Genomic DNA, 72,089 nt, shown 5'->3' with positions numbered 1-72,089 from the left:
ATCGCTAATGATTAATATTCACATTAAATGATGTACAAATCAATGTGCTTAACAGTTCAGCTTTCTCCACGTGCCACTCATGTCGCATGTTGTAGTTGACGTAATTTCTACATTTTTAGCACTCTGGATCTGGATTTTGTGTGACAGACATTAATGGGGTTTAAAAAATCCGCCTCCATCACGTTCTGCGTGGCTGAATATTGTACCGTCCGCCAATGGGCAGCGTCGAGGGGTGGAGTCTACAGGCCTCCCAGCAGGCCCTGCGGTGAGTTCCCCGTGTGTGTTAGTGTTCCCCCTCCCTTTCCCCCTTAGAATCAGTGTATTTGGCACTTGTTTATGCTTTTAGCGTGTTGCTTATAAAATAACAGTTCGTTAACATTGGTGTCATGACTCATTCTGGTCCTTCTGACTCGACACCGTTACAATATGTAATGAATATGAATAGACTTAAAACTGCAGCATTTTTTTGTCGAAACCTTTCCAGATTAATGGAGAAAATCCTATGCAATTAAAATTCATGTTGCTGCTGGACCACTTCTCAGTTAAGCTAATGCAGATCTGCACTGAAGAAAGAAAGGATGAAGGAGACCAGGTATGGTTTGTGTAAAAAATTAAAACACCATTATTGGGATCATTGTGAAGATTTTGACCATTGCATTTTAACCCTTAGGGAATAAATATGCTTTCTCATATGTTAAATATGTAAAGCAAAAAAATAATATGCTCCAAGTTTGGCCTACATTTTGTTTACTGTACAGAGCAGGAGCGCAACACAGCCCAGAGCAGGAGCGCAACACAGCCCAGAGCAGGAGCGCCACACAGCCCAGAGCAGGAGCGCCACAGCCTAGCTCACAGTACAAATCAATCTGGCCATTATGTTGAGGTGAGTGACTCTCCCTGCTGCACCACTACACTGGATCTTCAGGATCTGCCACCTCCTGAATCCCTCTTCACTGTTTGTGTTTTCCAAGATTAAGTGCTAATTCACAGATATCATTGTCATGATTCAACATAACAGAGAAGTCTGATCCCTTTTTGAAATGGCTTTGCAGTTTTCATTCTTGGATGAAAACTGATGTCCAGATGTATAAGCTTAACAAAGCTCTGTAGGTTTTCAAAGGGACTCCGATAAGGTGAACGTATCACATTTTTGTCTCTCTGAAAAAGAGCTTTGTTAACCTGCACACTTGTACCCCTAGACATCAATTGTTTTCCAAGGATGAACTTTGAGTAGTAATTTCAATATCAATAAATTTTCTACCTGCAAAGATTCAGAATCTAACCAAGTAAATGATGATTCAAAGACTTATCATTTATACCAAATCATAAATATTTCAGCTCATAAGAACTATAATATTTGTAATGTTATTGGCACAAAATTAACAGCAGCTAACTTTGGATTTTGTCTGCAACTTTTTAACAGGCAGACTTCAGCTTTTCACTTCTGAGAGGGCAATGACCAGATCCTGCAGATTTCTTCTCTGGAACATACAGAGAATACAACCCTTTCTTTCACAGGAAGCTACCCAGGTGCTTGTACAGTCTCTCATCATCTCAAAGCTGGACTACTGCAACTGCGTACTTATGGATCTTTCTCTATGGGTCATCAGACCTCTACAACTGATCCAGAATGCAGCAGCACAACTGGTCTTCAATCTCCCCAAGTTCACATGTCACTCCAGTGCTGCATTCTCTTTACTGCCTTCCAGTAGCTGCATACATCAGATCTAAAACCTCGATGCTTGCTTGCAAAGCCAAAAATGGACCAACCCCTTAAAACGCCATGCTTAAAGTCTCACGGAAAACAAACTTCAAGACCTGTCCTGGCGCCAAGATAGTGGAATGAGCTTCCATTGACTGTCCAGACTGCAGAGTCCTTAGCAGTCTTCAAATGACTGAAGACTCATCTGTAGAACAGACTAAATCTCTAGCACTTGTCATAGTTGTTTCCGTTGTATGATATAGTACCTATGTGAGTTTGCATTTCTTGTGGGTATCCACTTTAATTTCTGTAGTTTAGCAATATTCAGCCTATGTTTTTGTGTACTTCTAGGTATTTGCATTGATTTCTGTAGTTTAGTAGTATTCTGGTTCGAGGGTATCTTGAATTCTGACCTATCTATGTACTATTTAGAATTAATTCTGTGAACAGATGGCAAAGCACTTCGTTAGGCGCTCTGGATAAGAGCGTCTGCTAAATGCCCTACATGTAAATGAGAAGGAGTGTATCTTTCATGTCACATCAGTGTTATGTGTTTGTAGTTGTGTTCAGGCTACTGATATTGGTGATAGAGAAAGACACAGAGTACAGTCCTGGGGATTTAAATGATTAAAAGTGATGATAGAGGACATTGAGGTGCTCAACATTGGTATAATATACTTTTTCATTTGTATAAAATAACTTTGCAGTTTGCATTCCACATTTGAGTTTGTCCTGGAAGTCACGATGAATATGGACAGGAAAAATCTGTAAAATTACGATACTTCTCTGCAGAACTTTTTGTGCTGTCACTTTATTGAAAGTGCTTAATTGTAATAATTCAGGGAAAAGTTGTAAAATAAAGGTATTTCTCTGCAGAACTTTTAGTACTGTCACTTTATTGAAAGTGCTTAATTGTAATAATTCAGGGAAAAGGTTGTAAAATAACGATATTTCTCTGCAAAAATATTAGTGCTGTCACTTTATTGAAAGTGCTAAATCATAATAATCCAGGAAAAATCTGTAAAATAACGGTATTTCTCTGCAGAATGTTTAATGAATTTTTCTGTAAATGTATTGTTTTTCCACTTAATTTAAATCAGGGTTTTTTACATTAAAATTAAAGTTTTTGTTTGGCAGCCGCTGCTGCCAGTCGTTTACCGTTTTTTTACGATTTTTTTTTTACAGTGTAGGTCTTGGTTCAATAGACTATGTGCAATCATTTCAATATGTTTTAATTAGGGATGCAAATTATCGATTAATTCATTAATCGTTAGTTGATTGATCTTATCGATCGACTTTCGATTAATCGATAAGCGGCGTTTTCCACCTGAATTTCAGTGTTTCAATAGGGCTTTTAAAAATATTAGCTAAATATACTGCTCAAAAAAATTAAGGGAACACTAAAATAACACATCCTAGATCTCAATTAATAAAAATTTTTGAAATCAGTTGAAAATCTCTCATTTCTACCCGTTGTCTGTTCCATTTGCACAAGAGCAGTTGAAATTGATTCACAATCAGTGTTGTTTCCTATCTGAACACGAAGTGTGGATGACTTGGAGTTACATTGTGTTGTTTAAGTGTTCCCTTTATTTTTTTGAGCAGTGTAGTTAAAACACTTTGGTCAAAAAGTATATATTATATTATGATAATTATATTGTATTATATGATATATTGCTCATGTAATTATGCATTAGGAATTTTTTATGGTATAACAAAATACATTCTTTCATTTAAAAAAGGAATAAATTAAGGACTGGCTCCGTTCTTGCATTTGAAACATTAGACATTTTAAAAAATGTAAAAAAAAAAAATTTAAAGAAGAAATTAAATAGAGAGCCAAACAGAATATTATTGAGCCTATGCTTGGACAATGTTTCTAGCGTTGTCGTGAACATACGCTGTAACGCGACCGGAGAGTGCCCAAGTCTCCACAACATCATTGAGCTTGTCAGCTAAATTGTCAGCGGTGTGTCTGTCCGACATGTTCATCGTAATCAGCACTGCAGATTTTAGCTGCCAGTTCTCGTCAGTGTAGTGGCACGTCACGGTAATGTAACTTTATGTTGTTAGAGTCGTCCAACAATCTGTTGTAAGGGCTACAGTAGTAGCAGTAGATAGCTTTGTTTTAGCTCACTCTTCATTTTTCATAGCGAGCTTCGAAAACGCTCGCCTTCCCAGTGTAGCTGTGATTTTAGGTTGACCAGGTGCACTGGTGATATGCAGGACAGCTGCATGCACGGTGTTCAAATGATAATTGAGTGAGCTAGTGGAACTGTTGTACTTCAATACCGCATTACACAGAGAACATTTGACTTCTTAGCCTAAATTAACAATGTTGAAATTGTAGCGACTACTACTCGCAGCGAGTTCCCTAACAGACAGGCACTTGGCCCTTTAAGTGACACTGGGAGAGCGGCGCCTGTGCGCGCCAGGGGAGGGGAAGAGAACAGTGCTATTGTTTGAGTTGCGTGGAAAATAAAGTTTCCCTCCTCAGGATTTTCTGGATTACGCAGTTTCTGCCTCGTTTCCCGAACCCGCTTCAAAATGGTCCCACACCGCACGTCTTTTCGCCCGCTTCATTTTGTTTTCCACTCTGGTCTTTCGCGACACGTGTTCACCTCTCGTTCTTACACTCTGTTCAAGTTACTACAGGAGCGCTCTCTAACGATTAATCGTGATTAATACATTTTGATCGAGTAACGTCTTAATCGACAATTAATCGAAAGTCGATTAATCATTTGCATCCCTAGTTTTAATAAACATTGAACCAGTCCGGCCCTCGGCTTGTAGCAAATTTGTTTTTTTGGCCCTCTGTGTTTTTGACTTTGACATCCCTGGTTTAAACGATTCCTCGCCATCACAGCCAGTATTGTTATACTGTGCATAAATACCGCATTGTACCAGTACGTTTCATAACATCAATAAAAACTTCAATACTTTACCAGATTTTTTACCATTAAAGTGCAGTAGATAGATTTCTTATTTTATGTACTTTCATATTTTTTTCTTTTTCAAAATAGAAATGTGACGAATACTCCCTTTTATAACAGAATTTGTATTCTTTTGTTTTCTTTATATTTTAATTTCCCAGTAATATAAATATTCTCACTCATTCCTATTTCCATGTTTGAATATTCTCAGTCTGTGTATAGGTACATTTGTCAGCCTTTCAAGAAATAGAGTTGTTCTATTAGTAATGGCAGTATTGAAATGAAATACAATTAGATAATCTTTGTTCTCCATTTACATAATCAACATGTATTTTTTAATCATTAAGTTTTAAGTTCGAAAATGTGCATTTTTATTTCTTTACCTAATACATCACTTTAAGCCAGTATCAATAGTCATCATTCATGCACAAATCAAGCCTTGAATATATTTCTGGCTTCATAAACATGACTATCAACATGCCCCCTCATTATGTTTTACTGCCCCCCCAAGCAAAGCAGTCCAGAACCGGGGCTGTGCTTGCTATAGTATCCCAGGTGATTACTAGGATGCTACCAAGAGCTTGCTACGGTATCCAAAGTAACTGCTATGTACTTGCTAAGTATTTACTATGATGTTCCAGGTGGTTGCTATGATTGTGGTTACTTTGTTGTTGCAAGGTGGTGAAATGGGTCCAGATTGATTGATAACAGTAGTGTGTAACCTATTAGTGTGTGTGTGATGATGCCAGTAGCTCTGGCCCATCACCAAGACTCTACAGACATTCATGTAATGGACTAAATGTTGTACTTACCTCTTCATGTGTGATTCTCAGGGGGACTGGCAGCCCAGCCAGCTCCTTCCTTATAGTGGTCGAAGGGCCCTCGGCCTACTAAAGGAGGGGAGGGGGGTTACAGGTCCTGGGAATACCTGAGGACGGAGATGTACACAATGGATGGACATATTAATTATTATTCTGGTCTTAGTGCACTAAATGTAAAATGTTATGTATATGTTATGTGTTACTGCAGTAATGTAATGTATGTAGGTTATGTTTGTGTTTATAGGTAACCCCTGCTAGTGGTAATGGTGTGCCCCAGCTTAATTAAGGGGAGGGGCTACTAGTATAAGAGGGGCTTCCTCTCAGAGGCTAGGGGAGGTAGATGTTGGTGGTTAATGTTGGTTATTGATTGTTGGATATTTGATATAATTGCGTTGAGCCCACAAAAGTCGGGCTAGACTGGCTGCTGTTTGCCAGTGCTGGTTTAAAGTACTGCTTATGAGCCTTTGCGGGCTTGAGTACTTTTTAGATGTTTATTTTCCTCTTATACAGTTTTTCGTTACATTTACCAGTATCAATAATTAACTCCTTTGCTGGAATCTACCATTAAAACATCTTGAACTGGAACTCCTGAACCTGTATTCATCTCACTCTCTGTAGTGAACCCACCTCCATATTCACCCACTCGTACCACGTTCACAGTGTGTGTGTAAGTTTTGAATATTCCACCTTTCATTTCCTATGGGCAAAAATTTGGGGAAAACGTTTTTTTGTTCTTTATGTGGAAAGACAAGGGTCAAGTGTATTTCTATAGCATCTTTCTTACACACTGGCAATTCAAAGTGCTTTACACAAAGAAAGAAGCTCATTGTGACCCAAAATATATTACATTGGGAAGGTGTAACGTAATAGCAATAACAACCAGCAGGCAGATCCAAATGTGGAAAAATGCCTGGTACATTAATAACAGGGCTGTTTCTGCTGGAATTAAATAGTCAGGTTTCTTGTGTCTAATTCATTTGTTTTGCTGTATTTTTAAAATAAGAGTCCATACCTTTATTTACTGAATAATTAGTTTTATTTTCTCCATAGTATATATCTTTTATCTCTCAGTCACTGTTCAACAAGGCCGATACGTTTGTCCATTTCTTATTCCCTCCTCACTTGTATTTGGAGCCAACTTTAAATTACCCATTGGCCCCTAGTGGCCCAACAAAATATACATAGACAATTAAATGGCTCTTACAAACGCTAACGCCCAAGGTGATAATCATTGTACACAAACAACAACGAAAGGCACAGATATATTCCGTGAGACATGGGGCCAGTCCAAGGTCACACCAGAGCAGCAGACTCCAGGAGGTAGAGTAGGGCTATGTAGGCAATGAGGTCTATGAGGAAAGCAGAGATCAGTGCACAAAAATACAACACTGAGAATGGAACGCTCTGTAGGCGGCACGAGTCTGCAATACTTCACATGGAGGAAGCATGACTTCCATGTCTAAATAGTCAGAGGTATGGGTGTGGCTGACAAGTAATCTGTCTAGTAATCAGGGGAGGGGGAATGTGCGTGGTAGGTCTTTGCCAAAAACGTTTTTAAAGGAATAAAATGTCATGGTCCGACCCTGATTCCTCCCTCTGGGCTGTCTGTATGTAATGTTGTAAAATAAACGTTTAAAATTATAATTACATAAAATTATTTTTAATTCAGCCCATATTTGATTAATCAAATTTTAACAATAATTTATACAGTTTTGATAATAATTTAGGAGTACCTAGATTTAAAAATTCAGTTACCCATGCTGATATTTCTAAATTCAGTTGATTGCGATTGAATCTCTGTTGAATGATTTTAATTGTTGATATTCAAGAAATCTACTGTTGTTTATACCATACTCTGATATACGTTCCTGAAATATGACAAAGTTTCCATTTTTAATAATATGTTCTAAATTTTTTATTCCCTTATCATGCCATGATGTGAAATGTAATACTTTCTTGTTCTGACAGATGTCTGGATTGTTCCAAATGGATGTGTCAGGCATAGCCACTAACCTAATCGGGATCACCTGTTTATGCCACCACGCCCACATTCCTCACATACTTATACACCAGAACTACACTTCCTGGTTGTGAAGTATTGCCTCCATGTCGTTGCGTACTGAGTGTTTATTCCTGTCTGTCTTCCTGTGCACCGAACTCTACTATACTCCCCGCTAATATCCCGGTGGCTGTCCCTGAACGGTATGATGGCTCTCCGGAGCATTGCCGGAACTTTTTAATGCAATGCTCAATGTACTTCACATACCACCCAGCCCAGTTCCAGACAGATCTTCAAAAGATGGATTGCATGCTGACCTTCCTGACCGGAGAGGAGGGAGCCTGGGCTACCGCTCTTTGGAGCAGTGGAGATCCCTCCTTAGAGTCCGAACGCCGCTTCTCAGAACTGCTCCGATCCGTCTTCGACCATCCTGCTGCAGGTCGCGATGTAGGTACGCAGTTGTGCGAGATGAAGCAGGGAAGGCGCAGCGCTGCGGATTATGCACGGGAATCCCGTACGCTGGCTGCAGGTAGTGGTTGGAGCGAGACTGCCCTAAGGACTGTATTCTGCCGCAGTCTGAGAACGGACCTGCAGGTGGAGCTGGCCTGTCAAGACAATGAGCTGTCTCGTTCCAAGTTCATACAAGCAGCGGTGAATGTGGATAAGTTGCTTACTACTCACCGTCCCATTCCAGTAGGAGCACACGCGTCCACTCCTTCCAGCCAGTCGTCTCGTTTCTCAGGAGAAGGCAGTCGTGATTACTCCGAGGCCATGCAGCTGGGTCGGTCTCCACTCCCTCCCCGGGAGAGAGCTCATCGTATCCGTGAGGGACTCTGCCTCTACTGCGGCGAGGAGGGTCATTTCCGTGATCGATGCTCCACACGACCATCTCGTCCCCGCGGGAGCTCCCCCTCACGGACCAAAGTAAGACCACCTTTACTTTCTCTAGGTGACAGTTCCCAACTGAACCTACCTGTGCAGCTCACCTGAGGGGGGGATTACCCACAGCTACTCAGCATTAGTTGACTCAGGCGCAGGAGGGGACTTTCTCGATAGCGAATTGGCTAAAGCATTAAACGTCCCCATAGAAGAAGTAGATCCCCCTCTGAGAGTAAATTCCCTTCAGAAGGGGTTCATCCGCCCGTCAACGTCACCCGTTGCGGTGGGTTTCTTCTTCGTAGAAAAGAAGGGAGGGTGACTGCGTCCTTGCATAGATTACCGGACACTGAACGCTGTCACTTCCAAGTTCGATTACCCCCTGCCTTTCATATCTGCTTCACAAGAACGTCTGATGGGGGCAACGGTCTTCACAAAGCTTGATCTCAGGAGTGCTTACAACCTGATCAGGATTCGCGCTGGTGATGATTGGAAGACAGCTCCTATAGCGTGGACTCCTATAACGGACCAAGCGTTCAACGCACTTAAAACCGCATTCACCAGCACCCCCGTACTACATCTCCCGGACCCCACGCTACCTTTCATAGTTGAAGTCGATGCTTCCGAGGTAGGAGTGGAGGCTGTTCTGTCACAAAGACAAGGAAACCCACCCAAGCTGTTTCCGTGTGCCTATCTCTCCAAGAAGCTGCAACCAGCCGAGGTGAATTACAACGTAGGTGACCGCGAACTCTTGGCCATGAAACTGGCTCTCGAACACTGGCAACACTGGCTAGAGGGAGCGGAACACCCCTTCCAGGTGTACACTGATCACAAGAACCTCAAATACATCAAATCCGCTAGGCGGCTGAATCCCCGGCAGGCTAGGTGGGCACTGTTCTTTTCCCGCTTCAGGTTCACGGTGCACTATCGACCTGGTTCCAAGAACACCAAAGCGGACGCATTATCTCGGATTCATGAGAAGACGCTGAGTAACAGAACACCTGAACGCATTCTCAGGGAATCCTGCTTCATCGACCTCATCAGGTGGGACATCCAGGGCGATCTGGAAGAAGCGTTCCGCGACGACCCAGGCCCTACGGACAGCCCCGAAAATAAACAGTACGTTCCGGTCCCACTCCTGGGACGTCTCCTCCAACTCGCACATGACACACCTAGCACTGGTCATCCCGGCATAACCCGAACCAAGCACCTGATCGCAGAGAAATTCTCGCAGATCTGTTTTGATTTTCTTTGTTGTTTGGTTGGCATCTGGACAGGGTGTTGCAATTTGTATTTGGCCCCCTATTTCCAGTAAATGTACACTGTCCATGATATTTTGTGTAACCTCCTCTCTTAGGGTAACAAAACTGTTTTTAAATCTTGGATCCAAGTGGCTTTGTTCAGGGTCAACTGCAGACGGCTGTCCTCGTATCTCTCTCGAAGATCTTTCCCAATGTTTTCTTTAAGTTGACATTTCAAGATGCTATCATGCTCCTCAATTGTCAAATGGGAAAACAATTTCCATGTTAAAGGTAGGACAGAGGAAAGAGTGGTGTGTTTTTCACCACTAAGAGCATCAGGTGGTTACATGAAGGTGCTTACAGGGCTTAAAACCTCTTTTACTGTCTCCAGGATTGTAATATCTGAATCTTTTGGCATGAGATGCCACTTCTTTCTGTCATCTGCTAAAACAGAAGACACAGCTTGCTGCTGTTTCAGAAATCTTGCTACCATTTCATAGGCAGAGTCCCAGCATGTAGGTTCATCATGGATTAGATTGTGTTCTGGCAGATGTAGATCTTTTTGTTTCTTCTTTGGTGACCTGCTAAAAGCAGATACTGTCTTCCTCAATCTTAACAGTGCTGCAGCTACACGTTCTATATCCAGGCCCTTTTTAATGGTAAGGTACAGATTGTGCCCAAAACGGGGCACCCATGTGAAGTCCTGAATAAATGCCTTCTTGTTTGCTGAGGCATTATGAGTAGTGATCCCAGACATTTTTGATATATCCAGTATATCCAACAAACTACGGACATGAAGAGCTTTCCCAGGGCAGACTGCCCTGGTCCTCACCGTGCCACACACACACACAAACACAAAAGCACGGCAGAGCTCTTCACACAAAACACCACACAGACAAACACTTACCACGAGACATGACCACGAACGAAGGAGAAAGCAAAAGAGACTGGCGGCTTCCGAAAGTGGCTGGTCATTCTGTGACAGGCAGGGTGAGCGAATAAAAAGGAAGCGATCACGCCAAGTCTCAGGGAAAAAGGATGGTTTAATTGAAAGTGTGCAAACCAAAAACCCGTGACATAGTTCCAAATGAAGGATATAATGACCAGCGGTCAACTGGTACAAAGACAAGACATATATAGGCAAACAAACGACCCTCAGGTGAGACAGATCATGGGCTCCGCCCACCTGAGGGACGCACAAAACGCAACCAAACAACAACAACAACAGCCGCTGTGGACGGAGGCGACCGGTAGGGGGCCCCCTCACCGTGACAAAAAAAAGCAAAAGTAAGCAGTTACACTATATAAAGTGCATTTACATCTATCAAATTAAATTAAATTCTCTCAACCTGAGACAACTGGTTTGTTCACAACAGAAGTAAACTTAACAATAAAACCTCTATTCTTAATTAAATAAATCAAATAACCAGTCTGGTAGACATTCAGGAACTTCAAGTATTTTCTTAAATAATGTTTATATTGCCACCTTGAAAATGCAAATTTTTTTTCGGCTTGCTCCTGACTCGCCATTTCTGCCTCTTCTCCGTTTGTGTTGTGTCACTGATGTGCTTCGGCACCGTGTAAAAACACTGGTTCTGATTGGCATAACGCTGCCTTAGCCAATCGCTTACTGACTTGTTAAGTTAAACAGGTGTTACACCGAGAACTGTGACCTATCGAGATCTGTTACTCCTCACTAGCCTGGGCAGCGGTCCGCTCGCATTACTGCTATATATATCAATATATAGTAACGCACCGCATTTAATGACCAGTAATGTCAACGGCATTGTAACGACAGGAAAAGTAATTAATTATATTATCCCGTTACTGACAAAATGACGCCGTTATTTTTTAACGGCGTTATTTGCAACACTGGTGGTGAGTGAATGTAAAACTCGCACCCCAATGAATGCAAGTTCATAGAAGACTAGATTATAACATTTAACGAACAACAAAAACACATTAATGTACGAAATAAATGATTTATGTGAATTTTGGCAAAAACGGGGCACCACTCACACCACCCACATCACCCAAACTAACACAGTAGTACGAGTAGTAGTATGTAGCTTTGTAGTTTCAGAAGAATTATTGGGTGGGGACATGTACTCTTATGCCTTTATTACAGGGCTCAAGAAGCTGAGAGTGTGTATGAGGATCATTGTGCTGTCCACTGTACTGACTGCTTCCAATTATATGAAAACCTATTTTTATTTCATGCAATGCATCTTTAGTATGTGGGAATGTTCTATATGGTACATGACACAGCAGTGCTTTAATCACAGCATACATACATTGGGATACAGCAGCTTGCTCTTGGGCAACACAGGAGTCTTCAGAAATCCATCACTGGTGTCACTTTAGTCTGGTCTTACGCAGTTACTTATACAGTATATGTAAATGTTTATCAGTTCATTTGTTTGGTTAAGTGATGTCAAGTTTATCAGATTAACTGTAGACATTTCTTTGCAGAGAATACATTTATTCATTAGCCTTTTTAAATATTTGTACTACTACATTGAAAAATGTATGCACTTCTATCAATTTATCATCATTGTTTGATGTGAATGAAATGAAATAAACCCTGGAATAAAATGAAACAATATATATTTTTATGCTTAGATTTGAAGACCTTCATAGGGGGTTGTTGTAACACCACTAAACTTTGATTCATACAACCAAAGTTAATTTAATTCTATTAAAAAATTGACTTCTTTACCTCTGTTAAAGAAGTTAAGGTACTTAGTGGGCCAGAACACTCTTATGTTATGAACAAGTTCAGACACGATGTTCCGGCACTCATAAAGCACTCGGAAATTTAAGAATGTTCTTAAGTACAAGGTTCCAAAGTGTTGTGAATGTTTTGGGAAGTTATCTAACCAGTGGAGTGGAACAATGCATCTTCAGCAGGAAAAGATGGAATGAGAAGACAAAGAAGAGCAAAGACTTGCCTTTTGAGAGTTTAATTGTTCTGTCAACATTAGTATGTATGTAGTTTGTCCTAGTGGACATGGTATACTCCTACCTTGCCAGGCATCCCAAGTTGCAAAAGTTGATTTCAGGGAGGTTACCCCCCCGGAGGTTAAGTTGTTGAGGGGGGGTGAAAAGTGAAAGTTGTTGGCGGGGGGAGGGGGGGGGGTGGATGGGGGGTTTGGCGAGTGAAAGTTGTTGGCGGGGGGGGGTGGGTGCCGGCGAATATAAGTAAGTTGATGAGCGGAGAACAGGCCAATCAGAACCCCCTCTCTCTCCTTCCCACTCGCGATTGGAGAAAAAAAGTCTCAAAGTCTCTTTGTGTGGGTCACTCGTTCTGAATTCCGGGAGATTATATGTGACTCGCGGGTATCAGGGAGACACTACCGAAATGCGGGAGCCTCCCGCAGCTTCCGGGAGACTTGGGATGTCTGCCTTGCAAAATGAGAAGGAGAGGGGATTGTTTAGCTTCATGTTTCATTAGTTTGCATATTTTTGGTCAACATTTCTGTGTCTGTCTTGCCAATATTCCCTAGGCCACTATAAGATTGGATAATTTGGATAATCTTAATTTCAAGTATTCTGTAAACTATAAGAAAATAGTTGATCACAAAACCTTGTGATAACTTCCAAATGGTCATAATGAACAAGATTTCATATATAAAATACACCTTAATCTCCTGTGCTGAATTAATTTAAACCTCACTTTGAAAACTTTGTTAGCAAGACCTGAAACTTCAGTTTGTCGTAGTCTGGCTCTGTGGGTTTCGACAGGCAGTTATCAGCAATTTTCTCTTCATTGCCTGGAGTGTTACTGGCACTGGGGACCTGATGCTCATTACAGCCAACCAGAGATCAGTGTTCCTAACTCATGTTACACATATTATTGCTATACAGGGCAAAAATCGCTGACTGGACTGTGAGGGAAGGAGCAGACAGTTTGCAATCAGAAAACCTACAAGATGAGGGATGTCCCTTGATGTTGTTTCTGCTTGCTTGAAGGATGGATAATTATAGGCAATTCTGCTTGTAACTCCTATAGACAAGACAAGCAATGGTGCTAATGGAATCATTTATTAGGTAATTAGAAGAATGCTAATTAATGTATTATAAGTTATTAACAAATTGCCAGTATATCGCCAACATACATTGTCTGTTAAATGATACCACACTGCATTCTGGTGGGCAGAGTTAGTATTACATCAGATTATATTAGACCACATCACAGTGTAACTGTTTTCGGACCAAATGACCCTGGTTAGGTTTCAAAATTAAGATTCAAGAAACTGTACAAAATTGCAAAGTCTCTCATTTCCATTTAATTCATGTGTGTATGCATTTCAATACTTTTGCCCAGACATTGTGACAACTGTCTTACAATGCCAAAATTGCTAGAGCACATTATTTCCCCACCTTCATCAATTCATTTGCCATTGCAGAAATTCATCAGTTCATCATCATGTGCATCAAAAACTGAATCAGATGTGTTCACTTAGATGAGGAAAAAAACATCGGTCCCTCAGACCTATAGTTATGAACCTATGAGTCAACTAATTAACAGCAGATTCTGCAAACCTAATATAATTATTACTCAACATTTTACATTGATGTTGCATCCAAAAATGTGTTTGCCAAGTAATTAAAACTTCATTAACTTAATATGCACAGAAATATGTTAACCCTCTGTTCATACTAGGGCAGGGCTATTCAACTATATTTCTCTGCGGGCCAGATTTGGCAGAGAGCTCTGACCTGTGGGCCAGACAATTTTCGGACCTATACCAATACTGTCATAGTGGATGTAAAATTGAAGCGAATGTAATACGTAAATTGCATAAATTACGTAAATTGTTGAATCATAACAATTTAACGTAAATTGTTAAATCATTAAAGGGCCGGATCTGTTGAATAGCCAGTTGAATAGCCCTGTACTAGGGTGATGAAAGGCTGACTTGTAATATAATGGGGATCTAGGGTTGGCACACAGCCAGTGGCGTGCACAGACATTTTGGGGGGCAAGTGCTCGGGGGGAGGGGGGGCACTTTTTAGCGCACTTCATTATAAAAAAATATTACAAGCACATGTTGAATGAAATTTGACTTTTATTTGTAACATTCTCTAAACGTGAGTTTTCAATGGAAAAAAGTCACACCGCCAACTGATAAAATCCATATCCAATATTAACTATATACAGTCATTGTTAAGTCCTTCAGTTAACTTCTGTTTACCCTACACTGTCTGCAGGCCTTGTTGCACATATTTTGCAATTAGTAAATCAATATAGGCCTACAATTAAGACAGTAAAAAGACCAAAAAGTACGAGAAGGAGTTATAGGCTACTGAGTGTTTTCATTACATGAATGCAGATGGGCATTTTTCACAGGTAATGGGGAGCTTCCTGTTTCTTCTTTCACAAACGAATGTGTTAATTTATGTTGCCTAACAAAACCTATACAACAGAAAACATTCAGATTAACACACAGATTTGTAAACTCTACCTTAATTATCTGTATGTGGTCGTCCTCACGTTATCCATCATTGATTTGGGCTAGAGCGATTAGTTTATCAGGTGACCAGTCGGCTAAAAATGCTTAGTAGTTTGGTGCTGTATGAGACATTTTACTGCACAACAAAATGATTTCACGTTGGGCTTAGAGGGCAAACGGTACGATTTGACTTGATGTGTATGTGACCTGGCTGGTGGGGCACGGGAGAAGAAGTCTATCTGTGACAGTGTGTGCTGTGCTGAAGACGCTTCCTTCCACTCGCTGAACTGAACTGCTGCTGCAGCGCATCTGGTGTTAAAGGAAGAGAGAGGTCGGGTGTGTGCAAGGTGGTGGCTCATTTCAGGGCATTGTTTTTAATCGCTCAGGTTTTCTAAAGATCATTTTAAACCGACCTCAGTAAAATGTTAATAATAATATATATATTTTTTTTAAACCGAAGTTTCAAAAGGGCACTTTCGTTGACAAAGGGCAGAGTTGGTGGTGCTTTAGCACCACCTGATGTCTATGTGTGCATGCCACTGCACACAGCCAAACATTCTAGTCATATGTTGTGATTTCTGGATTTCTTTTAGATTATGTCTCTTACAGTGCACATGCACCTAAAATAAAAATTTCAGACCCCTCCATGATTTCTAAGTGGGAGAATGTGCAAAGTCACAGGGTGTTCAAATATTTATTTTCCTCACTGTATGATCACCTCAGTAAAGTGGAAATCAAAATTGTTTAAACTGGATAAACAGGGAAAATTAATTAATTGTAACTATTTCATGAATGACTATGAAAATTCAGTTTTAAGTTAGAAAAACAAGTTTATTTCTTGTCTACCTGAAATAAGAAATATCACCCATGAATCACAAGCTTTGCAACTACAGAGATCAGTAGTAATCCGAAATAATAAAGACACAGAAGAAAATTCAACAGCATGAATGATGAAAACAGGTCTGAATACAAACCAATTACCTAATACAGTTCTAATGCACAGAAATTACAGTATCATTAACAGTATCATTAACCAGAGCCAAAATAATGAATGTATGATGAAATTCTGGCCTTAGGCTTCATTAGTTTCAACCAGGTCAGAACAGCTATTTTGGGATCCCTTTGGATCAATCTGCTGTGTTGTATAAGCCTGTGTGTGTGACATGGAGCCTGCTGGTGATGTTAGTGTTTTTAATCCAAGCGGTGTATTTCATTGGATGTACTAATGATTGATGTTCATAACATGTGTTATGTTATGCTTTTCTGTTGAAGGTCACAAATTATCCAGAACCTAGGAATAGGAGTGAGATCATAGGAATAGTAGCGTGTTAGGTTTAGTGTAAGGCTTGGGATAAGGGATGAAATACCACCATGTAAGTGCTGGATTTCTATAATGTTTGACAGGAAGGTGCTAACGGGCTGCCCAATGGAGGATGGGTTCCCTTTTGAGTCTTGGTCCTACCAAGGTTTCTTCCTATTCTCCACCATCATAGGGAGTTTTACCTTGCCACTGTCGCCTTTGGCTTGCTCATTAGGGATTTGGAACCATACGATTGTTAACCTTGTAAATCCTGTAAAGCTGCTTTGTGACAACATGTGTTGTGAAAAGCGCTATACAAATAAATTTGATTTGATTTGATCATAGATGGCTTACCTATTTTGACCCAGTTCCCAACCCAACTTTAAGAATAGATAATGGCGATACATTATTTAACGCCGATAACAGCCCACCACTAATATATATATATATATATATATATATATATATATATATATATATATATATATATATATATATATATATATATATATACAGTTGTGATCAAATTTATTCAACCCCCAATGCTGCGAAGGGTTTTATGGAATTCAGTGCACATTTGTAATTGTGTTCATAATGAAGTCTTACAAGGACTTGTTAAAGAACTAAATGCAACTAAGATAGCATCAATTTTTTTTGTCATAAAGTATTAAATGGCCTTTTTGTGATTTCTTCATTGACACAATTATTCAACCCCTTTACGACTACCACTCCTAAGAACAGAGGTTCATTCCAGTGTTTTCCATCAGGTATTGAAAACATCTGTGGATGTCAACGAGCAGCAATCAAGCATGATAAGCACCAATTAGGCAGATTTAAAAGGACTGTGATACTCAGCTCCTTCTAGACATCTACTGGTGTGTTTCCAAGCATGGTGAAGGCAAGAGAATGGTCCCAGAAGACAAGAGAAGAGGTTATTGCTCTTCACAAGAATGGCAATGGATATAAAAAGATTGCGAAGTTGTTAAATATTCCAAGAGACACTATCGGAAGTATCATTCGCAAGTTCAAGTTAAAGGGCACAGTGGAAACGTTACCTGGTCGTGGCAGAAAGAAGATCCTGACCGCGACTGCTGTGCGCTACCTGAAGCGTAATGTGGAGAAAAATCCCCGCGTGACTGCTAAGGAACTGAAAAAAGACCTGTCAGATGTGGGCACTGAAGTTTCAGCTCAGACAATAAGGCGCGCACTGCATAACGAAGACCTCCATGCCAGAACGCCCAGATGCACCCCCTTGCTGACTCCAAAGAACAAGAAAAGTCGACTGCAGTATGCCAAAAGTCATGTGGACAAGCCACAAAGGTTTTGGAACAGTGTACTGTGGTCAGATGAAACTAAATTAGAACTGTTTGGGACAATGGACCAGCACTATGTTTGGAGAAGGAAGAACCAGGCTTATGAACAAAAGAACACCTTGCCTACTGTGAAGCATGGCGGGGGGTCAATTATGCTTTGGGGCTGTTTTGCTTCTAATGGTACAGGAAAGCTTCAACGTGTGCAGGGTACCATGAATTCCCTTCAGTACCAGGAGATCTTGGAGGAAAATGTGATGGAGTCAGTCACAAACCTGCGGCTTGGGAGACGTTGGACCTTCCAACAGGACAATGATCCGAAGCACACATCCAAATCCACTAGAGCATGGTTGAACATGAAAGGCTGGAACATTCTAGAGTGGCCATCGCAATCACCAGACTTAAATCCAATTGAGAACCTCTGGTGGGACCTAAAGAAGGCAGTTGCAGTGCGCAAGCCTAAGAATGTGACTGAACTGGAGGCTTTTGCCCATGAAGAATGGGCTAAGATACCCATAGGTCGCTGCAAGACACTTGTGTCAAGCTATGCTTCACGCTTGAAAGCTGTCATAACTGGAAAAGGATGTTGTACTAAGTACTAAAAAATAATGTCACTAGGGGGTTGAATAAAACTGATAATGATGTGAGCACAGTAAAGACATTTGTGGTTATTCCATCATAAATATTATGTTATGTTTGTCTAATTTATAAGTGCCTCTTTGATATAATTGTAAATAAGATGACTGAAATGATCAAAATCAATGTCAAACTGGCCAAAACACTTTATTTCAGTGGGGGTTGAATAAATTTGATCACAACTGTATAACGGCGTTAACGGCGTTCGTTAATTTGATACTCTTATCGGGCGATATAATCGGGCCGTTAATCTATTCTTAAAGTTGGGTTGGGAACTGGGTCAAAATGGGTAAGCAAACTATGATGACTTTCAACTTGATCGTTTAGCTCGGCTGTATTCCTAACCAAATTGCACAGTAGGGGGAACGAGTTTTCAAACCTGTGAATTACAAATCGTACGTGTGTTTACATGGATGCAGCCACGAAGTCGCCAGGTTTGCTTCATGGAAAATTCATTTTTAGGAACGTAAAGTGTTACCGGAGCGGAGCTCGGAGCGGTCGTTTTCTGCATGGTCCTAGCGCTAGATTCGTCGCTATTATTATTATTATTTTTTTGCCCACCTCTACCCCCCCATCTTTGGAGGACAACTTTGTTTTTATGTACAGATTAAATGGCAATTATAACAATTCTGTATAATATATAGTATAGTGATAACAATATATAATATAGTGATAACAATATGCAAAGTGATATTGGGGTTAGGTGGACCAAGAAAAGGGGGAGAGAAAGAATAAAAAGGGAAAAGACAAAGAGGCAGGAAAAGAAAGAAGAAGAGAAAAAAAAATTAATAACAATAATAAAAAATAAAAATAATAATGATAATAATAAAATAAAACACGCAACCAGCTCAAATGACCACTTCAAAGAAGAACAGAAAGTAAACCAAATACATATAGTACAAATGAGTGCGATGTATGGGTGTGTGTGAGTGTGTGTGTTTATGTGCAACCTAAAAGTGCAACATAGGATAGATGTATGGAATGTACTTACCAGCCAGGGTGGATAGCTGCGACAACATTCCCCCAGAGGCCAGAGGCGGGCAGAGAAAGACCCGGGAATCCCACCCGCCCACGGCCCCCCAAGGAGCGGTGGAGTACCAGAGCCGCACTTCCCAGAAACCCTCACATGCCCGCCCCCACAGGCGGGAGAGAGAGACCCCGGACAGTGCCCCACCAGTCAAGGAGCGCAGATCCGGGGGAACCAGAGGGAACAGACCCCCCCCCCCCCCCCCAGGATGCCCCCCCTTCATGGGCCAGCGGCAAAGCCACGGCGCCATTCGCCCGGAATGCCACCCACCACCCGGCAGGGCCCACCTCCCGCCGAGGAGCACCCAGCCGCCCCGAACCACAACCGCCCAGGAGAGCGGGCCAACCGCCCCCCCGCCAGGGAGCCAAGCCGAACCCCAGAACCCCAAGGCGCCCCCCCTCTGGAGTGGTGCAGTAATCTCAGGGGAGCATCCGGGAGTGAACCGGCCACGACCAGCCCCGTCCCAGATCCAGCTGTCCTCACCCATACACTCAAACTCAGATTTACATTCGCCCCTATACACCCCTACCATGCACACACCCTCCCCCATACACATATACATACACTCAAATTCCCCCTCACACGTAGACCTTTACACATATACACCTACATGCATGTTCACCCCAACATAAATTCCTTCACACATTCGACCACACCCATAGACACTCCTGTGCACATTCGTCGCTATTTTTAAATTGCAGAGGACCAAAACCGGCTTTTGAAAAAGTCCCCCCCCCCCCCCCCCCCCCCAAATTACGTCTGTGAGGTTAAATCTACTAAATGTTGGCTTACATTTCAAATATTATGTTTAGCTGAATAAACATGTTATCAATCCCTTTTAATGTACAGTATGTAGGCTTACTGTCACGGTGAGGCGGTCCCCTACCGGCCGCCTCTGTCCACAGCGGCTGTGTTGTTGTTGTCTTGTGACGTCGTGTACGCCCCTCAGGTGGGCGGAGCCCGTGATCCGTTCCCACCTGATGGTCGTTTGTCTGTCTATATATGCCTTGTCTTTGTACCAGTTGACCGCTGGTCATTATATCCTTAATTCGGATCTATTGCACGGGTTTTAGGTTTGCACACTTTATATTAAACCACCCTTTTTCCCTGAGACTTGGCGTGATCGCTTCCTTTTTGTTGCTCACACCTGCCCGTCACAGAATGACCAGCCACCCTTCGGAAGCCGCCGAGTCTCTTTTTCTTTCTCCTTCGTTCGTGGTCATGTCTCGTGGTAAGTGTTTGTCTGCGTGGTGTTTTGTGAAGAGTTCCGCCGTGCTTTTGTGTTGTGTGTGCACGGCGAGGACCAGGGCTGTCTGCCCTGGGAAAACTCTTCGTGTTTGTTGTCTGTTTGTTTGAAGAGCTCCGCCGTGCCCGTGTTGTGTGTGTGGCACGGCGAGGACCAGGGCAGTCTCCCTGGGTATGATCTTCGTCTTGTGTGGTGTCTGTGTACGTATGAATGGTAACGTTGGTCAGTGTGCGTCGCTCGTTTGTGTTAGTGTTAAATGTTTTACGTGTGACGCGGGTACCGCTCATCACCGTCGCCTCGCTCCCCCGTCGTCTTGTGTTTAATGTGGGGGGAGCGACTGCGAACCCGAGCGGCGCGTCAGTGTCTAACGAGCGTGCACGTATGGATCCCGTTCCGTTCGTTGTTTGTGCACAGTTTTGTTTGTCTAGTATTTGCGTGTGTGTTGTCCTAGCGTGTTGTCAACTGTTACATGTAATCCCACGCATGCTCCTCCCCTTAAATGTGTGTTTGGGGGAGGACCGGCTGTGGTCCCGTGCCATGGGGTGTGGCACGGAGGGCGTCGCTCCTGAGGGAGGCCCTGACCAGGAACGTGGGGGGTTCTCCTGAGCAGGTGGAGGTCCCCTGCTAAGACGGAGACCCCTCCCCCATTGTAAGGGGGATCAGGGCAGTGCGCGTCTATGTTTTGTGTTGGTGTGTGTGGGTGTGTGTGTGCATTTTGTGTTTGGTGTGCAGGTGCTTCTCCCTGGCGGTGGATCGTGGCGTTCCTGGGCCTTGTGGAGGTCTCCAGCTGGCAGGAGCCCCTTATGTTGTGGGGTGACCGGAGCCCGGTCGGAAAGAGCCCCTCCCTAGAGGGCTGGGGCCCCCGGATGTTTGGGGACCATGGGGCTCCGGTCTGAAGAGCTCCTGCACAGGACGGAGACCCTTCCACGGGGTCCTGGAGGTGACGTAGCCACGCCCCAGGGAGGTAACCTGCACACACATACACCCCGGACGGACAAGGAGCCGAGGCCCGCCGTCCTCGCACCTGTGGGGCTATGCGGCTTAAGGCCGGTTAGGGCGTGAGGGCCCTGTGACCGACCGGGGCGTGGTTTTGTCTTGTTGACGGCCCAGTCGGTCCAGGGTCCCGCCCAGGGAGGTGAGCTGACTATGTTATGTGTTTTGTGTTTCAGCTCGTGGACTGCAGGAGAGGTGTCCCTGCCTGTCCTTGCCTTCCTGCCCCTTCGTGTTGTTGTGCAGCCGCTGTGTGCCACACACCCAGTGGAGGGGAGTGCGGCTTGGTGGGGGGGTCTGTCACGGTGAGGCGGTCCCCTACCGGCCGCCTCTGTCCACAGCGGCTGTGTTGTTGTTGTCTTGTGACGTCGTGTACGCCCCTCAGGTGGGCGGAGCCCGTGATCCGTTCCCACCTGATGGTCGTTTGTCTGTCTATATATGCCTTGTCTTTGTACCAGTTGACCGCTGGTCATTATATCCTTAATTCGGATCTATTGCACGGGTTTTAGGTTTGCACACTTTATATTAAACCACCCTTTTTCCCTGAGACTTGGCGTGATCGCTTCCTTTTTGTTGCTCACACCTGCCCGTCACACTTACAAATTCATGTTTAACTGAATAAACCGTTGAGTAGCCTACATTTTATTGAGCATGTTTTTTTTTCTTCAAGTATCAAAGTAGAACAGCTTTCTCAAGCAGTCATTAGCTGGGTTTCCATCCAAACCTTCGAAAAAATAATACGCAATTTCCAAGTTTCGGCAGAAAAAAATGCGAATGAAGCCACAGTAATGCGAATAAACTTTAGATCACGTGAGAGGACGCCAAACAATAGTGGATTTACGTCGTCCATCTGGCAGTTACGCATTTTTGCACGTTGAGGTTTTGAAACATTTTTTTCTTTTGCTTTTCTATACATGGAGAAGTTAAATTCAATTTTTGCTCTCTCCAGAACTGTTTTTGTATGCATTTGCCATCTTTACATCGCGATCATGTACAGAACCACATGACTTGATGCATGATACGTCATCGTTTATGCGAAAAACCCTTTTCCATTCAGTTTTTCCGAATTTTGGCGATGCGATAGTCTAACTTTTCCACCTCCTCCTAGCGTAAAAATCTTTTTGCGATATTTGGGGCTTTTTTCGAATTTTGGACTTTTTCCATCCAGCTTTTTTCATGCGCATTTTCAAAATGCGCAAAAACTCGGTAGATGGAAAACCCTATAGATGCAATATATTTTCAGACACATATGCATGTTTTTATAGCCGACCTGTGGAAGAAACATGGTTCTACAGTTATTACCATACTTACATTTCATAGCCTGTGAAGAAAAATGGTTATACAGTTTCAATACTTACCCTAAGAAGATATGTCTTTGATGACTATGACTGTCTTCATCAAATATCTCTGTAATCTAAGTGTGCAAATGTTTTTGATTTTTTAGGAGGCTGGAATAACAATCACACTGCAGGGTAGTTCCAGGGCATTTTCCGTCGTCTGATGGTCCGCTGTGGTATCTCACCAAGTGCGTCGGACAACGTGGCAGCACAAGATGAGACTGTATCACTATCGGCTGCAGATAGGCACTCTGCTTTAATGGTAGAAGAAGAGCTCCCATCCCCATTTGCAAACATTTCTGCAGTCATATGTGACCACAGTTACCTGCCCACCCACTTTGGTGGTCTTGTGGATAATGCCCTGGTCTAGATTTCAGGGTATGTTATCTGAAAAATTCTGTGAGGTGTGCAGTGCAAGCCTTGTCAAAGCTGCTGTACCCTCATCCTTTGACCAGAGCTACAACCTGCATCAGGTTAAAAACAATGGTGATCTGATGATCCCCTCAGATGGAGCAGTGAAGGTGGTCAGAGCAGCAGAGCATGTGATATGCCAAAAATCAACAGGTGTCAGTATGTCCTTTGTCAACCAATTTGTTCGGGCTGAGATTGGTTCTGAAGATGTGTTTTTACTCTGGGAGCACATTGCAGAAACCCAATTCGAAATCCAGAACCATAATTTCATGCTTCTGTCATTTGTTGTCTCTGTATTTCACAATTTAAGGCTGCACCACATCGCAAAATTAACTACCCTGGAGATACAGAGTGCCAGAACACGCAAGAAATTGTGCAAAACAGTTATTTTTCAAGGGTTTTAGTAGTATGTCCAATCCAGCCCAATTTTCTTTCCCTTATCTGAGTTTTAATGGAAGGCTGGCTTGTTCTTTGCCACGGACATTCACAACTTATTGTATCTGGCCAGAAGATGCCATGGATCTTTTTCAACACCTGTTGATGAATACCTGCAGCTTTTTAACTCAACAACTGTTTTCCTCCATGTCTCTGATCCATAGAGGAGCACAGACTTCACATTGGAGTTAAATATTCTTATTTTGGTTTTGGTTGAGAGATGTTTTGCCTTCCAGATGTTCCTGAGTTGTAGGAATGCTGCTCTGGCCTTTCCTATTCTTGCCTTAATGTCTGCCTCAGTTCCTCCATTTTTTTCTATCACACTACCAAGGTAGGTAAAGGTGTTCACTTCTTCCAATTCTATATTTCCTAAGGTGATTGGGTTGGTGTTCTGTGAACTTACTCTCAGGATTTTGCTTTCGCCTTTGTGTATTATGAGGCCTAGCTGTCTGGAGATGGAGTCAATTTCATTTGTCTTGTCTTGCATCTGTTGCCAAATGTGGGACAGGAGTGCTAAGTCATCCGCAAAGTCAAGGTCATCCAGTTGTGTCCACGGTGTCCACTGTAGCCTATACCCTGTCTTTTTTGTGCTGTAGATGTCTTCATAATCCAGTCAATGGCAAGCAGGAACAGAAATGGTGACAGTAAGCATCCCTGTCTAACACCTGTCTTCACATCAAATGCTTCTGTGAGCTGCCCTCCATGGATGATTTTACATGCAAAGCCTTCATAGGAGTTTTGTATGATACTAACAATTTTGCTTGGCACTCCATAGTGTCGTAAAAGTTTCCAGAGTGTGGTTCTATCCAAGCTATCAAATGCTTTTTCATAGTCTATGAAGTTGATGTACATGGATGAGTTCCATTCAATTGATTGCTCTACAATTATTCTTAAAGTTGCAATGTATGTATATTATGTCTATGATATATACGGTCTCTGGGATAAACTCGTCCCCGAATTTTCCGTTGTGTAGACAGCTTTACGTTGTTGGGCGCGTCGCACGCATGCGTACATGACAGACTGGTATGAACGTAGCAGGTAACCTGCGGGATAATGAAAGGAGATTATTCTGGATTTTAGGATTTAAAGTCGGTGCCTCTATCGATTCGGACAGATGCGTTCAGTTGTTTTTTTACGTGTGCACGGCCGACCCTTTCACGCGCCCGTCTTCGTTGTAGTTTTTAGCTATTGTTTCCAGGTCAGGGGCTCGGTGTTTCCTGTGCGGCTTGTTTGTACTAAAGATGGCCGGTGATGGAGGCGCTCTGAAGGATATCAATGAGATTAAATGCCAATTCCGGACTAGAGAGGGTTTTTACAAGCTACTTACACTTTCGGATTCACAACAACGAGGTGGGTTATCCCGGGGACCTACAGCGAGTTCAACGGTGGGCCCCGGGTCCGGACCGGGCTCGATACCCGGCGGTGGTGTCGGGCTGGTGCAGGGGCCCGGGGCTGCCTCCTCCTCCTCCAGCGCCGCAGCCAGCTCCTCTCCGGCGGGCTTCCTGCCCCCGGTTCGGGTCTCCATGGTGAAGCTTCAGCCGGAGGACCCGAGTGAGGAATCGGAACGAGTGTGTTTCAACATCGGCAGGGAACTTTACTTCTATACGTACACAAACATCAAAAAGGTGGGGGAGCAGCGGGAAATCTAATCGCTAATCTGGCGTGTGTATGACACGTAAAAGCTGCTTGGTTTGATTCACAAACCTGTTGTTGCTAACCTGATGTTTTCACATTGGTAACTAAGAATATCTAGCTCTAGTGCAGTCTGTTTACCGTCTTCCACCTTGTTAACTGACTATTAAATACCGGTTTCTTAAAAAAAACACACCCGTGTCGTAACTAACTGTTAACAAATTTAGTTATTCTTTCATTTCAAATATTTAAGCTAGTTAGCCAAGTTATTGGCTCTGCTGTGTCTACAGCTACTGTCTTCAAATGCATATAAAAGACACTAAAATGTCAGCAAATAACTACCACAACAGTAGTGGCAGCATGTTGTATGTCGCCTCCAGCTAGAATATGAATTTGCCATACCACGGAGTTAAACACATATTCTACATACACAGATAATGAATTTCTGAGTTTAATTCTAAATGTTGGCGTTATTTACCTAGTACGGTATATACGTTTTTAATCCAAAAGAGAAGTAAGCTAACACTAGCTAGCAGGCTAGCTCCATAATGGAAAGCTTGTTAATAAGATAGCTAGCGCTTTTTTTTCAAAGACTGGCTGTAATGAAGGTGAGGCGATGAGTTCTGTAACGTAGCTGACGGATAGTGTAAAGTATGAAGTATTTGATACAAATGGAAAAGCAAGCCAGGCCTACACACCAAAATAGTTCTAAAAGAAAGGGCGAACAACACGAGTTTGGGCATGAAGGGGCACCGTGAGGCCTTCTGTGTTGACTGTTGTCACATGTGTTGCTGACAACAGACGAGACATACTACAGTGTGATTTTATATAATGTTATTATAACTTTAAAAGTGAATGCTATTCAGTGCGTGTTTAATCTGTGGTTGGCATGGGGGTGTTGATACCATGGGGATTTGTATTTACTTAGCACGGAGTTTGTGCTAATACATGGAGGTTTGTATTTACTGAAATATTTGTCAATCTGAAGTACGACAGAAGTTAAAGTTACGGTCAGGAACTTATTTGCATTAACAGGGAGTTGATTGTTTAGCAGAAATATAACTGCATAAATACTTGAATACTCTCACATTATCAGTTTATTCAAATGTCCTTTACATTAACTTTTCATTGCTGTCTTCGCTCATTCCACATAGAAATGAATGCAAGGTGGAGTGAAAATCGTCCCCTTTTCGCTACTATATAGCCTGCAGGCACGGTACATTTAAATCGGAGAAGTGAAACGCTTGTTTTGCCTTCTGCTTCGGGGTCGTTATAAATTGGCAAGCAAGCTTATGCCTACAGCATGACTATCGCAAAAACTACCTGATCCAGCTAACAAATGTACGGGGTCAGCAAGGTATCTGTGCATCTTTGCGTCACATGTGTTAATTAAGAACATTCACATTTAAATGGTGAGTGCATATCTCACATATAATCAAATGTTATACTCCATAGGAACATCAGCTATTTCAGACACTGTGTGTGTGTCAAAGTAAAGCTTCAGAAGGCAGTGATGATTTCTGCCCTGTTTTAAGTTTTTTACATGGCATGACAAAATACACCATTCTGCTTATCTGCAGCCCAGTGAAACTTGTTCCTTATTTGCAGAACATTGAGAAAAGCTCAACCTTTAAAGGTTAGTTTTGCTTTGATCAAAATGTGCTTGCTATAATAGTCTTCCATAATAGTCCATGCACAAATGCCAGCTGTCTTTATAGACACGAATGAATGTGTATAAAGTGAAATGTGTGAAAGCGAAAATCTCTTTGATTCACTGTAATTTAAAGTACTGTTACTTTGTTTCACCAGGTGCAGTCCACTTGAAGGCATGCCACTAAAAACATAAGTGTAGGAATTGTAGCTAAATCCTATGCCCTAAATACTGACCAAAATCAAGCCTTATTATTTATAATGTTCATAAAGTAATATCTCCAGATAGTGGTGTGTCGTGGAAATTTTTATAATAAATGGATGAGGACTCAGACGTGGATAAATGATTAATTTATTACAAATATATAAATATATATAAATAGGACAAAGACAGATACAAGACAGACACAGACATGAGAGTCTCATTCAAGCATGACAACTCTGAAGACAGGGGGGCACTCCCCCTGCTTATATACAATCTTAAACACAATTCAGCAGTTCTAACAGCAGGTTATCTTTAGCACATTATGTTCCAAAACATAAGCGTCCAGCAGGCTACTTTGTCTCACATGTGTGTATCTCCTAATATGGACTTCCCTAGAGTTAGCGGAAGCAACTGATGTATCAGTTGAACACAGAGAAAGCTAAATGACCCAAGACTAGTAGCCTAGTGACTACCAGTTAACAGAGTACTCTTACCCTCAGCACTCTCCCTGACCTGGGTCACAGTATAGCACACATGCATAATATGAACTAAACATGGTTACACTGAATCACACTACTTCATTATTGTAGTGCTTCTGTTTAGCCAGAATGGACAAATACTAAATCATAAAGTTCATAATGATCTCTTATAATAACTAAACATGATCTAATCAATAGTAAATAATCAATCATTTCTCTCACAGGTGTCAGAAATTATGAAAGTCTTGTATGGAGATACTGATTTCAGATTGTAGCTTGGTCTACTCAGAGTAAAAAGGTGGTCAGTCATTTCAATGCCATTCCTTATCTGCATTGAGAGATAGCTAATATCCTTCTGTAAATATAAATACACTTCTGGTGGGTTATATGGAATGTAAAGTAAAATAAAATATGAAAGGAAAGGATAAAGACGTTTTGAGATTTTTCATTTGTATGATTCATAGAAAAACTAAGTTCTTAGTTTATTATGGAGATTGTGGTCCAGGAAAGTACAACTACTACATTTAATTGGGAACAAGGGATAATAATAATAATAATGAATGATTATTATTATGATGAGGTGGGATAAGTGTTTATCATGATATGTAATGATGCAACTTATCTGGCTCTTATAATAACTTTTATTGATTAGTCTCGGGGTCAGGGCTTTATATATCATTAATAAGATCACATAATTTCTTTGTTGATACCTCCTTTCCAGGTTGCATCAGTGAGTGTCTTTTTTTCCTCCTTGTTATTGAATTATTTATTACCAGCTATGTAGCAAATAGTATGACATTTAGACCAGGCTTCTGTTCATTTTCATGTGCTAAGTAATCAATCTTGGCTTGGTTATACCATCTCCAGTTGGCTGTGTAATGAAAGCAGCTGTTCTGGTACATTCTTGCAGTGCTGTCAAGTTATGTCATAGCTTAATACACATGCACAATCAATCTAAGAGTGAAAAACCATGCAATACAATGAACTAATTGTATTCCTCATTATGACATAGTATACAAGTATTATACTATGACATAGTATACAAGTGAAATCTACTCTTTAGTATCTTGCCAGGACCACTTTGTACCATGTTAAACTTGCAATGAACTTTCAAATCTAAACCCAAGTGGAAAGAAACTTGCTTGAGTGTTAATGCCAGGTGTTTCTGGGTAGATGCTTGGCCCATGCTCCTCACTGGCATGAGGGGTGGGTGAAGCATCAACAGACTTTGCCACATCAGAACAGTGTCAATACTGCTTTTAGAATGTAGATTGTTTTGTGGTGTCTGACCCCTCTTCCTCTTTCTCTCTCTTTCTTGCTCTCCATCTCTGTAGGCTGTGGATCTCAGTAAGCCTATAGATAAGCGTATATATAAAGGGACACAGCCCACCTGTCATGACTTCAATCAGTACTCCGCCACTGCAGACAGTGTGGCTCTCATTGTGGGCTTTTCTGCAGGCCAGGTGCAGTACCTGGACCCCATCAAGAAAGAGACCAGCAAGCTCTTCAATGAAGAGGTGTGTTTGTAACGAGACAGTATAAAAATTTGTTTATACATTGTCATTTTCAGGGACTTTTATGTTGTATAATGTGTCTTACAATTTCCTTAGATTAAGATAGGCATGATAGCCATGCAGATACTGTGGAAACTTGAAACAAACACTTAAGATTGCAACAAAATAAATATAAATGAACAGCTATGCAAATGATGAACAAAAACAATACAAACAACAATACAAGAAAAAGTGGGAACAGTAAGTGGCCCATGTTATGCTGACAGTTGTAGAATTGTGAAATAGTGGTTAGTTCGCAAAGGGCCCTACAGAAACACTTAAAAGAGCAGGTTCTCAGACTTAAAAATGGGCACATGGATAAAAATTTAAAATAATGAATTGCACAAAGATCTGCTGATCAAGTTGTTGCTCTTTTTAATCTAGTTTGTAAGGCGTGTGCTGCCGCTCAGCCTTAAAAAGTTCATTAGGTTTTGTTTTTGCCTTCCTTCTTTTTGAGGGATCTTTGTACTAGCCACAAACGGAATTATAAATAGGCGTATCTAACAAAATATTGAGCATTGAAAGATGGTGTGCACATATGTGCATACTTTTACATCTATGGCATTTAGCAGATGCTCTTATCCAGAGTGACTTACAAATATGTTACGTAGTTGCTTGGAATCTCCAAGGTAGTATACTTTTCTGTCTGAGATTGTTCTTATTTCTTAAAACAACCTGTATTGAAGGTGTTAAATGTTTCCTGCTTGATCAAGGTTTCTTGATTCAGGTCCTATTCATGCTGTAAAAGGGTGTAATATTTAAAGGAGTAATTCACTAAAAAATTATCAAAGCTAATGAGGATGAGTTATCAGGTTTAATCTGTGTAATGCTCTATAATCATTAATGACTGTGTCCATCTGCTTTTCTAGATTATTCTGGTAAATCTGCAACCTTCATACAAGGAGTTACCTGCTGTATAAATTGAGTAGAATTTAATAGCTGTCAGAATAATCAAATGTAATTTTTTTGCTAAAGTGGTTTATCTTTTTAAGTCAGACAGATTTGCTGACAGATTTTACACTTAATCTTGACCATGAAGAATGAGCCATTGACACCTTTTTTGCCTTTATTTATTTTGCAGTATTCTATATTTTTATTGCCTTGTTGATCTTAAATATTGTACTCGGTCTTGATAAGAGTGCTGATAAAATTAGGAATATCTGTACAGATCTGTGTCTATCATTTAGCAGATAAGGTCTTAAGCCTCAGATACTTTTCTTTTCAGTTGGCTTCATTTTACTCCTCATTGCTGTCTGCCCAGTTCAGGTTGTACTTGCAACAACTGTCCTCATAGGATCTATGGAGCACTCAGACTTTAGGTCCTGAGTTCCACAAAAGAAAAGCATTTGCCCCATTGGGATTCTAAGGAAGCAAAATTGGTATTGCTCTATGGGTGGGAAGCAAGGTATCACTCTGTGCCCTGATTCACAGCAATACTATTGACACATGGATGTGTGCTCATGTATGAAGTTAGTGTATTCATCTGCTATTTTTTTGCATCATGAGCAACCACATTCAAAAGAAGTTGAGGTTGGCTTTATCCACACAGTTCATGGTTGGTAGTTATTGTATTACTGGACTTGGCTTAACAATTAATTTTGGGAGAAAGTTGGATAACGATTACTTTAGTTTGGCTACTGTAAATGTGTAATAAAGCTTCGGCTTTGCTGAATGGTTTTACTTGGAAGGCATTGAACTCGCAATGAACAGAACTGCGGTGGGGGTTCTCTTCTGCAGAAAGAAAAATTCAATCTATTCAGACAGGGCACTCCTGGATGCCAAGATCCTCTACAAAACACTGCATAGAGTAACTTTACTTCACAAGTTTCAGATTTACGAAGCAAAATTTCAAAATGATTTACTGAACTCAAAGTCTGGAAATGACTTGGAAGCCAGTAATGACAGCATGTAGAAAATCTGAAAAGTCTAACAAATCCATTTGTATCTCTCCTTTGCTTTACAGAGGTTAATAGACAAAACTAAAGTGACCTGTTTGAAATGGTTGCCCAAATCTGAGAACCTGTTCCTGGCCTCTCATGCCAGCGGCCACCTCTACCTCTACAATATAGAGCACCCATGTGGTACCACTGCTCCACAGTACTCGCTGCTCCGACAGGGGGAAGGATTTGCTGTCTATGCATGCAAGACCAAGACACCTCGCAACCCCTTACTGCGCTGGGCAGTAGGAGAGGGGGGCCTAAATGAGTTTGCATTTTCTCCGGATGGTGTACATGTGGCCTGTGTGGGCCAGGATGGCTGCCTCCGTGTCTTCCACTTTGATTCGATGGAACTGCAAGGTATCATGAAGAGTTACTTTGGTGGCCTGCTCTGCGTGTCCTGGAGCCCAGATGGGAAGTACCTGGCTACGGGTGGTGAAGATGACCTGGTCACTGTGTGGTCATTTACAGAGAGCCGTGTTGTGGCTCGAGGTCACGGCCACAAGTCGTGGGTCAACGTAGTGGCCTTTGATCCCTTTACCACCAGCATAGAAGAAGAAGAACCAATGGAACTGAGTGGCAGTGAAGAGGATCTTCACCAGGGAGCATTGAACTTCGGTCGTGTACGCACCAGCAGTACACTATCGCGCCTGTCTCGTCACAGCTCCAAAGGTGGCACACCTTCAGTGTCGTACCGGTTTGGATCAGTCGGACAGGACACTCAGTTCTGCTTGTGGGACCTGACTGATGACGTTCTGTATCCACGCCTGCCATTGTCCCGCGCTCTTACCAACACTTTCAGTCCCAATGCGCCACCTTCTGTCTGTGGAGGAATGAACAGCACAAGTGGAAGTGGAAGTGGAGGAGTTGAAGGTCACCATCATCCTGCCAACCCTCACCAGCCAGTGACGCTGCCATTGCCTTTACCTCGCTCACTATCCCGGTCTAACTCCCTCCCCCACCCTGCTGTTGCCAATGCTTCCAAAAGCCAGGGGGTGACGGACAGTGGTGGGACTGTGGGAGCCAATAGTGCAGGAGGAACCACACCGTTTAGCATTGGACGTTTTGCAACACTATCTCTACAAGAACGTAAATCGGACAAATCGGGCACAGCAGGAGAAAAAGAGCACAAACGTTACCACAGCCTTGGGAACATCAGCAAGAGCAATGACAAGATCAATGTAGCGCCACGTAGCAACCGCCTAGATGCCTCCAAGGTGTTAGGAACAACGCTGTGCCCACGCATGAATGAGGTGCCACTGCTGGAGCCACTGGTGTGTAAGAAGATTGCCCATGAAAGACTCACAGTTCTCGTCTTCATGGATGATTGTATCATTACTGCATGTCAGGAGGGCCTCATCTGTACCTGGGCAAGGCCAGGCAAAGCGGTAAGTCCTTCCTTAAGTTATGGTAAAGGTAACGAAGAAGAAATTATTATTTATAACTGGTGATAAATTTAGTTTTTTAGGTACTTCTATGAATATTTTTGTGTTTTCATGTTCTTCTAACATTTAAAACTAATTAATAATAAATGTCTCTTCTTGCTTTGATGTTATAGCATCCTTCTCAACCATTATCAACACAAAATGGAAACTCACCGAGTGGGACAGTGGTATAGACAGCAGCAGAGCTATAATCTTCATCTTCTGTACCCATGCTTCGTGCTTCCTGTTTTCAGAGGCTTGGCTTCCTATCCTATACCAGGAGCTTGTGAGCTACAGTGTTATCACTGTTACACTGATAATGTTACTCCACACCCTCAGCTCATCCAGACTTGTAAGACTGTCTTAACTACCATCCTGGAGAACACAAAAATACACAGCTTATTTAAAAGTGACTAACAAATATACAGGCAGGCACAATCTACTGAAATGTACACACATTTACTCCTGTCTCTATTTCATCTATACTTCTGTGAATCTTTTTTCTTGATGAACTTGAAGAAAGAGACAGTCCTTCCCACTATAGTTTTCCTCCATCACCTATTGCAAAGGATGAGAAGTAGAAGAAAAAAACAGCAAAAGCTGCAATGCTACGGCCATTGTACCTTATTTATTTATCATTCAAACTGTAGTAATTTATATTGTACATATTGAGAATATAAAAGCAGAGGACTAAATGTATTGGAATAATGTACTTAATTAATATATGAAGATCCTATATTGTACATAGTGACAGTTGGAAAGAATGCTTGTGAATGCGGAGTGGGGGCTCCTCAAGTTTTTGTGTATCTTAATGCCAACACCTACACCAACAAGGCCAATGACTACTATATGATTAGGATTGTGCATTTTGTGCTCTGGTGTGTTGAACTGAGAGTTAGCCTAAGTGCATTTTTCCAGACAGTTTTGCTCTGGGTTATTGATTCTTAGGATACATCCTAAAGAGCTGTGTTTTCTGCAAGGCTCAAACATATTTAAAATTAGTTAAAACATCAGATACAGTGCAGTAAATAGGTGAGACAAAACAAAGCCTTTTACTAATGCTGCTAAGCTCTGAGTTTATCTCAAGGAATACTAGTGCATAGACATCAAACTAAAATCTTAATTCAATGATATCTGAGTTCTTCATGAACATTTGCCACGTTTAACACAAAGTAAAACTAATCAAAGAGGGATACTTACTGTAGTTAAGTAACACATTTAACTATTGTAGCACCTAGTAAGCACCGTTTTTCTCACTTGCTATGCCTCTTGCAATATTTTGCACATTTTAACCATTTGAATTTTTGCATGTTGGAGGGGGCCAAAGGGACATTCCAGAAGGTGGAATAAACGAGTAAACTTGCTTACCTAAATTTTCATAATCCATTGTTATTCAGTGTGTCACAAAACATGAAATTCTACTATTGATTTTAGCCGGTGTCATGTAGCTCCAGATTGCTATATGGCTGTAAATTAGTCCAGATATCTTAAAATGTATGAATAGTTAGCTTGGCCAGCCAAATGTGTGAATTTCTCCCCTAAGAGGCAGATGCTTTTGGGCCTTTTCCCCTAATAATTGCTCTTACTTTAAGAAAAAATTAAAAGATATATGTTCTATAATGGTGTACTTCACATCTATTTTAAACTACATGTTCACTTTTCCCCATGGTGATCACAGTATTTTTCCCTTGAATAATTATAGTATGTGAATTTGATCATTTGTACTTTTGTATTTTTAGGGGTGTTTTAACAAAATAATTTCCTGGTTTTTTCCATTATTATGGCTATAACCTTCCAGGCCATTTATTGTGGGATAACATTGGGAAATGCAGTGGACCAATTAATTTGGTATATGTTGTAGCCTTGTTGTGTGTTGTTAGCATATAAGCAGATAAAAAAATTATTGCCTGGGCATAATCATCCATTTTATTTCAGAAATGTGTGGTATTCCAAACAAAGGAGATTTTGACTCATCAGTGTGTGTATGTCTTATGAGTGCAAGAAAGTAAATAACCTGGTTACAAAAAAGATCTTCTATGGCTGTCTAGTTATGTACACTGGAGGCTCCTTCCTGCATGGCTGAAAGACTGCCCTGCCATGTAAACTACTGCAAGAATAACAATGGACATTAACACACACCGTAGGAGAATGGGGGCCCATTCAATAATATTGCTTTTCTTTCTAAAGTGGTTTACAGAATGTCCATGGCATGTGTTTTTATTTCAGTGTGTTCAACACCGTAATACAGTAATACCTGAGTGACAAGCATCACCACTATATTAAGTTTGTATATGGAAATCTGTAATTAAATCTCAAATGCCATGAATATCTTTATTAATCATTTTTTTCATAGATTATTTTAGTGTGGCGGCTAACTTGGACGTATGCTTGAAAATATTTGTGTGAAATTTTCAATGAGGGGTATTTTAATGTCTGGAAATATGAACTATATAGCAATTTATGTATATGTTTGCAGAATGGAAGAAAATTCCTACATATGAAACTAATAGAAGTGGCCCCGAATGAAAAGCTGTACATCACAATAATACGATATAAGTTGTGACCAGCTATGTGAAACAGTGAAGTGTAGTTCAGTTAGGATGTTGCCGACCATGATTATCAGAGCTGTCTGCAGACCCAGATTAAAAATGGATGTTGGAAGGTAGGTGCTGGAGTTGAGCAGTCGCTACTCTATCCAATGCTAAGGTGGGAGGTTTGAGATCGCACAGGCGTTTGAAGAGCAGACGGAGGTAAAGCAGTAACTGTTTCAAAATGTTTGACCCCGACGTGATTTGAACACGCAACCTTCTGATCTGGAGTCAGACGCGCTACCGTTGCGCCACGAGGTCTTACAACCCTTTGAGTAACATACTGCGTTGAAAAATGCTTAGTCTACGTTGTTTTTTTTTTTGTTTTAGTCGTGGTCTGTTTTTTTGGAACGACCTCGTGGCGCAACGGTAGCGCGTCTGACTCCAGATCAGAAGGTTGCGTGTTCAAATCACGTCGGGGTCAATTATTTTAGGCACGTTGCTTCTCATTACCTCTACTTAATTTATGTACACCATAGTTTTATATGCTAACGTAATGACTCATAATCGTGTTGTCAAATATATTGTTACAATCTCTAAAGATTTTCTCATTTTGGAAAGAAAAGCTGAAATAGTCAGTCAGGGAAAACAAGGGCTCGTCCGGGATTTGAACCCGGGACCTCTCGCACCCTAAGCGAGAATCATACCCCTAGACCAACGAGCCATATGCTAAAAGACCAGACAATCCCTTTATCACTTAAATATACAGACTGCAGGTTATAAATGTTACAGAATACAATTAAAAACGTCATTCATCTAACGTTTGTGTATCGCTCCACATGCTATGATACACACTGACTTATATACAAGTGTCATCTAAAAACTTAGTGAGTACCTTATCATTTGTTGAATGCAGTAGACACAACATTCTCAATCTTTGGAACCCCTTGCATTTTTTCCCCCAAAAAGTCACCTTGTGCTTGTGCCTCCAGTAGCAAGAAGAAAACGGAACACTATGTACTTAATAATTTGAGAGGTATTTAATATTTCATTTAACATTAGTTTTCCAAAGATAACTGAATGTTTCTTTTCTAACCATTTGTACAGTCATGGCCAAAAGTTTTGAGAATTACACAAACATATTTTTACATGATCTGCTAGCCTCTGGTTTTTATGTGTGTTTGTCAGATGTTTTTATCACATACAGAAATATAATTGCAATCATATGAGTAACAAAAGCTTTTATTGACATTTAGAATGAGTTAATGCAGCAAGTCATTGCAGTCTTCAGGACCTCTGCAATTCTCCGTGGCATGCTCTCAACTTCTGGACCAAATCCTGACTGATAGCAGTCCATTCTTGCACAATCAATGCTTGCATTTTGTCAGAATGTGTAGGTTTTTGTCCACCAGTCTCTTGATGATTGACCACAAGTTCTCAATGGGATTAAAATCTGGGGAGTTTCCAGGCCATGGACCCAAAATCTCTGTTTTGTTCCCCGAGCCATTTAGTTATCACCTTTGCTTTATGGCAAGGTGCTCCATTATGCTGGAAAAGGCATTGTTGATCATCAAACTGCTCTTGGATGGTTGGGAGAAGTTGCTCTCAGAGGACATTCTGGTACCATTCTTTATTCATGGTTGTGTTTTTAGGCAAGACTGTGAGAGAGCCGATTCCCTTGGCTGAGAAGCAACCCCACACATGAATGGTTTCAGGATGCTTTACAGTTGGCATAAGACTGGTGGTAGTGCGCACCTCGTCTTCTCCGAACAAACGGTTTTCCAGATGTCCCAAACAATGGGAAAGGGGATTCATCAGAGAAAATGACTTTACCCCAGTCCTCAGCAGTCCACTCCCTGTACCTTTTGTAGAATATCAGTCTGTCCCTGATGTTTTTTTCTGGAGAGAAGTGGCTTCCTTGCTGCCCTCCTTGAGACCAGGCCTTGCCCCAAGAGTCTCTGCCTCACAGTGCATGCAGATGCACGCACACCTGCCTGCTTCCATTCCTGAGCAAGCTCTGCACTGCTGGTAGCCCGATCCCACAGCTGAAAAAGTTTTAAGAGACAGTCCTGGCATTTGCTGGTCTTTCTTGGGCGCCCTGGAGCTTTTTTGGCAACAATGGAACCTCTCTCCTTGAAGTTCTTGATGATGCAATAGATTGTTGACTGAGGTGCAATCTTTCTAGCTATGATACTCTTGCCTGTTAGGCCATTTTTGTGCAGTGCAATGATGACTGCACATGTTTCTGCACTAACCATGGTTAACAGAAGAGAAACAATGATGCCAAGCACCAGCCTCCTTTTAAGTGTCCAGTGGTGTCATTCTTACTTAATCATGACAGATTGATCTCCAGCCCTGTCCTCATCAACACCCACACCTGTATTAATGTAGCAATCACTGAAACGATGTTAGCTGGTCCTTTTAAGGCAGGACTGCAATGAAGTTGAAATGTGTTTTGGGGGATAAAGTTCATTTTCTAGCCAAAAATTGACTTTGCAATTAATTGCTGTTAAGCTGATCACTCTTTATAACATTCTGGAGTATATGCAAATTGCCATTATAAAAACTGAAGCAGTATACTTTGTAAAAATTTATATTTGTATCGTTCTCAAAACTTTTGGCCATGACGTTATTGTCTACAGAACGTGAGACACATGGTAAATGGATGGGATAATTAAACATCCACTTAAATGGCCATGTATGTTTAACCAGTTATTTGGGCAACCACGCCATTATTTAGCTATCAGCATTGATGTGCAGACTGTTGATTAGGTGGACAAATTGCTATGCATGGACAAGAACACTCAACACCCATCAGAACTTCTTACAATGATCCCAGTGTAAACAGTAAATACACCTGATTACTTACTTAATGCGCGAATAAAGCTATTAATGAGCATTCAGATCCATTTTATCTGACCGACGGTGTAATATTATCTACATAATAATAAACACACCTAATGTTTTGTACGCAGCCCCGCCCCTTTCTGAACTCTCCAAGGCCCTGGAGCCTTGAACAGTCAGAAACAGCTGATAGTGATGCAGAGCTGAACGGGTGGGCAGGAGCAGAGCTAAAAAAGTAACCGAGAGAACATTAACTGGACCGTCATTAGCCGCTTCAATGGCGTCAGAAGAACTCGCGCGGAAACTGCAGCGCAGATTGGACGTGGAACATCTCACTATATCCCACACCGAGTGGACTGCAGCAGAGGTGCCCGCGGACACAGTGGATTTGCCGTCACATCGGGAGAGGACGGCTGCTGTTAAAGCTGACGCCACAGCAGAACTCACGGCAAAACTTAACCGCAGGCTGGACATTCACTATGGCACTGCGAAGCCAAAACAGACAAAGGTTTTTAATCCATATACCGAGTTTAAAGAGTTCTCCCGCAAGCAGATCAAAGAAATGGAACAAATGTTTAAAAGGTAAATAGTCTTGCCAGTACCCATATTCGATTACATTCGATCTCCATCGCCCATTTTTGGATGGGAATTTTGTGGTAACTAATGCAATATATTTCTTTGTCGGTGTTTGTGGTTTAAAATCTGAATGTTCGCCCAAAGAACGTTAGCATAGATTTGCTTTGCTAAGTGCTGTTAAGGCTATTATGTCCTGTCATTCGAAGACTGGTATTTCATCCTATCCATGACTGAGTAGATAACAATCTGTCCCTCTACTCTTTCTAGATCCCTCGCCCTGCGACACCTCTTTTACAGTACATTGCTCTCCCAAAAACTGACCCTTAGAATATATTCATAATCTCTCTCTGTTCTTTTCCCTTCTTCCCTCCCCATGTGTTTGTCAGTGTTCATATGGATCCTTTTCTGGACTGATATCTCATTGGTATTTCTCATTCTATCTGTGAGCAGCCCTGTTGTCCTGTCTTTCCTCTCTACAGCAGCACAATGGTCTGTTTGTCAGGCACTGGACCCCACTGGTACCTCCTCCTTCAACAAAGCCAGCTTTGTGTTTGTGTGCATGTGTACACACACAGCTCGTCTGAGGATGAAACAGAAACTCCTACATGATCATCTATACAGCCATATGCTTGCTGAAGCTGGCTGTTCCTTTCAAGCAGTTACCTGCTAGACGATTTGTTAGGTTGATGCTCATTAACTTGATTTGGTAAAGAATGCATGGTGATTGCTGGTGAGATCAGGCGGATTAGTCCACGAGTGTGAGTTAAGTAAATTCCCCTTGTTCCATAAAATAACATTTTTGGTTTGTCATTAATACATTTTCTAGGTTCCCACACAGCTTACTGCTCAGCTGCTCTGAGTTTGGGAGCAGCAACTGGTAATTTCAGCAGCAGCAGAAACGGGCTACCACTTCCTTTCATGTCCCAGTTCAGTCCTGCCCCGATTATGCTCTCTCTATAATGGTTAGCTGAAACACTGTACGTCTTTATAGTAGTTCCGCCCTGGTTTATTTAAAACTATAGAAGAAAAATTGTGTCATAGATAAAATGAAAATGGGTCAGATGCAACACGTACATGGATTTCAGTGCACTCACAAAAACTCACATAACTAGCATAATATTTAAGACTTTTCTGTCCTGGTCCTAGGCTGCATATATTTGTGATTACATGCACTACCACACAAGCTCTTATGAAGAATGATACCTGAGCAATTAATTAAAAAAACATTTAATATCTCTGTATTCAGAATAGTAATCTCTTGGTTACGATCACAAAAAAATACATACACCTGTACACACATGGACATGCATGCTCCCTGTTTTAGGTTCACAGGTCTCTCAGATGGGCCTCCTTTGTTTCAATGGACATTTTTGCCTTCAAATGACTATAGCAGATACTGCCATATGTTTGGTGTGGGACATTTATGAATTATGTGTGAGAGTGTGCGTGTCTATGGGTTTTGGAGCTTTTTATAAATGAGTGACGGGCTTGAATGTGTTTGGCAAGCAGTGGGAGGCAGTTAATATCCTTCAAATATTTATCTCTGTTTCTTTCACATCTTTTGTGTTCACTCCTGCTCTGACTAATAGATGCTGTGTGTGTTCTACAGACTGTGAGTCTGTGTGAGCTGATGTTTTGTGCTGCAGTGAGCTGAAGACAAGTGCTACAGCTCACTACCCTAGGCCTTGGCATCTATAAATACAACAGCAGAAAACCAGAGCACAAACATAGAGAACACGTATGCTCACTGCGTATGAGGTACAACTTATACATTTGTACATTTTCACAGAATTCCCAAACAATATCTAAATTATTTGTCTATTGACTATTGTGAACCACCAGCATTTTCAGAGCAGTATGTTGATATTTAATGCAACTGCTTTTAGAGATGCCCAATATTTCATCAATGGATATATTATGATATTTTGGATTTATCATTATTGGGGCTTTTTCTGCTTTTCTGAATTTGGGAGAAAGTGGGAAACACAAAATGGATCTAATGGATGTGGTTTAAACTCAGCTATGCTAACACATAACTGACCGAGTGATTGATGCTGGTTTTAATTGCCTTTCAGAAACAATGATGTACTTCTGGTGAGAAGATTAGAATATCCATTTAAGGCAGAAAACTGTAAAACATCCTGATAGAAGCTCAGTGGCAGTATGTGCTAGAAGGAGCTGCTTTTTTATATTTTTCATAGTATAAAAAAAATCACTCAATCTCAGATGGATTCTCCTGCTCACTTTTCCATCATTTATCTACTTCTTTATTTCTCTATCTCTCTCTTTCTACCCCATTTTTCTCTTTGCTAAGCACTGATTGACTACCTCATATATCCTATCATACAAAGACTGGAATTGCATTTGATCAATAACCAAGCTCCTAACAATCTGTTGCTCTATTCTATCTCTCTTCCCATTTCTGTCCTCTTTTTGTCCCTACTGTTTTCACCTGTCTCTCTATCTTGATACCCCTCTGTAACCTTTTGTGTTCAGTCAAGTGGCTGTTTACCCAACACAAAATTTTACTTACAAAAAAAGAAAGTGACACTGGAGAGGCAACAGCAAGACAACCTCTTACTGTAAAAGGGAATGATAATTTAAGGTGGTGGGAATGATAATTTAAGAAGCAGTCGGGAAGGGTAAGGCGTGAGTAATTATAATTACTCACGCCTTATCCTTCCTGACTGCTTCTTCTTCACAGTACTGTAGTTTTTGGATTTTGATTGGTAGCCTGAGGTGGTACTTGCAGTCATATCAGAGTGCACAGTGCGTCCAGAATAGCACATCCATACATGCCATCGCAAGATGCATGCATCTTAAGAACATGGAGAAGATACCAGGACAACCATGAGGACAGGGTTCTTGAACACCATCAACCTACCAAGACTGGTATCTGCTCCTTTGTGTGAAGTGGAACAGGAGAAGCACTGCCTGAGCCATTTAAAATGACAAAGGCATTGATGATATTGACCACCCATCACATTCCCCAGACCTGAATCTAATTGAAAACCTTTGGGACACTATGCTGGTAAGTAGCACCACAGATTGTCCAGGAGCTCACTGATGCTCTGATCCAGGTCTAGAAGATCCCCCATGACACCATCTGCTGTCTTGTCAGGAGTATGCCCAGATGATATCCGGAGTGTATACAGGCATGTGGGAGTCCTACGCAATACTGAATCAACCCATTGATTTGTAATTTTTTTACTGTCATTTTTTAAATCTAGCCCATAACTCGTTGAGTTTGGTTTCCCTTGACTGTTATGTCATTGTGTACTTCACTGAACACAAAATATTTTTAACTTGAATCTTTCATTGAATATTTAAATGCTCCCTTAATTCAGCAGTGTATTTCTATTGAATGCAATTCTCTACTTTGTCTGGAAGCAGTAAAGGACATCACAGTTGTATCAGTTGTATATTTGTCTGTTTTGTGTGTGTGTGTGTGTGTGTGTGTGTGTGTGTGTGTGTGTGTGTGTGTGTGTGTGTGTTGGGGGGGGGGGGACTTGGGCTTTGTAGGTTTGACTCTGGTAGGGATGGATTCATTGATCTGATGGAGCTGAAGATGATGATGGAGAAGCTTGGTGCTCCTCAGACACATTTGGGCCTGAAAAGTATGATCCAAGAGGTGGATGAAGACTATGATGGCAAGCTAAGTTACAGAGAGGTACACACATTAGGTGCTAACACACACAGAGAAACTAGTGATAAATGCATATCTGTGGAACATAGTTGGTCTGTTTTATTTCAGATTGCCGTCTCTTGCTAGTGATTGAGGCATTCCATAAGATTTACATAAGATCTTTTAATACATGTCAAAACAGCACTCCAGAACAGTTCAACTATCACAGTTCACTATTTTTTTGTATCACAAACAATAAAAAGAAAATAATAATAAAAATAAAGGCAGATTTTTGGTTTTCATCTCCTGTTTAAATGCATATATTTTATATTGCTTCATTTTTGCTTATATATTTTCTGTTGGCCATAGAATATTATAATATTACAATAAATTTACTAACTTTACTATCTCTATATACTACACTTATTGCATACAGGGTACTAATGGATTGCAGCAGGTGAGCTGCAGGAGGTCTGATGGCTCTGACTCACCTTTCTGTGATCAATGTTTCCGCTCAGACTAGACAATACATTCAACCAATTTGAGAAAAGTACAGATGCTTCTAAAAGCAATATTAGGTTTTCTCAAAAAGCTCTCTTTTAGGCTTCATTAACATGTTTCCACTATATGCTATCAATGCAGGAGGCAGAGATTAAACATTGCTAGACATATCAGAATCATAATCAGAATGATTATGCTGTCACAAACCATGGCAAGCCTATGATTATCTTCTGTTAGTGTTGAGTCACAACTGCTATGACATACTGTATCTAATAACAACCAATACATAATTATGCACAACTTGCACTACAATTAAATGGGGGCATAGTGAATTATGTTGGACTCGAAAACAATGTTTTATAGACCTGGGGCTATAGAGAGGTGAGTGCCTTTTTGATGTCTCATTTTGAAAAAACGATATGACAATGTCATTATTTTCTAGTATCTTGGGATTATATGGCCATAAAATCTCGATTGCTTAATCTCTCATGGATTTAGTCAACTTTTACTTGTAGCATTTCTTCTAGTGTGACTTGCAGCAGACATGCAAGATTGTTGTGATAATACAGTGTAAAATTGACTTGAAAAATCCTGAAGTTGACCTTTAATACAACAGTAATACTTAATACTGTCTCTCTGCTTCTGTCTTTCATCTCTTCCTTTCCCAGTTCTTGCTAATTTTCCGGAGGGCTGCAGCAGGTGAACTGCGGGAGGAGAGCGGTCTAATGGCTCTTGCTCGCCTTTCTGAGATCAGTGTATCAGCCGAGGGGGTGCGGAGTGCTCGTGATTTCTTTGAGGCCAAGGTGAGGGTTGGTGTGTGTGTGTGTGTGTTTATGTGCATGTGTGCGCACACAGGTGTGTTTTTTAGGATGCTTGGTGGACTGGATAGGTGCGCATATGTGCAGATAAAGAGGAGTTGCATTAAACCTTGACATTATCTTATTTAACTTATGGAACTTTACATTTTTGCACTTTTAATCTTTGTGAAGCACATAGCAAGTCCAGCACATTACGAGTCCAGTCTGCAGGCAGAGTCTTATTATAGAGACAACCTGCTAGTTTAGTTCCTCTTTTAATTTGTGTGTGTGTTATTCAGGCTCAGGTGCTCTCTGTGCGCAGTACATTTGAGGCAGAGCTGCGTGAGGAACAAGAGGAAAAGAAGAGGATGGAGGAAGAGAGAAAACGGCGGCATGTTGCATTTAAGGAACTGCAATCTGCATTCTGCTCCTAAACACAAATATGTTCACAATTTGAAGCAGCCCTATCACAACATAATTCTCTACGTAATCCGGTGTGTCCACAGAACTCAAATGCATCACAAAATTTGAGACAAATGTTGCATTATAATGCTTAAAATATTCATGCATGCATGAACTAAACTAACTAAAGCACAAATGCACACACTAATATGTAGCTGTAACTGTAGCTAAAGCCGCCCACAGATGTATTTTACCCTAAATATTTAAGTAATTATAAAAAAATTAATGTAGATTAATATGTAGAGCAAAATAACAATAATAAACAAGTATAAATCAATATAATTTTTAAGAATATGTAAATGAATTTGTGGGTACTTGCGTTAGAATAATTGTAGTGTTGAAGATTTAGAAATGAAGTGGAAATCTGGTAAAAAAAACTGCTTGGTTTAGTTTGTTTACATACTGATTAATACAAAGTGTCAAACGAGTGAGTTCCATTTTCTCTTTTCATTTTTAAATATTAGGTTAGCAATGTTGTAGAATTATATTTAATTAAATCAAGCAGTGCACTTTAAGAATTGAATTAATTGCTTTAATAATTTTTTTCTGCTACTACATTTGTATATATACATACATATACATATGTATATGTATTATAAATATAGATTTATATTTACAGCCTAAAATGTAATTTGTTAAAGAAAGCTGCTATCTTGAAGATTAGACGATAGATAGGGAAGGTATAGCTGCAGGTTTTGTTACACTACACTGATTAAGTTTATTTTGAAGAGCACCCAAAGGCTCTGACTTCATTTTAAAGTCAAAGTCACATTTATTTATATAGCACTTTTTATAACATATGTCACAAAGCAGCTTTACAATTGCATGATCACAATTGCAAGATCCCTAATGAGCAAGCCATGCGACAGTGGCAATCAAAAACTACCTACGCAGGCATTAGGTAGAAACCTTTGGAGGACCCAGACTCAAAAGGGAACCCATCCTCTATTGGGCAGCCCGCTAGTAAAAGTCCATATTTATAATTCTAATACAGTTATATATTTCTAGTTGTAATTCCAGGCCGAGCAGTCACAGTCCCTCCAATGTAGACGTTGAACCCCAAGTAGCAGTTGGCATTGGCCCTTCCTTCTGGCGGTAATGGCACATCCATCCACTGGCAAGCCAGACCATCTCCAAGTGCTAGAATTGACTTTGGTAGAAGCATGTAACCAGGATATAAAAAGTGCAGGTTAAAAGTATGTGAACATCAATTTAAACAACTATATGTAGCACACATGCCTTGGATGTTTTACCATGACACTCTATGTACTTCTAAATTAGAATTTTACCATTTATGTTCCAGGATTCACACGGCTTGTATGAGGTTATGCATGTGGTTGTCCTACCAAGGAGCCATTGTTTTCTCAATTATTCTCTTAATCGAGATTGTGCAACCTTGTCTAAGACTATATGCTCAAGCTATTCCGGAGTTACAGGTAGATCATTGTTAGATTTGTATTGATCAACGCAAAGCTAAAAGAATGTGACTAGGTTTTGTGTGATAATATCCACTTTATTGCCAACACTGCAATAAAATGTACAGATCTTGTACTTGTTTCTTTTGAAGCCCAAAGTTTTAAAGATTTCACCTTAATGTAAATAGATTCCGGTTAAATATCAAATAGATTTTAATACTTCTGTTGACCTATAAGGCATCCAATGGTCTTGCTCCACAATATCTGAGTCAACTCATTGCATACTATACCCTTCCTGCCTGTTGTGCTCTCAAAATGCAGGATTTCAAAAATTCCAAAAATTAGCAAGACTGCAGCTGTAGGCAGAGCTTTCTCCTTTAAAGCCCCTCAGTTATCGAATAGCCATCCAGCTCCAATCTGAGATTCTGACACAGATCTAATCTTTAAATCTAGACTTAATCAAGCCTTCAGTTAATATTCTACATGTGAAGGTGTGGAGCTTGGGGGGGCCCTGAGTCATTGAATCTTCTGGTAATCTGAGATGTTGATGTTGTTACCTGGCTATGTCATGTGATCACTCTAGTTGTGACAATGACTTGGGTGGAAAACAATGGCTCAGTGATCCCTCATGACTGTGGTCACCTCTGAACCCCTCCCTTTAGTTACTCTGCTATAGATATGCCTGCCGTAGCCACATACTAATCACCGACACGTGAGCTATGTATGTTTAAATCAATGGTTGTTTAAATTATTGTTCACATAGTCAATCTGTATTTTATCAACCTGTTGTTCTACCAAAGACAATTCTATACAAGCACCTAGGAGATGGTCTGGCTTGCCAATGTATGTGCCGATGCTGTGTATGGATATGCTGATGCCACAAGAGGATGCACTGATGCCAACTCCTATCTGAGGCTCACAATCTGCATTGAAGGGACTGTGACTACTCGGCCTGGAATTAGAACTATAATTGTAAAGCTATTTTGAACTATAAATACTGACTTCCGCTAGCCGGCCGACCAATGGAGGATGGGTTCCCTTTTGAGTCTTGGTCCTCCCAAGGTTTCTTCCTAATCCCTGCCATCTTAGGGAGTTTTTCCTTGGCTTGCTCATTAGGGATCTGGACCCATATGATTGTAAAGCTGCTTTATGACAACATGTGTTGTAATAAGTGCTGTATAAATAAATTTGACTTTGACATGCCACTGCTGCCTGTGTGTGTGTGTGTGTGTGTGTGTGTGTGTGTGTGTGTGTGTGTGTGTGTGTATGCGCATCTGTGCAATCTGTTGCCCAATGTTGCACATTATATCATTGTCATATGTCACGTGTGTATTGTCAGGATCTGCTTTGTTAGTGTCAGCATTCTTAAGGGTGTGCTTGATGTTTTGTGTTCACTGTTCTTTGTCTAATAAAAACGGTATATAACACAGCCTCTGGAATAAAGTGCTTGTACCTAAACACGATGCACAGAAGAGGTGTGCAGGTCATCTGTTTGTTGATATGAAGGACCCCAGAAGTGAGGAGGATGACTCAACTTGCCTCAACCTGGACCTCTTCGTGAGAAGGTCTCCCCCTCTGCTCCCACCGATGTCTACCTGGAGGAGGTCCTACATCCCATTCTAGAGAACGACAGGTACCCCAGGTCTGACACCCCCAGACTCCACCTCTGAGGTGGACCATGGATACATGCTGTTGGGCAAAGAGCCATGGGACTCAATGCTAGCGGGCTTCTCCGTCTTGGACATGGAGGTGAAGGAGGAAGGCTCTGCACCCACCTGCCATCCCAGGAACAGTGTACGTTGCTCCAATTACCAATTCGGAGTCCAGAGTGCCTCCTAGGATCTACTCCTGACCCCAAGGAGGCACCGCCTGCTCCAACTCCTGTGGGTCATTTGCCCCAGGAAATGTTGGGTTCCTGGCTGCCACACACTCCCTTGACACCCTCCCTTGTCTTTCTCACAGCCTTTATGTCTATGCAAATGTATTTGTTGTTACCCCTTCCATGTGTCTGTCTGTGTGCCTGACACTGTGTCTATCTCTCTTGTTGCCCATGTGCATTGTTCCTTGTCATCCCATGGAGAGCATTGTATGTATGACATGTCAGCAGGTTCCTCACTGGAGGGGCTGCTCCTGGGAGCTGCAGAAGTTCTGGACGCTGCAGTTCTCCTGCTCCAGTTCCTGCTGGTGCTAGACACACTGAGAGTAGCTCCGTTTGGTGTGGGGTAGTGTCATGGTAGCTCCTGACCCCTTTCTATTTGTTTGTGTATGTGTGTGTGTGCATCTGTGTTATCTGTCACACCTGTCTCTCATCAGTGTCATACGTTGCACGTGTGTGTTGTTAGTGTCTATGTACTTAAGTGTGTGTGTCCTTGTTAGTTGTCCGTCTTTGTACCTACTGGTTTCCTTGCTAGATGGTCTGTGGTCATTGCTCGTTATTTATGAAAAACCATTGTAATATGAAACTATGCAGACACACAGAGTAGGCTATATAAGTGTGTAGACTTGTTACTGTCTGTGTGTATTGGAAATTTTTAGACCATTATGTTAGTGTATATACTTTTATCATTGTATGTGTCACGCTACGGAAGCCTCTTTGCTGGCCGCCCCTCTCAGCAGCGGCAGTATTCCTTGTTGTCCTATTGTTGTATTTGTTGTGTTTGTTCCTCAGGAGGGTGTGGCCCATTAGGGAACCTGACACCTGAGGATTGTTTGTCTGTCTATATATGTTGGGTCTTTGTACCAATTGACTGCTGGTTATAGTATCTTTCATTGGATTATTTCACAGGGTTTGCATTGGTGCATTTTATTAATCAAATCCTTCATTTTCCGTGAGACTGGTGTGATCGCTTCCTTATTTTTTTGCACTCCCTTGCTTGTCGCAGTATGTATGTGTATTATGTGTTTTCAGGCAAAATGTAAAAGTTGCATAGATTACACAAAGATGGCATGCACATGATTTTTGTGTGCTATGCTAACAGATTTTGTTAGAATGTTTTGTGAATGTATCACTTTTAAAGATATTTAACTTACTCTGATATAATGTATTATTGTCACCCTCTGATGTGTTTTTGGTGACCTATTATAGGTTAAATTGTTTTCATTGTGATGGCTTAAGCAAAAAATCAAAACCAAATATTCCTTTGTTTTTCATTTTTAAGAACTTTTTTTTAGCTCTCGTCACAAACATGTTACAAAATGACATTACTTAAAAATGTAGCATTAAAAAGTACCCTAAATATTTATGTGAATGGATATTCAATAGAAGATTATATATTATAATATATATATTATTTACACTCTCTCTCTCTCTCTCTCTCTCTCTCTCTCTCTCTCTCTCTATATATATATATATATATATATATATATATATATATATATATATATATATATATATATATATATATATATATATACATACATACATATACATATATTAGTGCTGTTAATTCCAGGTGCCGCGATTAAAAGTCCTCACCAGGATTTTGCTCAAGCTTGCTAGATTTTCTAATTAGCAATCCAGGTAAAATTAGTGGAATCAACACAATCCAGGAAGCCAGAGCAAAATCCTGGTGAGGATTTTTAATCGCGGCACCTGGAATTGACAGCACTAATATATATATATATATATATGTGTGTATTTGATTTCTTAAGGAGCAAACATCAATAACCATAGACTTCCAATTACCTTTGTCAGTGAAAAACCTCCTACTCCTCTGAGAGTAAAGAACCAAACTTTAAGAGCAAAAACAGAATTTTAACAGAATATATGTACAATAATAATACACAGTATTACTTAGGTCTAATCAGAAAATAAAGATGATATACAGTGTGTGGCTACCAATAAAATCATCCAGATTTATGTGAAGATTTAATTTAGGTTGATATTGAATTATTCTCTAAATGCTTATTCCACCTCAGTGCCAATATCTCCTCTTTGGAAAGTGTCACAGGCATTTAGTTTGAATCCGAGAAAAATATCCTAACCTGATATTAATAAGAAGCCAGCAAACACTGTTTCCACCTTCACTGCTTGAGAGAAAGGATCAGCATTCTTCAAGTTGTTCTTACCCCACATTACACTGCCAGTAGCCAGCTGTACTGGTGAGTATTGCCAACTAGACTTGAAAGGAGCTGGGTAAAAAGTACAGTAAAAAAAATCCAGTTCTGATGGACTTTGAAATCTTCAGTCTTGAAACTTGTTTTAAACTGTCCTCTCAAATGTTGGGGTTATTTTTAAATTAACCATTGAAGAGGTAAGGAGTAGCACTTTTTTCTATTTTGCAGCTTTGTTTTGAAGTTATGCAAATCTTCTAACCAGTACCATAAATACATGGTACTTAACTGACTAATTTCTAGTCTGTTGACAGTAGTAGTACATAGCTCTTCTATTAGCAGTGATGAATAACATTATTTTACATTATTAGGTAAATATTTGCCTCCGTATGGTGCTAAATCCTCTCGTTAGAGATTTAATGTTTTTCCAGCTCAAATCTATTTTAAACTGGATTCAGAAAAACAAGGTAGGACAGTTTTAGTCTTGTTCTATTCATCAAGAATTTTGTTTGTGTTTCTATAGTTTTCTCCAGTCCAAGTCACTTGATTAAGTTAATCAGTCTTTTGTCAAATCCTTCATGCATTAGATGAGGCATGCTCGACCTTTTAGCTTCTCAAGACCATATTTGAATAAGTGGATGAAGCACCAAATACCATCATCCTTAGTATTTTGGAATAGCGGATAGACCTTGGAGATGTGCAGCACTTAGTAACCATAGCAGCAAAGTGGTAATGAAAGGAAAAATATTTGATTAGGCTTTTCTAACTTAGACCATCCAGAAGCTATCCTTATTAGCATTCAGACAGGTGCTAGGAATCGGGGGGGGGGGGGGGGGGGGAATTGGCCAGAAGTTGTTGGTCACAAGTGGAGAGCTCCTTAATATGCACAGAGTGGACAGGGGGAAAAGCAATTATTCAGTCTTGTCATTGCCTTCACCATTGACCTGCACTACAAACTCCTTATCCAGAGAGTTGGTGTGTGTGTTGGGTACCGAGAGTGGGCAGAGGTGCGTGTCGAAATAGCACATGGTGTCTATGTTGTTTTGTGCCTTCCCATGCAGAACCATTGCTTTGGAGAAGCGGCGGCCATATTGGATCTCATCAGGCATGTAGGATGTCCTCTTGTGGTAGGCAGATCCTGTCCCCTCCTGAGAGGCAGAGAGAAACACCACCAGCTCAAACTGTGATTGGCCAGCAGGTGGAAGGACACAACTGAGTGGGCTGTCCGGAGTCAAAGTGTGAAGAAAGGTCAAAGGTGATAGGAAGAGCGGGCAGGGTCGAGATCCCAGGCCATCCAGTGTGAAATCCAGGGCAGTTTGGTGCAGTGTGTGATCCTCCCGCTCTTCATAGAGAACTGCGTTCACACACACATCAACCAGTGGCCTTGACAGGAGGTTGCACACACGGAACATCAAGGTGCACTGTCCTTCGACCTCACACACCACAGCCTGGGGACTAAACAGGATCCCACTGCAGCGCTTATAAGGACGAGAGAACTTGGCCATGAATGCACCTGTGAATGAGAGGCGAGACAGAGAGGGAGAGGTCAAATAGTAAGAGTTTGTGTTTGAGGATAGAGGAATGGAGATAATATTATTAAGGTTGTAATATTTTAAGTTTGAGGGTCTAGGACTGAATTAGTGATTGGGAAATTTCGTAATGTGCTGCTTTTATAAAGCAACTATTAATTTAAGGATTTTAATATTCACAAACACGTGTCAATAAGTCAAAACAATGAAACAATATCAAAAGGAAAGAATTAGTATTACTGAGTCAGTACAGAAGAAAATACATGAAAACTGCACCACTGGTGCCTTTGCACCGCTGTATGTCTACCTATAAAGCCTACATATATGTCAATTCAATAAGTCAGACAATAAGTTCTGTTATGGGAATGCTTTTCTTCAGTAGAGCCTAGGAATCTTATTAGAATGGATAAATTGTGCAAAATGGATGGATATATCACAAGATGACCTGCTTCAGTTTGCTAAAAGCTGAAACTACAGCGTTGGTGTATTTCAGCAGGACAGTGATTGCACATACAAGGACTGTTGACAACACAGGATTTGACAAGATAAAGATGAATGTTCTACAAAGTCCAGATCTCAATTCTGTAAATATGGCACTATTTAAAAATTTGCAGTTGACAAATGGCATCCAAACAACCAGAATATCATGGAGAAAATCTGCCAGGACGAAAACACAGTAACTTTCACAGGGTAGAGCATTTTTGCTAAGCAATTTATTTACATGCTTAGAAGACATTTTGTTTTCCAACTCATAAAAATTCTGGAATACTCATATTCTTTGATTAATACTAAACATACTGTGTACTGTATGTGCACAGAATCGCATCTGTTTTTGTTTCCACCACAGAAGTCCAAATTGTACTGCAGCTTTAAGGGGTCACATTATCCCAGCAATTCTTTTTTCATAACATGGTATATTCTCTACATACACTGTATGTATCTTTCTGTGTTTATTGATAAATCCTCAACCTTCCCTGTAACACAAATAGTCCAGTCCTCTTCATTATATATGTTCTCAACCTGTCCATGAAGTCTTAATTTACACTGATTGTGTCACAACAATTAAGCTCCTTTCTAGAGCTCACAATCTCTTAGGTTATGTTTAATATTTTCTTCAGCTACATAATATTGTCTGACTTCTCAGGCTTAAAAATGCTGAAAACCTGGAGCACACTTTCCTTATCATACCTATAGATTACTGTAATTCTGAGTTCTAGAAAAACTCAATACAAATATTTGAAATTCAGTTGCCACAGTCCTGATTTGAGGGTAGAGAGAGCAATATCCTGGATAGAGCACCATCTACCACTGAGCATGCAGACACACCATCATTCATACTTTCACTGTTAATATCTGGAACATTGTCATGAATGAATAAGCAGAGAATTTGCATACAATCGCACAGTTCAAGGGCAAGAGACCAGCGATCAGACCACAATGCAGCCCAATTAACCGTAACCTCAAGACTTATTAACCTTAACCTAAGAAGTCACTGACTATGTAACAGGGATAATACATACGATCTTACTCAATATACTCAACAAGCTGTTATAGACTTGCTGCTTGGATTTTAATTAGGGATAGTGTCAGGAATAGGGCCATGGTGATAGTTGGCATTAGGTTTTGGGTTGAGGTTAAGTTTTGGTGCAGGATTGTTAACATCTACATATTTGAATTTGGACACACCAGATAAAGTGAAAACAGCCGAATTCCAAATTTTATTTATACAGTTAATTAAAAGTCTCTTAAAATAATCTATTAAATGTAGTCTGGTTCTTTGCTGCTGCTACATGATTGATATGTTACTGAGTCTGTTGAATGATTATTTCATTTAGACCATTAAAACTATTATTTTTATTTAATTTCTAGCTTACTGGTGTGTGCCACTGCCTGATGAATATCACCAATATTAAGCAGATGTTTTTGACCTACAGCTCTCAGTGGTTGTTCCAAGTCAAAATGCTACATCCATACACACTGTCAGTCTCATTGTATGATTGTATTATGTTTCTAGAGCCTATGTTTTTTTTATCATGAGAAACACTGTGCTGTATACCGGTGATGAAGGCCTCCAGCATGAGACCGAGCAGCATCTGCAGGGCGAGAAGGGCGATGGCTGTAGGGCAGTCAGCATTGGGGTACATGGTGCCATAGCCGATGGTCAGCTGGGTCTCCAGCGCAAATGAGAATGCAGCTGTGAAGCCCGTCACATACTTGACACACAGCGTGTGCCCAGGGGGTGGGTTGTCATGGTCAACGGTCAGGTCTCCATTGGCATGTGCCAGAAGGTACCATAGCACAGCGAAGAGCAGCCAGTGGAGGAGGAAGGAGCCACAGAAAGCCAGCACCATCCATCGCCAGCGCAGGGAGAGCCACGTACCCCACAAGTCCCGTAATGCCCCTAGCCATGATGCCCGCCCACGGTAGGTGGGGCTCCGCACAAGACTCCGTCCATCTTTGCTGACCAACCGCTGCTGGTGAGCGTGGGGTTTGGCCATTAGTGGGGAGGTGGCAGACTTTCTGTCGGAACTGCTGCCGCTGCTGCTGGCGGCAGTGGTTGCCATGACAGAGGGCCTGGCAGGGGACAGGCAAGTTGATGATAGTGGTAGTTTTAGCCTGAAAACATAAGCAGAACAAGGTCAAAGGTCATAGGTACTTGTGACTTGTTATGACTTGTTAGCAGCAGCAAAAATAAAAAAGAAACCGAAAAAGAAACCTTAACATTAGCTGAAGCACTTGTGACATTAATCCTATTACATTGTCACTTACAGCAGAACCAGAACACAAAACCAATTTTAGAAGTGTTTTTTCTTTTTTTATGATTACTTTTTGCTTGTCACTAGAGGTTATGTACTAAGCAATTTGTTTTAACTGCAAGTTGTTGTAGGAATTACCAACATTGCTGTTATGTTTTGGAAGTTGTCTGAAGCTCCAGCATCTTGCTAAACTAAAGTTAGCATACTGTAGAGTATATTGATGAATTGTATGACAGGGAGAGATGTCAAACATAAACAAGTATTTTCAGCTCTGCTAAAGAGAATGAAGCACAACTCGATCCTGATGCTTATATGTGTTTACCACTCAGCCATTAAGGTAGGCTACTAGCATAGCATGGCAGGCTAGCATGATGAGGTTAAGATACTATCCAGTATTATTTAATAAATTATGTGAAACAAAATGCTTGTCTTCAAAAATCTGAGAAATCTGTAAATGTTGATAAACTACGTCCATGCAATTGTTCTTGTTAATTCAGTAGGGTCCTAGATATATCTAAGTGAAATTTTGGAAAACTATTAATTATTATTAGGACTGTTATTATCATGCAGAATTTCTGTTTTAGGTATATGATATGAAATGCCAGGTACAGTGGTAGCTCAGTAGTTAAGGTACTTGCCTGGTAATCTGGAAGTTACCAGCTCAAGCATCACCTGCCAAGTTGCCACCACGGGCCCATGAGCAAGTCTCTTATCCCTCAATTGCTTAGTCATAACTGTAAGTTGCTGTGGATAAAAATGCCAACTCATTGGAAATTCACTTGTAGGGCTATTGCAACGACATCAGTTATTTGTAATGCATATTTATAGCTTTTGTTACCTCTGAACTAGACTGTATTATTTGATTATTTATTTTCATTTGTTATTTGTGGAGATTCTCAGGTTCTGTGTGTCTGTTGATAAGACAGGTGAACCTACGACATCTGGAAGCAGTAGTTAAGGCAGTCATGGCCTGGTGGTTAGGGAACTGGTCCTGTGACCGGAAAGTTGTGGGTTCGATTCCCTGACCTGAGGCCATGACTGAGGTGCCCCTGAACAAGGTCCTTAACCCTCAATTGCTCACTTGTATAAAAATAGTGAGATAAAAATGTAAGTCGCTCTGGATAAGGGCGTCTGCCAAATGCTGTAAATGTCCTTGAGATTAATTCTTCTATATAACATGGTGTTTTATCTCACCTAGAATTTCCAAATTTTATGCAAAGCCATACAACTGAACTTCCAGGAGCAAGCCTAAATTTATGTTAGCCAATTGGTACCCATCACTCAACTTTGAAGTATCCCCTTCCTGCAGTTTGCGTTCTAAATCCTTTGCTTATGTTTAAAGGGACAACAGTAATTTAAGGACCAATAAACAAAAAATGCCATTGTGCAGGCTTGTTGGTATTATTGATTCATCACCTGAAATACTGTCAACAGTGGAGGTAGCCTTCACTCACACCCTGAAGTTCTGCCACTGTGTGTTCTGCTGTGACACTTATCTTAGTTATTCTACCATATTTAACACATAAAACCATTAAGTAATATAACAATTCTTTGAAGCTCACCACAGTGTAATAAATCATTTTGCAGGATCTATATGCATTATCAGTCATTTATAATCTTATCACTGTAGAGTATATTTTGAACATTGCTAACTGTAAAACTGCTGTTCCCTTCCCTTACAGCTGGACTCTACAGGCAGTTGTGAACGAATGCTTCCCAGCTGGGAAAGATCACTCGGGTTCTGCTCCATTCTGTGAAATTTTGTTACTACATGATAGACTCAAGACTACCACCCACTGCTTATTTTCCACAGAGAGAGAGGGGAAAAGACAGAGAGAGGGGGATAGAGAGAAAGGGGGAAAAGAGAGAGAGGGAGAGAAACTGTGCACTTTGTGCATTGTAATTGTGTGCTGGTGTGGTTGCCAGGTGATTTAATTAGTGATGTTTCACAGTGGGAAAATGTGTATAGAAAAGACTAGAGGAATGTTTTTTAATCCTTTCTTTTGTTTCTCTCTCACTCTCACTTTGTCTCAGACTACAGTAATTGGTCTGTTGGGCTGTACCAAATTCAATGTGCAGTGATGTGTTATTAAAACATTGGAAGGAGCCTGTTTTTAACTAGTTGCTAGATTATACTGATGTGTTAGTGTTCAAAGTTATGCCTTTTTATGAACATGAGTGTATGAGGGAGAGGAAGCTCCTTTATCAAATTATACACCTAATCATTGCAAACCTTAAAGTGCTTCTCATAAATACCCCTGTTTATCAGCTGGATAAAGTCTTAATCCTGTAATTAAATTAATTAAATACTGGGTTTTTACAAACCCAGAAATACAAAAAGCATGGAAGAAAGTTTAGTCAACAAAAACAGATAAAGCCACTGTATAATCTATGGAACTCTATTTTAGCACAGCTACAGAAAAGACATGTGATGACTTTTCAATTAATATATGCACAGATAGATGCATTCATTTTCTGTGATATATGGATGAGAAGGTGGTACAGGCAGAGCTGAGGCTGGAGAGGTGGGCAAAGTGGTAGATGTAGGCCTGCCCACTTGTATCCAAGTTTTTAGCTTTTGAGGTCACCGTGGTCACCTTGTTTAACCTGATTACAATTATGTTCAATATTTTTAAAAATGTGTTATTTTATAAATAAATGAAAATGGGTGACAGGTAGTGTTTTTAGTTACATTTGTTAAAATTTGTTTACAGGGAAGGTTTATTTGTTTAAATAAACAAACAAACCAAAAAGCTTGTTTTTTTTATAATGATAAATAATAATGTTTGTTAATTAACAGTAATAATTAATTGCCATTTTTATTTATCCCTGCTTGTTTTCAGGTGATTAAATAAGAGATGATATCATGCTTTCATTAGAAAGTATATCTAATGAATGAGAACTTGAGATCTAGTGAACCTCAAGTTAAATAAAATACACTACAGTTCAAATAATGTGTCAAATCTAAAGACCTCACATATGATGTGGGATTGGGGGATACTAACTTACTAACTTTATTTGTCAATCCAAATGGTTGTGGTATATTATGATAAATTCAGTAGTTCAGTGTGATGTTAAAACCTACTATTATTTAAAAGATTTGTACATATAAAATACATGCTTATCTAACATTTTGACCTAACCTTTTCAGAAAGGAGATTTTTTGAGAGATTTTGGGTCATCAGTAGAATGCATTTAGGATAACAATAGAAGATTTGTTTTTGTTTTTCAAACACTGTGTAAAACTACATAACTGACTGGATTAGCATGCATCCTATTCTTAAAATTGGTGTCTAAGCACCCACAATCTGCCCTATGCAAGAAAGAATTTTATCCTGGCCAAAGTCATAATGAACTATACAAAAGTACTTGTTTTGAATGTTGTGACAATGCTCTTGAATTATGACACCAACAGAGAATATCATCAGTCAATGGGAACAGATTATTATGAAGGAATTTTACCCAGCCACAAAATCTAGACAGTACATCTTAGACAATGGAAAAAACAAATTATGCTTACCGAGGGAGAAAAGGTTGTGTGAGTAGTGTAAGGCAAGTGGAGGTGAAACAGACGTGCTTTCGTTGTGAAAAAACGACAACTTGGCAAAACCTTACGTAGAACTTTTCCAAGCCACCAGTAACAACTGTGTGGTTGACGTAAGACAGGTAACAGCAAGAGGGAGGTACACTTTCTCTTTTGCTGTGGAAAAAAATTGAAAAACTTGAAATGCCACTTTTCTAATTTCCGTTGTTCACCAGATAGAAAATGATTCCCTGGGAGACAGTGACTGCAGCTGTTGCTGTGCAATTCACCGCTGTGTGTCATGGCCTGGGGGCTGGAGAATAGCATGAATACTCCTCCTAACGTCACTAAAGCTAACTCTCAAAGCTGCGGACCAATCTTAAATATGTGTATATGTGCACATGCATGTATGTATCAGTCAAACCAGATTATAATGTTGCTGTTGCATATTACACGCATGTAGCTTTCATTATCTGTGTCTTTATATTTGAATTTTCCTTTGCAGCAAAGTAAACAAAGGAAGCAGTAATCATACATTTCCTTGCTGATTTGTGTGTGTCTCATGTGACACTCTAGCTACAGGGGGACTGAGGACCCCTAACACTCTCTCACTTTCTTTCTGTCTGTCTCTCTCTTTGCATGTCCAAATCCTTCCTGCGTCCTGTTTACTATTTGTCCACACGTGTGTGTTGAAGTATTCATACCCTTGCATGGTGAATGTGTGTAAAAACTGAAATGTATCTATTTTGTTGCATTCACTGAATACCAGACCTTTTTCAGTTAGTTCTCAATTCTCTATATACTCAAAATAATCTTAACCCTTCTTTTGCCTGTGTTTCCACTGGCATCTTACATTAATAGCTTAAAAAATAGGAAAGTTGATGCCTGGAGATTTTGTCAATACATTTATGCAGTATTATGTGTATATTTTAGATAATGCTGTAATGCTTGCATAGACACATTATATACAAGAACAGAGCATCCAGCCAACACATTCCCTTTGTTGAAAACCAGGTTGCTCATGAAAGAAACAAATAAAGATTGAAACAATGTAAACACAAACAGGACATCAGAAAATTCAATTAAGTGAACAGCAGTTGTGGATTACTATGTAACAATTTTTTTGATTATATTTTAGTTTTTCAGTACAGTTATTGAGTATATGTATTTATATAAAAGATATATATATATATATATATATATATATATATATATATATATATATATATATATATATATACGCAAACACACATAACAATATTAAATTACCTTCGGCTGGTGGACGAAACTTGTGTCAAAGCTGAAAGAGATGCTACAGGTTTCTTAATATGCCTTCTTAAACCTTCAAGAGTCTGCCTTTCTTTCTATATGTAATGTTCTGTATGAACTGTTAAGTCCAATCACATAGCTTTATGTGAGCTTTAAAGAATCTGGCCATTCTCATTGGATGAGACTACTTTGAGAAACACCTCCTCTGTCCTGCCCTCAAAGCATACATTCTGAATTCAACCAAAAAGACAGAATCTTTAAATGGTTGTCATGATCAAGTCAAAGTCATATGACTAAATATTTATGGCCTTTACTGTTTTTCCCTATAAATAACACCCTATGAAAGCTTTATTCAGAGCCATGGTGAAAGTTCTCAGATTTTTTTATCACTGGGGTCATAGGTGATTTCCCCTGACAATCAATGTGCTGAATAATAATTTGCCAGACAAAAGAAGCAATCCTATCACTGTTTGACATTCTGAGCTTGCCCTGGTTTCCAAGGAGACCTAAATTCTGGAGAGTGAGGTTAAGGGCCTCTCAATATCTCCATGTCAGTCTTTATCACTTACTCACAATGACTGTATCCATTACCATTTGTGTGTGGAAAATCTGTAGAAAGGCAATGGCGGGGGATTTGTATGTGTGTGAGTGCATGTGCACCAATGAAGTTTGTGTCTTTCAGCAAAACTCTCATTTACTCATTACTAAACTGATACATAAACATTCATTCATTGATATAATATGCATAATATCATTGACAAAATGTAAACAATAGCCAGTAAGCCAAAGACCCTAATCAGATAATGTAAATATAAACCACTGGTGGCGTTGGTGTTTAAATTTGATCTCCTTGCTAAATGCTATATGCAAAGTCATACTAAATTTACTCTAAAACTGGGACCCACATACAGAACTTGATTAAGCATGCAAAATTAAAAGCATGTCAAGTAATAGGAGGATGTAATATTCATAATGTGCACATCACCAATTAAGGTACTAGAAGTTTATACAAAATATTATATCAAAAATAAAAGTAATATAACAAATTTCACTTTGAAATCTAATCTGGATCAGTTATGAGTAATAAGTCATGTATAGGACTGCATTTGTATCCGTCTACCAGGAGATGGACTGACTTGGTGCAGAACCTTCAAATCTGGGATTCTAGGTTCCCTATATTTCCCATGAGAAACTAAGGTGAACAAAAGTGGGGAGATGGGCAGCCAGTTACACTAGCAACCTGCTGCTCGACCAGCATGTGTCAAACGTTACTGTTTAGACCACCTGGATAAGACATTTGCTGGGGGGCATGGAGTAAAACTCGCTATGCATATAAATCAAATGAAACTCACTGAAGCCTAAATCTTGAAGTTGGAAAAGAACATACATAATATTCCCTCATACAACAACAAACACACCTACAATAACAGTGACCTGATTGGTTTTGTTTCTCGCCTTCTCCATCTCTGTCTCTGTAAATGCATATGTTAGCGCATGCCAGTGTTGTACATTCATGCTTCTTGTTTGTACATGTCTATGCAACATAGAATGCAGTGCAGATGTTACATGATTCTATCCGTTTGTGTCAAAGTGTGTGAATGTGATTAGGTTGGCTTTATGTATTTGTTAAGTAACCCATTCACCACTGTAAGTGTCACTGTAGCTGTGAATGGAAAGTTTGGGTTGCAGATGGCTGATGATTTGGTGTGAGTTTAACCAGTTTTGTTATAATTAAAACAGAACTTCAGCCCACAAGCCACGTGTGTGTGTGTGTGTGTGTGTGTGTGTGTGTGTGTGTGTGTGTGTGTGTGTGTGTGTGTGTGTGTGTGAATACCTTAATATTTCACTTGTACCAGTCTCTAGTTTATACTGCCTTACAAAACAGGATTGTCACAGCATTGTTTAAACATTCATCTATGATAGAAAAAGATGAATGTTATAAGTTAGTGTTTTCAACTGATTTTCTGTTTTCCATGGTAAACTTTTACTCACTTTCATCTTTCCTTTTCTATAATATGCATGCATGTATGCACATGCAGACATGCAAACAAACTCATTCAGTTAAAAATTTTTTGGCATTGCACTTGTTTTGCAATAGATATTGTCACAAAGCAACTTAATAGAAATTAGCTTTACAGAAATGTTTTTCAGGTCCAGTCCCATAATGATCAAGGTAAATGTGATATAGTTGCAAGGAAAACTCCCTGAGAGCAAGAAAGTTAAAAGTAAAAGTATAATAAATAATGACATTATGTAAGCCTATTTATTTGGAAGATGTAATCAGATTAATTGACCAATGAGTTTTTCTAGTCAGAGTCTGCACAGGATATATCTAAACACTACAAAGATTTCAGTGAGAGGTAAAAATGGGCTACTCATATTCTCTCAACAGGTCATGGAGTAGAGCATGTGAATATCACACACACATATACACACACACATAAACTCATTATCTTCCAATAGGTCATAGAGTAGAGCATGTGAATATCAGACACACCACATGAAGCTCATCCTCTCAACTGATCATGTGAATATCACACATGCAGATCCAGTGTTCAGTTGGCTTTATTTTTTGTTCTCAGTAACATATGTGATTTAAAATATAGCAAACTACAATTCTTAACACAAAATATACTTAAGTAAAAGTACAAGTTAAAATGTAATTACAAGTACAAGTACACAAACAAATTTACAGTAAAACGAGTTAATGTAATCCATTACTTTTCACCTCTGATCCTGACTACATACTTTTTCTTATGTGCTTTATTTTAATGACCTTTTCTGAAATTTCAGATTGTTGTTTTGGCCTAAATGCTGAAGTAATAAAAAATAAATGCTAAAAATGAAACAAAATCAAATCTGCACAGTTTCAGACATCTTTGTTGCATGTTAATCTCTGTTGATTTTGATGTAAATGCTTAAGGTACAATATACAATGCAATATTAATAACAATAATAGCCCAATTTTGACATCCAATTACATACAAAAAAATGCTCTACTGCTAGAGTTGGCCTCTAGCAAAATAGTTCAATTAACACCTCTACAGTGTTTTATATAAATTTAACTGGACACAAATGAACTCTCTAAGGCCTTGTCCACACTAACGTGGAAAATCCTGTAAATCCTGTAAACTCAAATACAGTGCATTTTCATGAAGTTTCCCATCCACAATACAACACATAAACAAAGGAAAAGGTGAATGGTGAGCATGCATGAGTGACTGACTCTTGTGTCATTTCCACCTGTTTACATGCTACAGTCCCATACAACATATCAGCAAAAATGTAGAGGAAGTGGCAAGAAAAAATGTTTCCCATACAGGTAATGATGTCAAACAGCTAAACATGAAATTATTCTACTGTGGCATCTGCACATCTATAGAAATGTTGTCTTCTGGATCTTCTATGCTGACATCATAGAAGTGGGAAACCACCATGGAATTGAGTGATATATCAAAGAACTCAAAGGCAGGTGGCAAAGAAGAAGCTCATGGGAAGGGTGTATCAAGCACTCTACCTCCCTTCTGCATGATGGATGCAGCCAGCAAATGTCAATGATGAGGCTGAGATACTACAGTTCATCATCACAGTACCAAGCTACAATGGCAAAAGAGCTTAAAAGTCATATTTCACACAACTACAAGGCAACATGGATGGATGATGGCCATCACTGCACACGTGTCTGGCCCTGGAGGGGAAAGCATTGCAGGTGCATATCTGCCAGCAGAGCAGCATGGTGTTGACCATGGCCTTCCGATGACGTTTCTGGCCGGTGGCATCAGAGTTATCATTAAAACAGCTAGTTACAGCACAGCATATTCCACAGGGACAGTGGATAAGCATGATAATGGAAGCCGGCGTGATGGTTCAGCAGGCATATCTTGCATTCAAGTAGACTGCACAGGTGGAGCTGGTGGTGGTGGTGTTACTTCCTCAACATGCTGCTGCAAGGTGAAGCTGGAGTGCATCTTTTGAATCTCTTCAGTGCTTTGTGGTGGGAGAGCTCCATGAAGTGATTATTACGTCCCCCAAGCAAGTAGCAGTAAAGCAACTATCGTGCTGGAAGGAAGCTCAGTCAATGGGGACACAGAAATGGGGCTACTCAGTTAAGAGTGACTTGGATTTGTCAAGTTCATGTCTATTGAAAAATGCCACTCATCCTCAATAAGTTAAACTATTTTCAATAAACATGCTAAGGTCTGTAATTCCATGTGGTGTGAATATGGACTTCATGGCATTGAATACAACTGGTTGTGTCATTCAGCTTGACCCTGCTCTGCTCTGTGTACTTTGATAAGTAGTCAACGCAGAACAAAAACTCTGACCAATTGAAGGGAAAGAGATCAGTTTCTATCATCTCTCATGGTCATCCTGGCAGTGTGTGAATGCAGTGGTCCTCTTAGACTGCTATGTTGATACTAATTGCTTGTTGTTTTCTCCGACAATCTCTGGGAGCTTTACTAACCTCTGAGCATGTTGGGGTCAGTCACCTCACACCAGCAGATCATCAGTGATGCTGAACACTCCTTTCATGCCATCTATCATGGTTACTGCGCTCCGGGAACACTTCTGATGCTGAGGATATTCCAAATGGTACATGCTGGAAGCAGTGGTGGTCTATTGTAATCTTTCCCTGAGAAAAACTCTAATCTTCCTTGGACTCTTCACTAGCTTGACAGTGATTTCAATCTGGATATGGTGCTGTCCACGTAAATAGCCTAATCCAGAAAGTGAATTGTTAAAGTTCTTCTTTGTCCAGCATCAAAGAGTTTTTAATTAGGCATAGCTTCTGACATTGTATTTCCTTATATTACTACATCTCACTGTATGATTTCAAATAAAATTCCACATTTTCTATATTCATTAAATTCACATGAGGGATATCTTGCCCAATGATGCCATTTTGTGATTCACTAGCCTACAGTTAGATTATGTGTTTTACTTTAATAGACTGAGCTAAATGTTTTCTTTGACATTACATTGCATTCTGCATCAGTGTTAAACTTGAATGTCACATTCGTCCTGTTTATTCTTAGGTTCAAACATTTCACTTGATCCACTCATGTTAATGTCAGTACAAAATTCTGTAACTGAAGAACTGAAGAAAGTTGGCTGCCAAACAATATTTTTATTTCTTTTACAGTATCCTCGATTTTGCTGTATGGACATCAACAGGATGGTTAGTAATACAGAGCTGAGTATAATCCATTTAACAAAATTAAGATAATATCATGTTAATATCATAATGTCACAAAACACTGTGCCTAACAGAAGCATCTAATAAGGCACCCAGTACTTTTATAAGATAATGAGTGCTTGTTCTCTAATGACACATGTTTCTAGTCATTCCGGTAAGTATATTAATATTAAAACACTATTATCATAATAACATATGAAAACTAATCAATAATTTTCATATATGATTCACCTAAAAGCCTTCATTAGTTTCTGTTACTGTACAAGTTAGGCAGTGTACTATCATACTTCAGTAATGATGCATCTTGAAACATGAATAATCTTTTATCGTCAAGCTTAGCATACCAACTTTTGTCTTGCCTCTGACTGACAAATACATTTAGAAACATTTATTAGCCAATATAGACAAATTATCAATTCATAGCATTTTGCTATGTGAATCTATTGATAAGGAATGTCTACATTACAATCTGTATTCATTTCATCTTGTGAGGTTCATAGGGCATTACAGGAAACAAATTAATTCATCAAATAAAAAAACATCTCTGTTTCTCTTACCTACCTCACTAGACTCGTTTGCATTGTTTGTGGTCTGAGATGAAAGGTTTGAAATGTTGAAATGAAATGTTCTGGTCCGGAGTGTTCTGAAAGTGTGGATTCAGTGTACGTGGTCCTAGACCTCTTTGGAGTGCGTTGCAAACTTCTGAAACTTCAAATGCAGTGGTCAACTCCTGAGCATAGTGAGACACTCTCAAATAAACACACACACACAAACACACACACACTTTCTCTCTCACTCTCTCTGTCTTACACTCACAAACAACACACTGAACAACACACTGAATAACATACTGAATAACACCAGCACTTCAGATCACACTGGCCATATTGGTAAAAAAAGTAACTCCTAGTGACACAAGTGTGTGAGAACATGTCCAATATTTTAAAGTGTGTGTCTGTGCATTCTTCTACATGAGTGTTGTCATTAGTGCTCATTGTATAACTTGTTGCTAATAATATAATATTTCGAATATAACTGCTGCACTTGTAGAAACTGCAGTATGGTTGGCTGTTGTATGGAAACTTTAACACTTCAACATTAGGTCTGATTGGTTTGTATATTAGGTCAGGGGTCACATAGCCTGTAAAATGTTTGTTTGTGTCATTCCAAGTCAAATCATTGGAAGAAAAGACATTTCAAAATCACCAATCACAGATCACATCAGAGGATACAGAGTGAAGTCAATGGTGCTGTTTGAGTGTTTGTTTTGGTGAGAAGAGTCAAAGGTTAGAGGAACAATACATCAATCAAAATCTCAAAACTAAGTCTCAAGCAACACAGAAATGTTTTTGGTTCAACAAATCTTTGTTATGGTATCCAAAGGTAGTTTGTTATTTAATTGTTATTTATGTTTAAGCCAGTGCTAATTTTAAACTAAAATTAATTGATTTATGCTGAGACACTTGCATGACAGGCATGATGGCAATCATGCCCAGCAAACCAGTGACCCTGTCAGTACTGGAAATCCTGAGTGTAAGCTAAATACATATGTATATATTTACTGTATATATATATATATATATATATATATATATATATATATATATATATATATATATATATATATATATATATATATATATATGTATGTGTGTGTGTCTATTTATTGTAGAGGTTGTGTATTATATTCATATAGTAACCTTTCTCCCACACAGTGTCCAGAAAACAGAAGCTGGGTGAGGCCTTGGTGGACATGATAGTTAAAGATGGTCAGCCTTTTTCTATCATTGAGGATGAAGGGTTCCAATGTTTCATTAAAATCCTGGACCCATCATACACCATTCCAAACCTCAAAACTATAAAGGCAGTGGTGGAAGCAAGTTACACTGAAACCAAAGAGAAATCCTTGGAAGAAATTAAGCAGCTGTTTGACTGCCGACATGTGGACTTCAGTCAACATAGATGCATATATTGGTGTCACTTGTCATTATGTTTCAGATAGCCTAGATCTGGCTACTGTGCTTTTAGGTGTGCAGTATTTTCCTGTGACCCACATAGCAGCTAATATTTCAGATCCAATTGTAAATTTGGTGATGTAGTAGGGAATCACTGAAGAGGTCTGTGGGATAGAGCTCACAATATTGTGGCAAGTGTTTCTCAGATAAACATTAGCCATATTTATTGCTTTGCCCTCATGCTCAATCTGATTGTCAAAAAAATCACTCTATCAGACTTCTGAGCTGGAAAACATGCACAGTAGGGCCGGCTTAATAGCGGCATACTTCAAGCAAAAGAAAAGTTGTGCTCCATTCAAGCTAATATGGGTATGCCCCAAAAAAAGCTGGTTCAAGAGGTCGAAACCAGATGCCATGCTCAGTAAGCTTTATGAGCAGAGAGAACCTTTAGGGGAAGCCCTGGCATCACTTAGCACTGACATAGTGCCTTTCACTGCTGATGAGTATGCAGCAATCAACAAGTGCCTGACGGTTTTAAGACCATTCCATCAGGCAACTGTTGAGCTTTCTGAGGAGAGTGTCAGGGTCAAAGAAAATTCCTATAGCCAAAATGCTAAGACATGTAATTTCTGCGGAACTTGCCCAAATGGCTCCTTATATTGGTGCCACGCTTGCTAATTATTTGAGAAATAATTTTAACGAAAAATTCAGTGACTTGAAGAAGTGGAACACCCTGTTTGTGGCCACCATATTGGATCCACAGTTTAAACAGGCTGGCTTTACTAATCAATGCAATGCTCAAGCTGCTGTATAATGGCCGACATGAGAGTGTGCCAGTCGTGGACTTTACTGGATAACTATGTAGAGTCTCAGCACCGCACCAACAGTGCAACAGTCAGCATAGAAGTGGAGATGCAGAAGTATGCATGTTGATTAATGCTCGCTCAAAGATCAGTTGTTTTATTCAGTCATTCATTGACTTATTGACTGTGTCATAGATATTTAAAAGAACAAATTCTGCAAAGTGCAGAGGATTCCCTGAAGCACAGGGTGAAATTAAAGACTCTATATCCTACATTTTGGAAACTTGTATGCAAGTATTTGTGCATCCCAGCATCATTTGTTCCTTGTGAAAGGATATTTTCCAAAGCTGGGGAGCTGATCAGCCAGAAGAGGAGATGACTGAAGGCTGCTACCATAGAAACAATTATATTTCAATTATATTTGAAACAATTATATTTTGCAAAGTAAGAAGAATCTGTAATCCTGTTAGGGACTTTTAGTAAAATGTTTAAATAAAGTTCAAAGCTATGGAATGAGTATGGAGGAGAGCATCTGCATATTTTATTGTAATGACAATATAATCATTATTTGGTATGAATAAATAAAACACTTGAATGTCCACTCAGACTTCTGAACTTTTATTGCTATCATAGGATTGAAACTGTCATTGCTTCAGTGATGCTCTTTTAGAGGTTGCTATGGCTTCAGTTGTCCACCAGATGTCACCGTCACTGAAGTCTTGAAGCTTCTAATCTTTTTCAGCAAAATTGTTAGGAAAGCCTCAGTGATTCACGAGGCTTCACTTGCCCATCACTACCATCCGTACTTGAATGTGTGACACTGAGGGCGTCAATGAGCAATAGGGCAGACACAAACGCTGAGAGGAGCGAGATTTATTAAAGGGAATTCCAAGGTCTGAGTCATTAAACAGGCGGGGGTCATGTCCATAACGGAGTCCGAAACATTAACAAAACCAATAAGTAAAGACATTCTTGAACACAAAGAAAAAAAAAGCACAAACTGTAATGGACACTGAAGAAATGTGATCAAACCTAGCTATACGAAAAAGCAATGATCAGCAACACAAAAGACCAAACACAGGGTTTAAATAGACAAGTCCAAACAAGAGGCCTGAGTTAAAAAATACAAGGAGGGACTATCAATGACAGAACCACATGGCTACATAAATAAAACAAACATGATTGACAGCTGGGTGAAATGCTAACCATGACAGAATGGCATGTGGACATACACTCTAAGACATATTGAAGTTAAATTTTTCAATATCATTCATTTTCAAACATATCCATAATATTGGGAATAAGGTAAACAACTTTGGGATTTTCTAAACTCACAAATTTCTTCAAAGCTGATCACAATATAGATTGACTCAATGTCAGTGGAATAAACCTGCCTCACAAATTAGTCTCACTTCGAATACAGTTCAAATTTTTGTTGCGAGGGCGAGGCAGGACGCCAAGCCAGAGGCAGTGTTGATCACACAGGTTTATAAGATAAGATAAGATAATCCTTTACTGATCCCGCAACGGGGAAATTTGCAATATTACAGCAGCAGAGAGGAAGGGACAGAGAGAGAGGAAGTATAAAAACAATTTATAAGGTAAATAATAATTAAAAAACAAAACAAAAATGTATGTATACTGGTTACAAAAATATATGATATTGAAAAATGTAATAATCTTAATATGTATGGTGATATTGCACATAGAAGTAGTAATTATTGCACATTTGCCATATTGAAAAAAATTGCACAATTTGTTCGGCATGTGTTAGCAATGTTAAACATTAACTACAGTCTATTGAGTGCAGCGCATGTTGAACAGTCTGACGGCGTGTGGAAGGAAGGACCTGCGGTATCTCTCCTTCACGCACCGCGGGTGCAGCAGCCGGGCACTGAAGGAGCTGCTCAGTGCGGTCAGAGAGTGGTGCATGGGGTGGGAGAGGTTCTTTAGCATGTGTTTTAGCTTAGTCCTCATTCTCCTGTCTCCCACCACCTCCACTGGGTCAAGAGCAGGGGCGAGGCTAGGGTATTTTTAGTGGTGCTAGAGCACCACCGTGAGGTTGCTCAGCACCCCCTGGCTCAACACATTTTTTAAATATTATATTATGCAAAAAACTTGCTCTGCACCTGCGCAATAATTTGGTATTGTGCCTCTGTGAGCACTGGGGGCTGGGCACCCCTAAAGACCAGATCCTAAAATCGCCCTTGGTCAAGAGGACACCCGAGGACAGAGCTGGACTTCCTTATGATCCTGTTCAGTCTCTTCCTCTTATTTATTATCAATAGCAAACAAACACATATGACACTTAGGAACTCTTACAAAACAAAGATGAGTGATGAGCAGACTGACACACATTAAAAACACTCACATTAACAAGGTACAAGTGCAACACAACACAAATGAGACAAGAGACTTAAGAGGTTAGACGAATAACACGGATGAACATGCACACACTCTTATATGGAGCAATCATGGTCTGGTGGTTAGGGAACTGGTCTTGTGACTGGAGGGTTGTGGGTTTGATTACCAGACCACAGGCCATAACTGAAGTGCCCTTGAGCAAGGCATTTAACTCCCAACTGCTTCCTTAGTGCTATGTTCTCACTGCACAGATGGGTAACTACAGAGGACAAATTTTGGTTGGGGTGAAAGTCACAAGTATGGCACATTTACATAGACATAGACAAACCAGAGTAAGGAGTCAGGGAAGGTCCATGACACTCACTTACAAAACTCTGCCCTCATTTAGTAATGCACATACAGTAATTACTGTCATGTTGGCAGCCCCTTGTGCTAGTCTGTTTGCTTATACAAGGTGTCACTTGTTTAATTATTTAACTTTAAAGTCACAAAACATTTTAATTTATGCAAAATAAAATTTTAATATGTGGTATTTTATAAAAGAAGCAACCAATTGACAAAATTATTGATTACAGACATAACAAAGGAACATTTATGAAACAATAAACAAACCTTTCCAAATCTTTCCACAATATCATGTTAAAACAGCAATATTCTTTTCTGCACAAATCTACACAGACAAGAGGAGAACACAAACCTAGATGTGACTTTAATTTCAAACATCATACATAAAGACTTTAAAGTCATATCTAGGTTTGTGTGTGATATTTCATTACCAAGCAGGGATGCGAACAGCATGGTAGTCAAGAAACCATGGGCTACCACTTGAATCTGATTGGCCACCCTCCACGTGCCTCTCCGCATCTACATCTAGATATCAGGGCCGGCGCTAGGGGGGGGCAGAGGGGGGCATTGCCCCCCCAAATTGTGTCTTTGCCCCCCCAAGCACAATGCAAGCAACGGCTTTTTTTGTATTATCTCTGAACCAATCACAAAAATGCATTTTGCTTTACAGCGTGAAGATATTTCCTTGCTTATTCCTGATTGGCTCTTTGAGTTTTGAGTCATATAAAAATCGGCAGACCGCCCCAAACGGTTCAGTTCGGCAGTATATGTTCTGTTAGTGTGAGTGAAAGACAGGTATACTGGTAAACACTCTTCTGAGTTTAAACTGACTTCCACATGGTAATATTTGCTTAACTGTGGTTTTTCGTTGCTTTAATGTTACTCACCTCTTACATAGGTGTTGCTTAAATTATTTTATTAGCCGTTAGCGGTTAGGCTAGCTTGGTTCTCCTAAACCTGCGCGAACGGCGGAAGCGTTTAAATACTTGCCGCGCAGTGTTGTCCGAAACGATATGTGGTAATAAAAAACAGGGGAATGAACCCTGACGAATTTTAATGTTGCTTTTTCAGATTTGAAAAGTGCTGGAATTTAGGCTAAAGTACTTGAAAATGTTGAAATTGTAACTACTTCGTTTCACAACAAATATCTGTCTGAATGAACAGTTCTCTTGTCTTAGGTTAACAAATACGAGCCTCTTGTAATTCCAGGACGAAACATGAGAGAACGTGAAGACGTTAAGATTAGGCGTTTTGAAAGTGTGATTAAAAAAGCGAATTATTTTGAGTATATGTATAAATATTTAACTTAATTAAGTTTAACGTGCTGAGAAATATTGAACTGGACCTTTAAAGTGAGGTACAAGTGCTTTAATTCCACCTTGTATAGGTGTATGAACCCGGCAATCACGACATTGTTCATTGCGCTGAGGCGCGTCGCGCGCGAAGTTACAAAATTCGAGAGGTGCACGACAGCGCGCGAGGCTGCTCTTTCCCCCGTGCAAGCCGTCGCGGCTCATGGTTTAAACCACATATGTCAAAGTCAAAGCCCGCGAGCCAGATCCGGCCCGCGAATTGATTATCTATGGCCCCCTGGATGATATTGAATTACTATTAGAACCGGCCCGCAGGCCACAGCCGCCCGATGGTGTTTTGTACGCACAAACACTACATTCCCCACAATGCAACGGTAGCCCGCGAAGTCACTGCAGCGCGAAGCGTCGCCTGGGTCCGCGCGGCGAAAATGACGTAATCGCAGTGGCTCCGCCAGCGCAATGAACAAAGTCATGTCTGCAGGGTTCATACACCTTTATAAGGTGGAATTCAAGCACTTGTACGTCACTTTAAAGGTCCATTTCAATATTTTCCAGCACGTTAAACTTAAATATGTTAAATATTTATACATATACTCGAAATGATTCGAAATAATTCGCTTTTTATTCACATTATTTAATGGTTGTTTATTTTCCCCAATCTTAACGTCTTCATGTTCTCTCATGTTTCGTCCTGGAATTACAAGAGGCTCGTATTTGTTAACGTAATACAAGAGAACTGTTCAGTCAGACAGATATTTGTTGTGAAACGAAGTAGTTACAATTTAAAACATTTTCAAGTATTTTAGCCTAAATTGCAGCACTTTTCAAACCTGCAACACAAAGCAACATTAAAATTCGGAGTCGCGCACTATGGTCACTCGCGAAAGTATAAACCTAAATCAGCAGTCAGAGCAGACATCAACGTTCAGCTATCCCCCTTCTCAAAAATGACTAAACGTAAGGTGGACACTGAGAACGGGTTTCAAGCCAGGTGGGAGGCAGAGTACATGTTCACGGAGGTAAAAGGTAAACCTGTGTGTCTTCATGTGATTTTTCTTTGAAGGAAGTTTGCTTTTATCTGTTTGCCTGTTGAAAAATGTTTTCACTTGAAATTACTGACAGATCCATAAGAAAATAGTGCTTTATTCATTTAAACATTAAATAATATACACTGTGTTAGGTCTTGGTTCAATAGGCTATGTGCAATCATTTCAATATGTTTTAATAAACATTGAACCAGTCCGGCCCTCGGCTTGTAGCAAATTTGTTTTTTTGGCCCTCTGTGTTTTTGACTTTGACATCCCTGGTTTAAACGATTCCTCGCCATCACAGCCAGTATTGTTATACTGTGCATAAATACCGCATTGTACCAGTACGTTTCATAACATCAATAAAAACTTCAATACTTTACCAGATTTTTTACCATTAAAGTGCAGTAGATAGATTTCTTATTTTATGTACTTTCATATTTTTTTCTTTTTCAAAATAGAAATGTGACGAATACTCCCTTTTATAACAGAATTTGTATTCTTTTGTTTTCTTTATATTTTAATTTCCCAGTAATATAAATATTCTCACTCATTCCTATTTCCATGTTTGAATATTCTCAGTCTGTGTATAGGTACATTTGTCAG

The 72,089-nt window shown here is 40.1% G+C and overlaps 3 protein-coding genes and 3 non-coding genes across 11 annotated transcripts; 3 read left to right on the top strand and 3 right to left on the bottom strand.

Annotated features, from left to right (window-relative positions):
* Nucleotides 1-24,728: 24,728 nt before the first annotated feature.
* On the top strand, nucleotides 24,729-34,910 carry LOC143477760 (WD repeat-containing protein 20). 2 transcript variants are annotated; one of them, XM_076976506.1, is made up of 4 exons: nucleotides 24,729-25,070; nucleotides 29,021-29,203; nucleotides 31,203-32,564; nucleotides 32,735-34,910. In XM_076976506.1, exons 1-4 carry the CDS (start codon nucleotides 24,996-24,998, stop codon nucleotides 32,792-32,794), a joined length of 1,680 nt encoding a protein of 559 aa, XP_076832621.1. In that variant the 5' UTR covers nucleotides 24,729-24,995; the 3' UTR covers nucleotides 32,795-34,910. The 2 variants fall into 2 exon arrangements, with proteins under 2 accessions (XP_076832621.1, XP_076832620.1); XM_076976505.1 differs by having other exon boundaries at nucleotides 24,729-25,345.
* Nucleotides 34,911-35,377: 467 nt separating this feature from the next.
* On the bottom strand, nucleotides 35,378-35,449 carry trnaw-cca (transfer RNA tryptophan (anticodon CCA)). The gene has a single exon. It is a non-coding gene; the product is annotated as a tRNA-Trp (tRNA).
* Nucleotides 35,450-35,540: 91 nt separating this feature from the next.
* Nucleotides 35,541-35,612, top strand: trnaw-cca (transfer RNA tryptophan (anticodon CCA)). Its single transcript has one exon. It is a non-coding gene; the product is annotated as a tRNA-Trp (tRNA).
* Nucleotides 35,613-35,780: 168 nt separating this feature from the next.
* trnap-agg (transfer RNA proline (anticodon AGG)) lies at nucleotides 35,781-35,852 on the bottom strand. The gene has a single exon. It is a non-coding gene; the product is annotated as a tRNA-Pro (tRNA).
* A 2,277-nt stretch (nucleotides 35,853-38,129) lies between these two features.
* efhd1 (EF-hand domain family, member D1) lies at nucleotides 38,130-48,584 on the top strand. Of its 5 annotated transcripts, XM_076976089.1 has the most exons (6): nucleotides 38,419-38,554; nucleotides 40,158-40,306; nucleotides 40,624-40,642; nucleotides 42,071-42,218; nucleotides 43,343-43,477; nucleotides 43,771-48,584. In XM_076976089.1, exons 3-6 carry the CDS (start codon nucleotides 40,629-40,631, stop codon nucleotides 43,903-43,905), a joined length of 432 nt encoding a protein of 143 aa, XP_076832204.1. In that variant the 5' UTR covers nucleotides 38,419-38,554; nucleotides 40,158-40,306; nucleotides 40,624-40,628; the 3' UTR covers nucleotides 43,906-48,584. The 5 variants fall into 5 exon arrangements, with proteins under 5 accessions (XP_076832202.1, XP_076832204.1, XP_076832205.1 ...); XM_076976090.1 differs by lacking the exons at nucleotides 38,419-38,554; nucleotides 40,158-40,306; nucleotides 40,624-40,642 and adding exons at nucleotides 41,247-41,579; nucleotides 41,670-41,703; XM_076976087.1 differs by lacking the exons at nucleotides 40,158-40,306; nucleotides 40,624-40,642 and having other exon boundaries at nucleotides 38,130-38,554.
* A 497-nt stretch (nucleotides 48,585-49,081) lies between these two features.
* kcnj13 (potassium inwardly rectifying channel subfamily J member 13) lies at nucleotides 49,082-58,616 on the bottom strand. The gene is made up of 4 exons (XM_076976086.1): nucleotides 58,479-58,616; nucleotides 57,207-57,386; nucleotides 52,987-53,546; nucleotides 49,082-50,914 (listed from the first exon to the last, which is right to left on the bottom strand). Exons 3-4 carry the CDS (start codon nucleotides 53,492-53,494, stop codon nucleotides 50,313-50,315), a joined length of 1,110 nt encoding a protein of 369 aa, XP_076832201.1. The 5' UTR covers nucleotides 53,495-53,546; nucleotides 57,207-57,386; nucleotides 58,479-58,616; the 3' UTR covers nucleotides 49,082-50,312.
* Nucleotides 58,617-72,089: the final 13,473 nt, after the last annotated feature.

Source organism: Brachyhypopomus gauderio, chromosome 16 (assembly GCF_052324685.1).
Source record: "Brachyhypopomus gauderio isolate BG-103 chromosome 16, BGAUD_0.2, whole genome shotgun sequence".
Classification (NCBI taxonomy): Eukaryota; Metazoa; Chordata; class Actinopteri; order Gymnotiformes; family Hypopomidae; genus Brachyhypopomus; species Brachyhypopomus gauderio.
Note: the sequence above shows the minus strand (reverse complement) of the source record. Positions and strands in the feature narration are given on the sequence as shown.

Bases quoted from the DNA above. Each gene is read 5' to 3' on its own strand.
- LOC143477760 (XM_076976505.1), top strand. From the start codon at position 24,962: ATGGCCGGTGATGGAGGCGCTCTGAAGGATATCAATGAGATTAAATGC. The intron at 25,346-29,020 runs GTGGGGGAGCAG...CCATCTCTGTAG, and splicing joins CGTACACAAACATCAAAAAG to GCTGTGGATCTCAGTAAGCC. The intron at 29,204-31,202 runs GTGTGTTTGTAA...TTTGCTTTACAG, and splicing joins GCAAGCTCTTCAATGAAGAG to AGGTTAATAGACAAAACTAA.
- efhd1 (XM_076976087.1), top strand. From the start codon at position 38,250: ATGGCGTCAGAAGAACTCGCGCGGAAACTGCAGCGCAGATTGGACGTG. The intron at 42,219-43,342 runs GTACACACATTA...TTCCTTTCCCAG, and splicing joins GCAAGCTAAGTTACAGAGAG to TTCTTGCTAATTTTCCGGAG. The intron at 43,478-43,770 runs GTGAGGGTTGGT...TGTGTTATTCAG, and splicing joins GTGATTTCTTTGAGGCCAAG to GCTCAGGTGCTCTCTGTGCG.
- kcnj13 (XM_076976086.1), bottom strand. From the start codon at position 53,494: ATGGCAACCACTGCCGCCAGCAGCAGCGGCAGCAGTTCCGACAGAAAG. The intron at 50,915-52,986 runs GTATACAGCACA...TCTCATTCACAG, and splicing joins GCTGGAGGCCTTCATCACCG to GTGCATTCATGGCCAAGTTC.